Raw genomic sequence first — 72,089 nt, 5'->3', positions numbered from 1 at the left:
GGTGCCACATGAATGAAAAGTTCAATCTATTCTCTTTCTCTTTTTAATAGAAATGAAAACCTGCACACACACACACATTCAGAGCCACAAAATCTTCTTCATGTCAGGATGATTTTAAAGATTTTCTATGGCCGATGCCACATACTGATCTTTAGAAATCAGCAAAGTCAATAGCCAATTATAATTCTTTTCGCCCTTTTTCCATCCTCAATCTAATTAAACTGTTCCTATTATCTGCATTTTGTGTTTTGTGTTAGAGTATTTAGGCTGCTTTTTTACATAATACTATGTTAAAATGTATATGGCTAAAAGAATGTGGCAATCTGACCTAGGCAATCTGATGAAATTATTATTATTTTCATTTTCATCAAATATATAAACACCTGAGGGGAAAAAAGTACGAAATTTGGAAATACGTCATAGTTAGCTTGGCTCGTTTTTATGAACAAAAATGAAAGAAAAACAATCTATTTTTGAATTTGCCATATAAAATTAATCATATCTTTAACTCAACAACACATAAGTAGACCAGAAAATGCAATATGTAAAGCCGGAAGATGTGACCTATAAACACGCACACCCAGGATGTCCATGTAAGCAGTTCTGTATTATTCCCATGACAATTTACCAAGCCTGAGCACTAACACTTGTCAAATACAATAGTTACAATAGTAAAATAAATACATTAACATTCTCCTATAAGGCCATGTATAACAATGTTAAAATAAATGATTTACATATTCAGGAGAAACATCTATATTATATTTTTATTCTTTATTCTTATTTTTAATTATGTTGATTCCATGTGCTTCATTCAGACTGTGCAGGGGAAAAGGTCAGACTATTTAAATCACATCCTCTACTTTTAAACATTGTTTTGCCGGACGCTAAAATATTTTCCTATCATTGTCTTTTTATCAAAACAGTGCTTATATAATACTGAGAGTATAGTGCCATAGCTGTAAGGGCAAAGTTTTCTGCATTTCCCTTTTAGTGCAGTAAGTGGTGAATCCAATTTGCTCGTAAGAAGAAAAATTGGGAAGGCAACTGGCATAAATCCAGCCACAAACTTCTATAGTCCACTGCCAATATCAAAATATAAATCGATACAGCTCGAGAATTAATTTTTCAGCTCAGAGGAGGCTGTGAGTTTGCATGTATGTAAAGCTATATATATATATATATATAATCATGAGATACTTCTAAATCTGCATGCTATTGTCTGAGATCATGCTTCCAGCACTGGTTAACATTTAAAAGAGCTTTGCATTTGAATCCCTTTTTATGACCTTAGTCAGAGTTGATGACTTGCAGCTGCTGGTCAGTGCTCATGTGTAGGACTGTGAAGCCCTGCCTCCACTTGCCCTACAAAAGAGAGATTGCAGCTTGATACCGAAAAGAGAGAGGTGACTCAAAGCACCGACCGTGGGTCACCGCTGCATCGTTCACTCCTGATGCTTATAACGCAATGAGGTCCCTGTGTGACCCACAGCTGTTAAACCAGCTGCCCCTCATCAATACAGTCTACTATAGCAATGTTCCAGCTATAGCTAATCTGACTAACTGTCTCTTCTGGCTATTCCTTCCCCCTTTCTGCCTCTACCTCCCTTTCTGCTGAGCTAAACTCCTTGTTTATCCCATTTTTTTTTCCCCCGTGGGTGTGTTTCCTGTGTGTGTTGTGTAGGTTCAAAGCATTTCACGGAGAGATATCAGGTACATTTTCTGTCATCTATAAAACTGAATAGTGGTGTGTGTGTACATGATTTTACAGTAGGCTTTTGGGACACATATTTTTGTGAGGACCTTCTTTTGGCTGGTGCTCAAAGGGTTAAATCTTGGTTTTAGGGTGAGGATTAGAATTGGGTTTGGTTTAAGGTTGGGGTAAGAGGCTTTAAATGATGTGTACTAATTTAGTGTCCTCACTAAGGACGCTTAATTGTGAGGGTGTAGATGTTTTTATTACCTCTTTACCTGGTATGGACATTGACTTTGTAAGGACCAGTAGTTCTCATGAGGACCAAAGCCTAGTCCTCATGAGACAAAACCTCATTTCTTTTTCTCTGGGATCTAAGGTCAGGATAAGGTTTTGTTAGAGTCTCCAAATGAATGGAAGTCAGTACAGAGTGCTAACAAGACTGAAACCAGTGTGTGTGTGTGTGTGTGTGTGTGTGTGCATTTACTTAGGTATTTGTTACCTCTTTGGGACATTATCTGGCATAAATACTGATCTTGTCAGGACCAGACATCCTCAAAACCTGGTCCTAATGCGGATTATGGTTAAGGTTAGGGATAACGCTGTGTTTAGACTTTCCAAATGAATGGAAGTCAGTGAGGTGTCTCGAGAGGAATAGGTGTGTTTGTGTGAGATTGTCAGCATGTATTGTTTTCCTCACTGGTGGGAGGGGAGTCTGTGATATGGACATGGAGTTGGCATCAGTTAAAAAAAAAGGTACACAAATGAAAATCCTATTATGCAACTGTGTTAAATGCTCCGTCTCCTCCAACGCTATGATGCTGCCAAAGCATCTCAGACTTTATGATGACCTGTCACAAAAAGAAAAAAACACTATGAAGCTCTACAAGCATCTTAATTGTTAATATACAGAGTCTATTTTATCCCAGATATGCAGCCTGCAGTTGGATCAGCTCAGCTCATGATGCACCGCAGTGTAATAACCTTAAATGAGCATCCATCTGTATCATTGCACCCTACAAATGAGGGATGTGCGTTATTTCCTCTGTTCACTGAGCTACGTGAGCTGCCCTGATAATGTCTCCGTGTTCTGCTTTAAGGTAATTGCGCACACAGATGGCGTGAAGACTCGATGCACACACACACACACACACACACACACTCACACACGTATGTGCTTTTCACGCTGAGGCAGATGATGTGGAGGAGATGGCACGGTCATTCATGATGAGGGGAGGAAAAGGCCATTTATCTTACCTCAACGCTGAAGTGATGATGCTCCTCTCCGGACACGGCACACGGAATCCAAAGCAGAAAATGCAAGCAGAATGCTGCTGCGTAAAAGCAATCCGATGGTTTTCTTTTACTGGTGGATACTAAGGTCATAATGACCTGTTTTTCCCCGAGTGTTTATTAGAAGAAGCCGCCCGTCTGCTGCTGTGGCTCTTGTGTCAAATGAAAACCATCAGGCGAGCTGTCAAAGGCAAGAGTGGGCATGAAAACTGGAGGACAATCCAAAAAAATAAAAAATATCCCGATGGTGGCGTCGAAATGTTGCGATGTCAAGCAGAGATAACGCGGCGTGTGAGACGCGCTCTCGCCATTCTTATTTACATCAGGGGCTACATCTACCCAGCAGCATCAGTGGCCATGTACAGTAGCCAGTCTGCGCAAGATACTCTCCCTCCCTCCTGACTCCACGCCTGCGCTTTGATTTCTCTCACAGCAGCATCAGCATCAGCATCCTGGCCGAGAGAGGAGGAGAGCTGCTGCTGATGCTGCTGCCGTGCACAGTGTGCAAGAGACATGAAATATCATCGTTGTTTTTGTTCATTTCATCACCTGTGCAGTCAAATATTCTCACCTTAAATTCCTTAAAGTAGATTCAGATAATGCACTGATGCTTCCTACATTCAATAAAACAAGCTTGTACTAAATAATCACTATATGTAATAAAGATAATGTAGCCTGGAGCTTAAAGGAGCTGCATGAAAGACATTTATTGTCTTAAAAATGATGTGTGAGTCAGAGATTAAAGAGATTTACCACTTTTTCGCCATTTTCTATGCAGAGCTCCCCCTACAGTTTTGGAGTACATGTTTTCACGACACCACCGTAATCGCCCCAAATTCCGTCTATGGTAAAAAATTCACAGTGAGTCGGCATCCATCTTGCTTTCTCGAAAAATTTCTCGAAAAAACTGCGTCCAATGTTTTTGCGTTTAAAATCAAGCTAATGCTGGCTAAACCTGGCTGGAGTGGGGTGTCTAGTGACGTGAAGAGATTTGTGCTTCCTGCGAGACATGAGACTTTGCAAGACCTCCAGATTCTGAGGACTCCGGGTTGGCGGCCCTGGTACTGCAAGGCTATTTATCCGCTAGAAGACAGTAGGGGGAGTGGAGAGCAGCTGTCAATCTCCCCTTCAACAAGACATTTAACCATCACAATGACTCTGAAGCTGTTAAATTCCTGCTTAGCTCCACTTTAAGGATACATGCTAAATTGAAACACAGCCTTCACTGATCACTCTGGTACAGTCGTGATTTACTTTTACATTTACAGCCTGCAGATAGTGGTTATGTTGAGGTAAAGGAGTGTCCGTGTATCTCCTTGTAGATCTGCCTTTCACTTCATGCATCATTGAGTCATTCCTCAAAATACCAGGCCAACCTTGTGTCTCTGGAGAGTAGGAGGAGGGGGACAACACTTTATTTATTTATAATATTTTTAATCTAGATTGCATTGCCTGCTTTAAAACTCTAGTTGAGTAACTTACATATAGGCTCTTTAATAATTGATCCGGTACCTTTATAATCATATGAAACCCCAGCCCCCTTTTTAATATCTGTTTTAACTTAATTAAATAAAAGTGTTTGAGCTTGCAGGTGCAGATATTTTGTCTCCGTCAGAGAACGCCATTCCCTCTGACCCCTGTATGACTTCTTCTTCTTTTGAGCGTCATACTGCGTCGTGGCTGTCCGTTGAAAAAAACAATAAATCTAAATCAGAGTCAAACTAAGCTTCAATCAAAAGACCACTCTTGCATCATGGGTATGTATCTTACACAGACAAAAGAAACCATGCGGACCAGGGTATTGCCATTGTGTGTAGTTTTATTGTCAAAAAAGCCAGCAAACAAATAAAAGAACAAGGGAAAGTTTGCCTCTCTCACTCTTGTGAAAAAAAGCTAACCATAGCAACACACGATGCCCACACTATGCCCAAACCAAAAACATTAAATATGCTAAACAAAACTACATTTAACAACACTGATAATCAAAAATCATATTGTAACGACACAAAAACAATCAGCAAAACTCAATAACAATTCCTAATAAACCAACAACTCCTACATTCACTATGTGATCACTGCATGCAGTTTTATTATTTCACTGTTTCCAGATTCTAAAGTAACCTGTGAAAATATTATGGAAACACAAACATTTCTCGTGACAGCGTCAACGTTATTTATTTATTTATTTATTTTTATAGGAACAGGGTACAGTAATGCAGACAGAACTGCTAACAGCTGTCCAATGCATGCACCATAGTGTTCCTGGCAGATGCTCATTTGCAACACTTGTCCCGAGAAGGGCTTTTATGAGAAGAGCTGACAGAGATAGATGGTGATAATATAAAAGTACACTAAGAAGAAAGCAGCACAACAAAAAAAGAACACGTTTAAAAACATCACATTCGGTCTCACCTGATCCCAATACTCACCACTCAGACATGTCAAGTTTCAAGTCCCCCCCAAAACCACATTTTTTTCTTGATTTGACCTACGTTGGACCATCTAAAATCTACCTTCATAGGAACAGGTCAAATTTGACTCAGATCAGCCTCAATATACAAATTGAAATATATTAATTTTGTGTATTTGTGATTATTTTAGGAAGAGTCATCAACTTTCAAACTAAAACAAATGATATTTGGGGTATTTTTACAGTGTCAAATGTGACTAGCAGTGCAGCGTGTAAGGGTTAAAGTGTTACATAACGGAAGATCTGACATCTTCCCAAGACATTTATAATGCTCTCAGATCTTATCCCACATTCAGGCTTCAGACAACAACCTGCCTCAAGCAAACCGGCCAGAAGAGGGCGCTGTTTCCTTAAATGAATACAGCCGCCAGCTATTATGTTTGCAAACCTCTGAGGACATGGGGAGGAGCTGCAACATGAGTTCACTCCACATAAACTACTGAGCTGATTTTAAGGCAGACAGAAAGAACATACAGGAGATAAGTGAGGATGAAGTATTATGTGAACAATGTTTTAATGTCTGCATAATGATTCAGTGAAGAAGTTTGGGGTGATCTATTAGGAGTTTAAGGTATAATAGAAAAACTATCGGTGATAAATCCATCTGATCATCTATCATTCTATATTTTACCCTTTTTTCTGGCAAAGGTACAAAGCAATAGCGTATGTGAAGTATTCAGGAGAAAATTTAAGCCTGCAGGGTGTTTATCCTGTGGCCTTTCGGCCAGTGACCCTAGCAGTGAAAAAAGAAAACATCTCAAATGTCTTTTCTGGGCTGGAAAACTCACTCTGAATCTAAAATCCCCTTGGAAAGAATCAGGACACCTGCAGACAAATCTACATTTTTATCTGATTTCATCCGATCGTCTTTCAGTCACTTACAAAAGAGAGAGATTTGGAGTGAATATCCTCTGCCAAGCTGAAGGATTTATAGCCTGGCATACTCTTTCTTTCTTTCTTTCTTTTCTTTTCTTTTTTTCCCAGCTCTGGGAGTGAAGACATTTACCATGACTATACCACAGTCCACACACAACATCATTCAAACATCATATTGATGATAATGATGATTATGGAGCCACTCATTTTTAACCAAAGTTTGTTGAATTACCTGAGCCTCCAAACAAGAAAGACAACACTTAAAAATAATAACATTTACTCAACATTTACTCATTTCTTAAAGGGACACTGTGTAGTATTTATGGGTTTATATAACCCAAAATCCACTTTTGTATACATATTATGTGCTCCTGCATTGTCTAGTCGCTGTATAATATTCTTTGTTTCATTTTCGTAGTGTTTCAAAAAGTCATGTAAAATAACATGGTCGCGGGCCGCTACTGCATTGCCACAACGCAATGTTTTTACGGGAGCCTGTAAGGACAAACGCGAGAGAACAAAACAAGCGTCTCTTTACTTGTAGTGGAAGTCCCGCCTCCTCTCTCTCCGCTTCGTCTGCTACGGCCGTGGTAGCTCGCCCTCTCCCTCGCCTCAAGAACCTCATCTGCTGACACGGAGAAAGACGACGAGGACGACATTTGACCTGCTGAGGATACCGTAGCGCTCAGGGAAGGGAGGGGGTGAGCAGAGGAGCAGTTCTTTGTTGTAAATTTCAGCCTCTCCTCTAGATGGCACTATAAACTACTTACTTCACCTTTAAGTGCAATGCTCATAAAACTATTTATATCCAGTAAACATGCATTTTTTACTAGAATAGAATAGAAAACTTTATCATCCCTGAGGGGTAATTTTCATGAGCAGTGATTACACAAATCATACTGGCTGACAACAACAGAGGTCAAAATGTACAGTTTATAGGTGAACAATACGAAGATGACACTGAAAAATGACCTCAACAAGATCGGAAAGGTCACTCAGAGTAGTGATTTTTTTTTTCTTAATTGAGAGACCCCTCCCAACAGATACACCAGTATGATTCATAATTCTAGGTAAAACTGATAGATAAATAATAATAATAATAGTTGGTACTGGACAACTCGCCTGTTTGAGCTGGTGCCTCTCAGCCCTTTTTCAGGTTTGGCATACAGCCATTCAGTGCACATCAACACGCCTCTGTTTCCCTTTTATACTTTCACCAAGGCTGAAATGCTCCACAAATATCTCTGAAAAAAAACTAACTAAACCCTCTGAAGTGAGCCTTTTCTTCCAATATCGCTTGCATTTCTCGTCCAAACAACATCAAAGTTGAAACTACACACACTGGTGGCCTTAGTAAGACGCCTGCCAAGTTTAAAGCCTGTCGCGCAAACCATTGGACAGTTATGCAATTAGCAGATTGACTTTAACACTAGTGCATGTGTCCTGACTGCTCGATTTTATGTGTCATAAATAATATAACGACTTCACCCATTGATGAAGAATGGTTGGTTAAATTGTCATGGCTGTGTTTTTAACTCAACATATTCTCATTCTGCAATAACCTGCCTGGTTCATTTGCATAATCTCATTCTAAATTCACCCTGAATGCCAACTGTGATTTCATGAAGTGTGATAATACTTTCTCCAGCGTGTTTTGTTTTTCTATTTGCATCTCCTGGCTGTTATTGTAAAGAACTCACTGTCACACGCTTTTACATTACTGTTATGGTTATATGACACACACACACACACGAACACATGAAACCATAGTTTTGAAACCCGAGCACACGCAATCTTCACGCAATCTTCACGCAATCACACACACGCGTCACAACAGTGAACAAGGTGTTTCATGCGTGGAAACAGGATGTGACTGGTTGTGGAGTTGAGAAATGGATTGGACTGGTTCATTCATTGACTTTGAGGTGTTTACTGTGTAAGCCATGAAGCCTCCATGGAGACAACATGCTCTGGCAAGTGATCGTGGAGTGGAGCCAAGGACCAGAGGCCTTGTCGGTAAATGGTAAAAATACACATGTACACATTTTTATCATTCTTCCAAAGAAGAGAATGTTTAATAATGAGCTTTACAAAATGAACAATCTACTGCTATATTCAAATGTTTGCCTTTATTTCTTCAAATGAGTTGACGGAAATGTTAATTTATGGGGGGGGGGGGCAGATGGAGAGATACAAATAATCTCAATAGCTTCTCTAATTAAATCTAATTAATTGGTACTTGACAGTTTGCTCCGAACGCCTGAGGCTTTTCAAACGTGCTGCTGAAAACAGGCTTTAGAAAGCTGTTAATTGCATTCATGAATTCACTCGTGGCATATCTAAGTCTAAATAGTGCAGAGATTCACAAGAAACATCCAGAATCAATTCCATAAATTTAACACCAATCTTTTTTTCTTTTAAATGTATTCGATTTTGTTTCATATTTCTCCCTATTATTATTATTATTGAGGAGGATAATAAGTGCATTTCTAAGCACCAGTACAACGCTGATGTTCGTCTCAGGTTCACATGAATTCAAGTCAGGTCCTGTCTTGAGTTCATGTGAACTTCTTTGTTTTACAAAGTCCCACATTCATATACATGAATACAGGTAGCTTAATATACAAGACCAAGCCCTGACATTATCTGTTTACATCATTTCATAAGCTCCAACCAATATTACAGCCCTTTTTTGCTGCACATGCTACAGTGTACATAATTGTCCTTTTTTATTATTATTTCTGGCCATCCATACTTCTTCAACAAACAAATCTAAGACAGTAATACAGTTTAGCTTCCCCCACTGTAGAAGCACCACCAACAGAAAGTTAATTTCACTCTCAGTTATTATGACGATTACTATTTTCTCAATCAGTTTGCCACTCAAATATTAGGTTTGCTACACTGACATCACAGTGTTTCTTATTAAAGTAGGTCAAAGATATTTTGTTTTCATTAGTCATCATTCTTTTCCAGTATATTCATACAATATAACGTCTGAGATTTGCCTTTCTAGTGAGCGACTTATTCATTCAATTCAATTATAGCGTGTAACTTTAAAATATGTACAGATGTTTTCACACAAATGACTCTCTGTATTTCTCATTATGGCAGTGTTTAGATCGTGTGTCACCCAGTATCATTCCCGTGCCATACACAAGAAGTGATTTGTTTTATGTCAACAAAGTGTCGCGCTTGTAAAGTGACTGCAAACGGGTTGTGAGTGTGACTGAAATCACAAAGATGCGCCAACATAAAAACACTTTTCAAAAGTGAATTTTACTGCCCAAAAGAACCCCAGTTGTTAAGCAGTTTGATGGCATAACATTTCTGGCCCCGCCCACCTCTGCTCTGATGGTGTATACACTGAAAAGCTCCCTCAGTCAGATCTGATCATGTTGCATTACAGAGCCCAGGAAGGAGGCAGCATAACAATAATGTGACATTGTTTTTGTTCACAAAGACCAAACAGAGGCAGAAAATAACATCAATAATTTAACCCTTGGAGCTCCAGTTGAGCGGATCAGTGCCGCAGGTGCACCCATGGTGATTTGTTGTGGGAATAATACGCAACTCCTTATATGGACATCATGGGGGTGTGTGTTTATAGGTCACATATTCAGGCATGTTTTTTTCATCTTCTTATGTGTTTTTTACGATTCATTTTATATTGTACATCTAAAGTTGCATTAATTATGCCGAAGTCACAAAATTAGACCGTTTTTCTTTTCTTTTCATTCATAAAAAGGAACCGAGTGAACTTTGAACTGTGACATATTTACAAATTTCACAAATCAAACTTTTTGATCAGGTGTGTTTATATAGTTCAGTACAGGGATGGAAAAAAGCAGCCGGTATGCTCTGTGTTCTAAGGTTTACAAAACACAAAATCACACACTGAAAATCACACACTGCAGCTTTAAAGGGTTGTCAGTATTGGTCACAAACACTCTGACACACATCCACTGTGATGTCCAACAAAAGGGGTGGAAGAGGCAGATGCTTTGCCTTGCAGTGCGTGCGCATGCCAGTGTGATCTCACACTAGTTATAATGTGCCGCTCTTCATCTCGGTGTCATCTCCGCCACACACACACACACACACACTGGACTCTCCATATGCTGTTGTGATGGGGAGATAATAAAGACAGTGAAGGTTGTGGGGGTTTCTGGTGTTGCCTGGTCCATCTGTGCCCTGTCATGCAGATCAGACTTCAGACCTTCAGTTGCCCTCACAACACGCTCACATGATCTTTATGCCTCACCGGATCACCTAATGACAATCCTTGTGCAAACATTAGTTAATTAAATGTTCTCGGGAGTCTTTTTTTTTTTTTAACTGCGTACACTCACCTGCCACTTTATTACGTACACCCATTCAACTGCTCTTTACCACAATATGTAATCAGTAAATCAATCATATATCATAGTTACACCCTTAAACTTAGGAACACACTACCCTTAGATATCAGGGAAGCCAGCTCACTAGATATTTTGAAAAGAAGACTTAAAACTTTAACAACTAGCACCAAGATTTTTACTTTTTTAATTTAGACTTTTCCTTTTCATTGCACCCTATGTTGTGTTTTATTGTTATATTTGCATATCTTTTCTTTTTAAATGTTATTTTAATTTTAGTATATTGAGCTGCAATCCTTGTATGAAGTTTATTATTATAATAATTATTATTGTTATTATATGGCAGCAACTCAGTGCAGAGAGACATATTAAAGGTGCATTATGTAATAAATCTAAAGTAACAGGCCATAAAATCCTCCTAATATGTCACAGAGATTCAGGAATAATGTTCATATAACAAACTGAACTCACCACCAACAACAGTACAGACAAAATGTTTGCATTAAAAAAATCTTTTGCGGACCACAAATCTTTTGCGGACCACAAATCATGTTTATGTTTTGAAATCATGTTTTGGCATGTGGCGCCACCTACCGCCATCTACCAATCATTACAGTCGGTAGAGTCTCAGTCTCAACCAAAATGGCAGAGAAAACAAAATCTAAAAGACCACGGTATTTTGAATTTGAGTGTAGTAGCTAACCGTTTTTTGGCCACATTCTTACATATGGCGCCTTTACATTTCAAACTGAGAATCAGACGTGGAGAAAAAAGTTGATTTAGGTGACTTTGAATGTGTCAGATGGGCTGGTCCGAGTATTTCGGAAACTGCTGATATACTGGGATTTTCATGAACAACTGACTGTAGGTTTTACAGAGCAGATGGCCGTTCTCCTGATAAAAATGCCTTTTGTTGCCAGAGGCCAGAGAGAATGGCGGGATGGTTCAAAAAGGCAGCAGTAACTTAAATATCCACTGGTTACAACTAAGGTAAGAAGCAGGTGGGTCATGCAGCAGAAGACCACAGCAGGTGCCATTGCTGCCACATTATTATGGCTCCTTTGTACCTAATAAAGTGGCTGGGTATATGATGCAATTATGGATGCATACTGCTGTTCAGATACCTAATACTCATGCTTAAGAGATAAAGAATTGTGAGAATGGGTGGGACATGTATTTACTTTGCCTGCCAGTAGCTGTCATCTGTCTTTTTGCTCGTTTCACACACTTTTTCTTTCCTTTCTCCAGCTTTTTTTCCCCCTTTCCATTACTCTCTCTCCCTTTTGAATCCCCAGTAGTCTGGCCATTATTCTGTGTTTGTTTAGTGTTTGCGCTTGGCTGACAGACAGCTGTGGTGTGAGGCGTTGCATAGGCTTGCGCAAAACACAAAGAGTCTCAATGGAAGGTGATATGAGACCCTGAAACTTGTGGGACTTTGTTCTGTTTTCACTGTGGAACATGTTGTGATTGAGACATCGAACAGCGGTGTCGAAATTGGTGGGTTTGTGTCCCATTAATGAGCCTCCATTTTGGCAAAACAAGTCTTATTCAAACATACAACCCTGAAGCGACAATAACATTCAATTTCCACCAAAAGAAAATTGCAGTATTTGACCTTGCCTTGGTTCTTTTTTTCTGAGTTTTTGACCATTTAGAAAAAAGTGTGAAACCTTGCAAGAGGAATAACTTTCTCACGCACATTGTCGTTCTCTCTGACTTATTTAAATGACAAATGCCGCAGGCTGTTTCCCAATGACAAAGCAGGCCAACTGACACTTGCATCACATCCAGAGCGCAAACGCTGATCTGCCCCATGTGAAACATTAGCCCCACATTAGGTCATTTCTCATACAAGAGAATGGTGATAATTCTACCCAACACAATAACCCCTTCCTCTAACAGTACAACCAAAGATGATTTGCTGAGCCATTACGCGGTGGTAATGAAATAAACACCAGTGAGAAAAATGATTTCTATCACTCCTGTCCCCATAGAGTCTGATCTGTGCACAACAACAAACACATTTGTGTAGGCTGACATCCAATTAGATGCAGCTCCGATCAGAAAGAGAGTCTGTCAACAGTCTAGACAGTTTGTCTATCCAACCTCTGTATGACACTGATAGTGGGATTGTCGTTAATACATCCACCACTGGATCTTCCAATCTGAGACTTTAATACAAGCACTTAAACTGGCTCAAAGAACGATTACATCAGATTTTGTGTGTGTGTAAAAAAACGACGCCCTTTAATTTACAGAGTTTGGAGTTTTATGATTAATTGTCCATTTGTCTAAGATCTAAGATCATACTTAGAGTTGTTTCCTCAAACCTCAGCCAACAACCGATCTCTAATTACAGGGCAGCATCTTCGGAGAGATCATTTCATTGCTCAATGAAAAATCAAAAAAAAAAAAATCAAATTGACTTCAATCCTTTCAGGTGTTCAGATTCCAGGATTCTGGTTTCATCCATTTGCTTGGATTATTGAGACACCAAAATGGAATGTACATAGATTTCACTGGCAGCGGTTTCACCTAACACATGACTATAAGAATGATATGGTTTGCATATCATACAGTCACACTGTATGTGTCAGGACATGTAGAAACATGGTCTCCAATCTCAGTGTGTCAACAAGAGTTTGGTTAGTTAAACATTAAAGAAGAAAAGAAATACTTTTGAATCATTATATTGTTTTATACAGATTCATACACACAAACACTAGTGTCTAAAAATAAAGGAAAAAAGAAACAAAACAAACAGAAGCAACCTGCCTGTTTATCTCCTCTGACAAGTCAGTACTGGCTGTCCCGTGGAAACTTAGGGATGACCAAACATTTTCAGTTTCTGGTTTTAGTCTGAGGAACAAATGCATCACCACATTCTGCCCCCTGAACTGTGAACTGAAACTGTGAAAGCACAACCCAAGACTCTTTTCTTTTTTTGGCTTCTGAATGCACTGAATTGCCACCGTACCATGGGTTTCTACAATGTCCATATGCTTCTGTTCACATTACCAGTCACATTGTCCAATTCTGATTCATTACGGATCCGATTTTTATAGTTCATATTCTAAATGATATATGTCTTGCATCTCTCAAACAGCCCACATGTGCACATTGACTATAATCAGATGATGAAAAATGCGTTCAAATCCAATTCACATATGATTTATTACAGATCAGGTTGGCTCGGCTGCCTTGGTTTGCAGCACTGCTGCTGCTGCTGGAGGTGAATGATGTCAGTGATGTTCAGACTAAAAGCCATATGGATTCTGATATGACCAGTCTCACCCATGATGCATGGCTACTTAATGAATCCAGGCTGAAGTGACTCATATCTGATGTTTTTTTTTTTCGAATTTGACGTGTCTCCTCATTCTGTGGTCCCAGATCAGATATTTGAATCCATGTATATATTTTTTTTTGTCTACACACAGTCTCACAAGTATGATGTTTTCAGTTTGTTGTTGTTGTTGGTAATCTGAACGTAAAGTCACGTCTTCTTCTTTGACTTTCAATTAAACATAATTTATAAACTTTAACCACTGCTACGGGCTTATGCAATGTCCATTTTGTGGTCAGGGTGAACGGCAGAGGTCACATGGATTGGGATCTTTTTCAGTTGTGAAAGTGTTCAGGTTCCAGCACCGGCCCATGTCTGTGTGGCTTAACTACTACTGACACCAATGTAACACTTAAATTGCATTTATTATAGTTGTGTTATTTACACCAAACAGTGTCATTTTTAACCTTAGAGGGCATTGGCATTCATTTGTAGTTTCATATTCAGTAAAGCACACACACACGTATGTAGAAAGATAGATAGATAGATAGATAGATAGATAGATAGATAGATAGATAGATAGATAGATAGATAGATAGATAGATAGATAGATAGATAGATAGATAGATAGAATATCCAGTAGCTCATAGACGCATCAACTCTCCACCAAATACATAAATAATAGTACAATTATAAAATAAAGGATCAAAAAAATCAGTCAATAAATAGTTAAAATAATACGGAAATTATACTGAATTTGAATTAAACCCAAGTAACCCGGTTCAAGAACTTTGTTTTTTAATTTTCAACTTCCAAATGAAACCAAATAAATTCAGCTTAACAGTATTTAGATATCTTTAACATCTAAATCTATCTATATTTCTTTAACATGTTGGTGTTTTTCCCCTCCCTGGTGATCAGGGGGGCCCAAGCAGCTGCTCAGTTCGTTTATGCCTTTGGCCGCCTCTGCCAGGTTTCCATTTGACTTTGTAATTTCTTATATAAAAGAAAAACAGAAAGGAGTCACCAAATGAGCCCCTAAAAAACAGATCTGTTTCAAATACGAGCCTGTAGTCAGCCTGACTCTACCTGAACTCTGGGAGAGGCGCATCTATCCTCCCTCCTCTGACGTCAGAGCAGCAGCAGTTTGTCGTTGCTGCCTGAGCTTGGACTGAGCCGCAGATATCTACGAGGAGGAGGAGCAGTCGAAGTTTAACTTTCCTACAGAAGGGAAAGACTTAAACCCAAACGAGAAGAAATAGTTTGACGTCCAGACCAAGCGGAATATCGCATCTTGTAGGCATGGAGTGACACCTCGATCACCGGGATCTTTGAAAAAACAACGATGGCAACCAGTTTTGTGAAGTGGATCAGTCTCACCTCTCTGCTCTGCCTGGGCTCCTGTGTGCTGGCGGAAAAGAAAGGTATGTCAGGCAGCTATTACAACATGTACGTGGCCGGGTTGTAACAGTGAGAAGGCTTTCGCTTTTCCCTCCTCTATGTTCTGGACATTTACATAAATCTCATAGGAAATCACGGCGCAGGGAAACTCGATCCAGCGTGGGAGAAAAGTTTCACGGGAGAGCAAAAAACACACCGAGAGGCTGTGAGGCGAAGTGTGGTGCAACATATAGTTTATTGTAACTCGTGTACAGCGCGCGTGTGTGTGTGTTGCGCAAAACAATCTGTGACCTGCGTAAATACGCACACCGCCACATCCATGAGAAAGAGGATGGCACATGTGCGTTAATTTGCACCACAGTGATGATGATGATGATGATGATGATGATGCAGGGAGAGACGTGGATTGTGCAACTCAATGGTTGACATTATTTTATTTTTCCTTGGTGAACCTTTCCTTACCTTTCTCCAAAAAGTTAGATTTGGGTCTTGTGTTTGAGGCAAACAGTAAAATGTAAAACTGGATCTTGTGGTCACCTTGAAACATAAAAGTATTTCATTTTTTTTCAAACGTGTCTCCCTCATACACTTTCTTCTGCCACATTTTATCATCTGACATTTCCTTTTTTCCCCTGTCGCCTCTTATGCATCAGAAGTTCTGTGTATTCTGAGCATCCGCTGACATGATAAGAGACTTGCATCTGGTCTTCAAAGAAAATCAGGTGGAAAAAAAAAATGTTAGGGAGGACAGTGACTGAATTCTATACTTGCAGGCTTCTATTCCTTACTAGAAATAAAGCAGAGAAGTCTGGCAAAAGTATGAAAACAAGTTGCAGAGGCTGCAGGAACGTGTTCCCTGGATTCTCTTGCTTTTGGCCCTGATGTTAAGGTCAAATAACTCGTAGTTTTTAAAAGACATGGCAATGTTTTGACTGACACTTCAATGCTGTGGTTTTTTCATTCATATTTTTTATAGATTATATTTCAGGGTCGATAAATGAACACGTCTCTATAGGCTGTACCGATATGTGACACAGGTATGACTAAGAAAAAAAATACCCACTGAAAGATCCTTCATCCCAGAAGTAAAATCAAATATTAATGAAAATGATTTAAATCAACTCCACATGTACTTTGTGTGAGTCAGCCTTCATAGAGGCCAGCTGTCAGGACAGAAAGTGACCACATAACTTAAATCCCTGATGATTTCTACTTCCTCTTCTCATGAATCATTGCTGTCCACACTTTTGTTGCCCCTCATATATAGAGATAAGAGTAGTGTGTTCATCACCAGCAGCGCACGTGCACGACTGCGTCTCCTCCCGTGAAGAACAACCACGGCTGGTTTTCACACAACCATAACAAATCAAGAGTGTTTGCGAGCCAAAAAGACAAGAGTCCCTAAATATTTCTGGGTCTCTAAACAAACGCAAAACCACACAGCATGGAGGCTCCCACAGTAAATAAGGATTTCTGAATTTTATTAAGCCCAGAGAGGATTAGAAAGGAGCAGCTGCGATGATAGTGATGGCATATAGTACTGTTCACTTTAATTACCCCCTTTTTTTTTTAGCTGTTTGTATTTAATTTCCGACAAAATGTGAGCTCTAACATCTGGTCAGACACAGTTGTTGCTTGTTGTAGTTGTTGTTTTTGTTTGGCCATGGACTGAGACAGATGTTTTCCTAGTACACACTGTCCACGTTAGTCAAACCTGATTTGAGCAGGGTTTCAAACTGTAGGTGGTATAAAATCAAAGATGAAAAAAAAGGTTTGGATGTGAGGCTTGGTGGAAAAGTCCATGGAGGATGTGACAGTGTGTTCTTGAGGTTGTACCATCCAGTTCAAACTAGGTTTAGTCATTAACTCGGGTTACTCCTTAATCAAATGATTGTTGTTTATGTAGTTAGTGACTGAGTTATTGAGATTTGGATTATTCACTCTAAAACAAAATTGTACTTTTAAATGAACCCTGGACCTGCTTTTATTATGAAAAGGAGCCCAGGTCTTTACTGAACATGTTGACAGCTGCATGTTAAGTTTTAGTTGTGCTAAGTTATATTCATTTTCTCAAATGATTCCATCAAATAGATTAAACACTGTTGTCCAGTAAAAACCAACAAGAAAAGAAAAATTTCCTAAACTGGACGGAAATGCAATGATCTTAACAATCCAAAGGTTTTTGAGAGCCACAAAATTATGTGACCAACCTTCCGTTCAAATTCAGTGACGTCTGTTTGACCTGAAAGTGTCAGCGTTGCTGGGAGGCAAGCGGGAGGCAAATACATCTAATCAGCTGTGTTTACACGTGGAAGTGGCAAATGTTTTTTCAAGCTGAGAGAAACTTGAAACGGACTGAGATGATGGATGGAAAGTAAAAAAAAAAAAAAAAGAGGTCCATACAAATCTGTATTCATCTTTTGCCTGAGAACAATCTGAAAAGTACGAACATTTTCTCCATCCTTAGATCAATGAGCCGAGGAGAGAGATCACTATTTTATATCGCAGTTTATATCTTAACATCTAATTATATATATAATATACACACACACACACACACACACATGTATATGTTCTATTCAGTAGGGTACAGAGATGAAATGTAAGGACCATTAGTTCTGTAAAATATGTATTCTTTACAAATCAATGCACACACACACACACGTTTGCGCTGCATTCTTAGTGAGGACACTGATAGACATAATGTATTCCCTCGCCCCTTACCCTAAGCTTAACCATCACAACTATTTGCCTAACCCTAACCCTAACACTAAAACCAGGTCTTAACCCCCAACGGCCCTTTTATTTGATGATATGAGGACCAGCCAAAATGTCCTTACTTTCCCAAAATGTCCTCACTCTGTATGGATTATAAGTACATGTTTGGTCCTCACAAAGCATCTAATACAAGAAAACACACGCACACACAATCACACACACACACATACCTCAGTACAGTTGTTACTAATAACTAGTAATCATACCCGAGAACTAAACACCCAGGTGATCGTTTTGCACACACCTTTGGGGAGATGAGTTTTGAATTCCAGGAGGAGTCTCTCCCACAGGAAGCCCACCTGTCAGTCCTCCACTCAGCGACAGCTTGTCAAGGTGTGATGACCACTGTGGGAGTCAGACGGGACTCGATGAATAATAGAAAAGCGCTCCGTACTGTCTGCTGGAATGCTCATTTTATTAGCTGTCATCATCTGGGGAGAGATTGTAAATAATGCCCACAGCTTCGCCCAGTGGCCGACCACAAGCAATAACTCCGCTGATTTATTTCCCAGACAAAATGCTAAAACGGTCCCTGAATCAATTTGATTCTGTCTGTGAGAGTGAAGATGCACGAGAGAGGTGATGCTTGCAATTTTTATGGTAAACTGAAGTATTTAAAACTTTTTTTTGTTGAAAAGTGTCCAAACGTAACCTCTAGATGTGAGGTGAACCTGCATTGGAGTCTCTTTAACTGAGCAGTGAGTGGAAGATCAAACTAATCTCAGAGGCATGTCGCCTTAATTCCTTCCTTAATCCCTAATGCGAGGCTACCTAGCTCGCTTTGGGTACAGGATAACCCGCTTATATCAATATGCTTTATTCTTTTTTTTATTTTTTTTGAGTTAATGAGTTATTCAAGTTCTTGACAGAATGAGATTATACGATAATATACAGTGTGGAGGTGACATCCAGCATCATTTCTGAATTTAAATGTGCTTGCAAAACTTGAGCTGAATCATGACAAATTTTTACTCCTGCAGTGCATTTTCAGCATTTTGAGTAAGTGCTTTTCCCTCTGCCCTGTGTCGAGATTTAACAAGCCAGGTTTCCTCATCAGTCGTCCGTTTTTTCCATTGCTCTGGCTTGTGTTTTCATCAAAGCCCACTCTCCAGGCTTAGATAGATGCAGGTAGTGAAATATAGGTTATGATCCTGTGTAATCCTAGAGTCTCTAGTCTGCGTTTGAGGGTCCAGAGTGGCCCTGCATGCCTCTACTACTGCTGTTATTGAGGCTTTCTGGTCCTCTGATGACCTTCCCAGACGTCCATCTGCTGCAGGCATTGTTGGAAATATGGTTTCTTGATTTAGGCCGTGGGAGCAGGAGGATAATTTCTCACCACCCTCCTTTCGAGCTTTGATAAACTGCACCATGTCTGAGTGGTAGAGATTTTACAGAGCTGCTGGCAAGGTGAAGGATTTTTGTTTCACTCTGGGACAATGGTGCGTCTGTGGAGAGCGAGTTATCTGGCTCCACTGATACATTTGTAGAGCAAGTGAGAGCTGTGCCCTGCAGCAGACACACCCGAGGCTAGACGTGTGTCATGGAGAGGGAATACAGAAGTGCAAAAGTGCTTTTGTTCTACTTCTTTTCATTGAAAAGAATTTGAATACCGCAAATCTTTTGTTCCTGGTAACTATTAATTACACGTCTGGTTGCACTGCATCTGAGTCCAAACAAACCACAAACGATAAAAAAGTCATGTATTGTTTTCATGTCGTACAATAATAATAATAAGTTAAGTTAGGCAGTGCTGCCTGCTGCATGACAGGAGGATTGTGTAATCAGACAATATGACTTCCTTTTGGCCTTCTATTTAAAATAAAAGTGTGGTTGTTATGTTTTCACTGAAACTACTCAAATCAGTTTGTATACATCCAGTACGGCATGGAAGAAGTGAGTGTGTGTGGTTACTCATTGAGCTGTTTTGTGTCCTTTTGTCTGCACATGGTGAAAAAAGTCATCCACCACATTTATGGCCTTTCCATGATCCACTGGCTGTGTATGGTGTCTTCAGTGGAAAGAGGCCTAGGAATTCACGCTTGGAAAAAAAGGCCCTCTGATATCTTCCCATCTCATCAGGTGCAGTGTCGAGTTAAAGGGAAAAAGAGGCCATATCTGCAGTTGAGTAATTGAGCTTGTCTAATTATGTCTATCTCTTAAACCTGATCTTACTTAAGGGGATGTTGCTGTCAAACGTTTGTCTGATTTTGATTTTATGCCTTTGGGGTAGTGTTTCAAGCTTCCTTTGTGGAAGAAAATATGCCCAAATTTTCAACAATAATTCTTTTTTTGAGGGATGTGGATTAGCGTTTACATGTGGTTATTAATATCAAATCAACATAAATGTTTTGGCATTATGATCTTTAAAAGTAGTTTGTCAACTTTCAGGTCATTTTTAAAGAAAATAACAGTCATTATTCCTTTGGCTGTGCATCTTCACTGGTCTCACGTTTCACGTTACGGTTCAGCGAGATATGATTACACGACAGGTCAGGATACACTGAATCCTTGATTTTCTATATTAATGCACATTGCTATTTTTACATCAGCCAGTATAAATGTGATCTTAAAAGAATAATTAATAATTTCTTTACATTAAATTGAAATGTTTCATCAGCTGCCGCTTCTCGCAACTGGAAACTTAGCATTGTGATTTGGCTATAATAGATTCTCTGCTGTCACTGCATCGATGCAGAATCCACGTCCATGTCCACATCGTGGCACATCTTCTAGATTTAGAAGATTTCTTCTAGAACACCCAATATCTTATCAATTAGTGAATTGAATATCTTTGTGTTTTTGTGCTGTTAGCTAATAAAATATTAAGAAAAATTGCAGAAAACATTCTGATTATCTTGGCCAATCAATATAGTTTATTTACAAGGACATATTATGCAATATTCCTGGAATTGTTGTCTCACAGAGCTCCACTTTTTCCATAAAACCACAGAGGCTACTGGGAGCTAACAGCAGTTAGCATTTGGAAAAGTGATCATTTGCAGGCTCTAGCAGGCACATTGCCGTCATAACATGTATCCATTGGACAGATAAATCCTCTGAGTTTGTGTAGGTGTGTAGAACTCTGTGCTGCACTGTGGAGCCAAGAATAGAACTTTTCGCTGACTTCTGGTTTTTGGATACCGTTGCCCTCACCAGCACTCTCGCGTGTTTTACGGACAAAGCGGAGCTCTACGAGATAACAATTCCAGGAGTTTAGCGCATTGTGACGTCCCAATGAGTGCGTAAGTCAAAATCGCGTGTTTCATCTCCTGTACTTAGACTGAAGAGGACCACAAAAACATGAGTCATCTTTTTTCACACTCTGCCGACTGATAGGACCTCCAGAGTCCCAAATATAAGGATTTAAATGATTAAAAAGTTGACATTTCATAATATGGGACCTTTAAAAATGAGTAGGGTAGAAGTATATACTGTATAAAAAAAAATAAACTATCTGGCAGATAGTTGAAGCCCTAGTGAATTCTAGTCAGCAACATTGACTGTTTTCATTGGCTGATATTGTGTTTTTGGCAGCACACTGGACACTCCCTTCACTTTTATTCCAGTTTGAGAAATTCTCCTGGTTAATTACTGCTGTGAAAGAAAACGTTTTTCATATTTTTTGAAGAAACTGTTTTAAAATGTGTCTTGTCAGCCTGGACCAAAGGTACATCAGCTCTAGTTGTGAACATATAGATGGAAAATGGGCATGGAACATGTTTCCATCCTGGAGACTTTCAGCTTGGACGAAAACCATGACTCTATTGCAGTGCAAACTCAGTGATCTCAGGAGAATTTAGTAGCTCAGCCTGTTAAAAGGCAGCCCAAGGCCTTTTTCTCTAGAAACAAAAAGCTGGTTCATTTGTATTCAGCACTGAGCGATATGGATTACCATGTCAAGATGCAAATGTAAAAGATGTCAATGAGATGGACAAGGGTGGTGCACAGATCAAATAAAAAGTAACAGCAGGGGAGAAAAACAGGATCGTCAAGGATACACAAACAGACATCAGGCGGATGGAGTGAAATCACACTGCCCTGGTTTCATTGTTCCTCAAAGAGGCCTCAACTTGTTCTCTACAGCTTCTGTTTCTTCACTCTAGCTTCCCAAAAAACAAAAGAATCCCCATTATCCTGTAACGCCAATGTAGGTGTGGCAACTTCTCTAATGACCTGCAGGTCAATTTGAGTAGCAATTCTTTAAACAGTACTCAGCCCGAAGAGGAATTCCCTACAGGGAGAAGAACAATAACTTCATCAACAAACGTCCATCGTAGAACATTTCAGAAGAAAGCATTGGCTGAACTGTGAAACTTGCTTCCCCAAAACATTTAGCCTCTTCCTGTGTGGTCCGTTGGCCCAGTAAACTAAATGGTGCATTTTAAGTTGTGAGTCACTGTTTGTGGTTTGGACATTGTGGCACATGATCATTCATTTATCCAATTTGTGTAAATTTATTCCTGCATTTGTCGAAAGCTATTGGGGTGAAGACCCGCTGTGTTTAATTTGAAATCCCCTTTGCAGTGTAAAGACGGGGGCTTTTCCTGTCTCACATCCTGATTAAAAGGATGTTGGAGTGCTTAAACTGAAGCTGTTTTTAGTGGCTCCCTTCTTTAGGGCTCTATTCCTTAAAGGTTTAGCTTTTTTTGAACTCACAACTTGGGACCAAACAATGGTAAGAATCATTGAATTGAAACGGTCCAGTGTGTGACATTTGGGAGGGCAGAAATTGAACATACTACCCATAAGTGTGTTTGTACAGGCGTATAATCGCTTTGAATTAAGAAATGTTTTGTTTTCGTAGCTTTAAAATTTAATGTTTTTTTGGATGTACTACAGTTCCGGCACTACTCAACTGTACTCGTTTCTTTTTTTTTTTTGCTTGAGTTGAGTCGAGTAGTGCGAGAACTGTATAATCGGAAAAAGTGCCATTACTATGCAAAGATTGACCTCCTCTACGGTATGCAAATGTCACTGTTGTTCTGCGATGCACTTGGGAAATGGAGTGATTAACAAATGAATCCTGCGTTTGTTGCAATCTGCAGCCTCACCATTATATGTCACTAATTATTATGCATTGAACCTGTGAAGTATGGAATATGTGATTATGCCTTCCTTCCATGAAATCCTGATCTGGCTTGTCTTGCAGTATTTATCGCTCAGCTACCCTTGAAAAAGTGTTTTCTTTGCAGATGCTATTAAGGCATTACATGCTTCATTGCAAAGGTGTGGTGGGGGGTGGCAGTCAGAGCTGGACGGAACTTTCCATTATTTACCAAAAAGGGAACAGTGGCCAGTAACAACTAGTCAAACAGATTCAGGTTTGTTTAGATGGGTCTTTGTAAACCCCTTTCCTTCAACAGTACTTGGGTGCCAACATTAATAAGAAAATAATTTATTGCCTCGGTTAAGGAGGGAATGTTTTTGGCAGTGTTTGTCCGTCTGATTGTCTTTGAGCTGCATTAATCAAAAAGTAATGGACGGATGATTACATTTTCTGAGGATGCAGATATGATTAGACTTCAGCGGTGATCTGGATGCAGCTCGCCACTTGACTGAATTGACACTTTGGTAAACTGAGCAGCCTTGGCAGATGCTTGCACTCTGAGTGTTTTCTCTAGTTGAACTTGGAATCTACTTTTACAGAGCAGACTTTCTCAGCAGTAAAGTAAACACTCGCAGACATGTAGAACCACTTGTGAACTGATACCTGTATTACCTCCGGGTTTATTCTCGTCTGCACCCCCCCGTCACATCTTTTGGAGGTGCCTGGTATCGACACGCTGCAGAGTGCAAAGCTTGAATTCTCAGCGTACAGTGTGACTATTGTAGTTGGCTTCCCTTGGTATATATCCAAATAGAAAATGTTAATAAGCCGGTAAATAAACATAAACGGTGGGTGGCAGGGTTCCAAATAAGATAATGGGGCAGCATGCATGATGTGGAAAAGTGCATGAGACAAATGATTTCACATTCAGCCCCTGTAACTCCTGCATAGACTAAACTTGAAGGAATGTCTCCTTCCTGGTAGAAAATCCTTAGTCTTTGGACAAAGGGTTCTTTATTTGGGACTTTGCTGTCTTCATTGACACAGGCTTATCTGTCTTCCTTGACCTTAACTTGCCATGTAGACATGACTTTACAGCCCTGTGTCAACAGTGAGGAGAAAAGCACCCCTGTGTGCCCGACGTTAGAGAGGGTAACAGAATCCGTTTGGCTTTTATTGAGTTCTATATTGAATCTGGACAATTAATCCCACTGACACAAATAGTGATAATTCTATGTTTAATTATTCTCCAAAATCCATGTTATGGTTCAGACTTTGATTCTTCATCCACAGTTAGGTTTGTATCTTGTTAGCTGGGAATGCTGAGTCAGCATTTCTAACTTTTGTTTCCCTGTTTCCTTTATTGTTGTTCATTTCTTAAGGAGGGGCAACACAAAAGTGATGACCACTGTTGACTTAAATGTGCTCAGTGGCTCTGCAGTCTGAAGATTCTGTCGTTGTGTATTGCGATATGAGTTTGTGGCTTGGTTTCAGAATAAAAAAAACAGTAACAAGATGGTTTGGTCACAGATCATTATCTTGTTCTTCTAGAATGAAATGTTGAGGATCCCCAGTTATCACATGTAATATTTAGAGGGACATGGATGTAGCAAAGGCTCAATCCCATTTCTCTGTATCGGAGTTATCCTTGAGTAAACTTGAGTATCTACATAATATCCATAAAGTATTTATGTGGTGTTTTGGGTTGTTGATATTTTTAAACAAGTATTAGAGTGATCATATATCGGCTAATCACTAATTCTACAAAATTCAGACTGACCATGAATCATGGAGACATTTAAAATGATAATGGAACTGAAGAAGAAGAAGCCAGTGGATTGCACAGGTCATCTCTGGAACCTGAAAGTCTATAAAGAATTAGGTGGCCACCACCTGCACCTTATTTTAGCTGCAAGTAAAGCTAAAATAATGTTTCACAAATGCTTTATCCAGTTGTGTTGCACATGCTGAAAAGGTGTGTCTATACACTACTTCACCACAGTGGCAGTTGAGTGAGGCTCTGGACTTCATTGTTGTCTGTGATTTGTTTTGCTTCAGGGTTGGAGCACCTAAACACAATTCCCCTTGTGCGCTACCTGTTCATATTACCTACCAAGTTTCAACAACACCAATGCTTCGTTGAGCTCAATTTCCTGGTGGGACTTTGAGCTTACCACATGTTTTCATAATTGAAGCCAGAGGCCTATAAAAAAGTAATTCTGCTTGGTTTACTCGCAATGTTTCCGTCTATAAAAGTGATGGAACCACTCCTCTTAACGGCAGATTGCCCACAAAACGATTAGTGACAGCCATATATTTTAAGTATATACTCTTACACTGCGTCAAATTACAGCCCCGTGACACCTAAATCATCACTGATGAATTATCAATACTCCTCTCCTTTCATATTCATCACAAACCACTTCAGCTTCATAGCTGTGTGGCTCAGTGGAGAAAGGGTTCACTTGTAGAAATACCCTGGAGTGCATAGCTGGAGTAGTGCCAGTCAGTGAGGATTAGCTCTCTGAACCAGCAGTATATCCACTACATCAACAAGCCCTTCCTAAGCTGATTAGGAATCAGACTGAGATTTTTAATATGCATCCACTTGTTTCGTTTTTATCCAAGTATTACTGCAATAATCAAGCACACAGAATACTTTCAAGAGATTATAAAATCAAGGTCAAAAGGCACATAAACAACCTGATGAATTGGAGCATGCAGGACCCATTTGAAGTATGCATGTTAGACTTGCAGTGGATAATGACTTTTCCTCGTCTTCCAAGGAAGACATTGTTATTCCACCTTGATAAATGTGTTGTGCCTCGAAGAAATAAAGTGAGCTGAAATGTCCAACATGAGATTTGGCAGTGGGAAAAAAATGTAAATGACATAGGGCAAAGCAGTACGGCTCCATTTGAGAACTGTATTAAAATGCATATCAAAATTTCCCCTTTTGTTATTAACACACTTATGATGGCGTACACGTGTACACTTATATTTTATCCTTGTCCACGAGAATATTATTTAACGATTTTAAGATATTTAACACGCTGTTCTGAAGTTTTGAAACATACAAGAATAAAGAGGTTGTGCAGGGTTTAGCCAGATATACTTTTTTTGAGTTCTCACAGGATTTCTTATCCACTTTAGCTTAAAAGTCCAGACTGCAGACTGGAGGTTTATTCTTGACTTTGGAAGTCGTAGCTGGCAAAACATCACTGGAGGGAGATGTGCGATGTGATCGAAAAGCTCCAGACCAGCTACAGACTGCATCTGTGGTCAGACTCTTTCATCCAACGCTGTTTCCAGAGCAAAAAAAAAAAAAATCAGTCTTAACATATTCATTATTTAGTTCTTTGTATGTAGTATTTGGCAATTGCTGTGTTTAAGATGGATTTATTTTCTGTCTACATAATACTGGGCTATTAGAGGAAGATGAGCTGTTTTTCTCACATGGTTGGACATTAAAATATAGTGTTAGAAAGGTTTTGCCTGTGCCCAGAATATCCACTCTCCAGTGTAGTCATGAAAGTCTATTGTGTGTGTGTGTGTGTGTGTGTGTGTGTGTGTGCGTTTCATGCACAGTAATTCGGAGCCAAGGCTCTTGTGTTCAGCAGAGTAGCTGATAGCAAGAGAACAGGTCTCGTCTGCCAAGTCTGATGTGTTTGATGACTGATGCTAAGCAGCCAGGCCTTAGGTAGTCTCTGTAGTGAGGGGCCTGCCTTGAAACAACCGTTCTCCTCAGTCACAATCGCCTAAACAAGCTAACACATTGTTTTGGAGCTTTGTTAACCATACGTGATGTGCTTTTTTTTTGTCAGGAGCCGGAAAGAGCCCCGCACATTAACAATGGATGAAATCTGAGCCGTGGGCTTGTGGGAGAGGTGTGTGATGAAAAACTAGCTCCATTTTCCATCAGCTCTGGCTTTTCACACCACATTTGCTGTTCACACTCCTATGGTTGGTTAGATCTTTTTTTGTTGTTTTGTTAAATACTCTCTAGATCATAATGGAAAACTCTGGGGCCTCAAGTACTTGGCACTGGCACCCCATTGCATTTCAAGCATTTTAGTTTGATGTGTCATCTGGAGGACATAGCAAAATTTTTCTCAGCTTTCCTGTGCAAATTAAATCGGTCATGCTTTTGGCAAGTACAAGAAAACATGTAACGAAATACCCTTTCACAGTGTTGAGCATTATGAGAGCTCCTGGGCTGCACAAACTAATTCCTCAAACTCCATTAGTCCGTGACTTATGGTCTCTGCCAGTGTGGATGAGGAAGAAACGACTCATCAGTGGACTTAGGGGCCTGCTGAGTTTTCAAGCAGAGGGTGAAATGGTGAGTAAGGACTGAGCAACAGAGTGCAGCTTACTAACACAAACCTTGGGGCTTTTGTAGAATATTCCTTTTACGGGATTCTCTCCTTCTTTCTCATCTGGAGACTTCAGTGGGACAGAGTTGCTTGAGACATGACTAAGGCAGTAAGACAGTTTTGTTGGCAGGCAACGCTGCGAAGCCGTGGTTAGACTCACATAGAAATGAGCCTGTCAGCAGTTGGGCTAAAATAAGAAACCCTTTAGCTGAACAGTGGCCTCAAAGAGCATCTATCTCCTTTGTTTAGATGAAGTGAGGAGTCCAGTGAGTGAGACTTATCTGTCCTGTCTGTTGTGCTCCAACCTGGGCCTATGGCTCTACTCAAGGAATGCTGAACCCATCTGGGGATTCCCGCATTACAGCTGCTCTCTCCTGCTGGAATGATGTGTGAAATGTGTGGGTTCCTTCGCTTGTGGTTGTTGTTTTTTCCTTCTTTCTTTCTCTCTCTGTCTTTCCTCTTCATTTCCAGGCATGGCTCTGTGGCGGTCGTTGGAAAGGGGGTTGGAAGAGGAGTGGAGGGATGCATTGAGCAGCGAGCTTGCAGCGTGCTTGCCGCCCACTCCCTCCTCAGTCTTCCTCTTGGGCTTCCTGTGGGATTGAAGAGGAGTATGGCTTTAACAGGAGGAAAGGGGAAAGGTGGTGGGGAGGGGTTGTCTTGGCGAGAATGGTCTTCAATAGGGAGAATGTGTGGACGTTAAAGAGGAAGTGGTTGAATGTTGAAACATTTCTGGAGAAAAGTGCATCATTGGAATTCAAATGGGTCTCAAGGTAATGGAGGTTGTGTGAGTTTTGAGTAATATGAGTCTGATTGTTTGCTGCCGCTACAGAGAACTAATGGATTTTCCAACAGGGCATGTGGGAAAATTGTTTTGACTAATACTGTGCCTTGTGTTGATTATCTGGGCCATCATGGTATGCTTCTCAAGTGCTGGTTATAGCTGGGGAGAAGTAGGACTGCAGCTGTGATGAACTTACTGCAGTAAAATTACGTGAATCCCTATAATTTCCATTGACTCCATTGGTGATTTGTCCAATTTGATGAAAATATTGATCGTGCATTAATGATTTATGTGGCTCTTCTCACAGTTATATCACTGTAGGTCAAATATCCTGTGGTTAAAGGCCCTGGTTTATTAAAAGAGTATTAAGCCCCGCTCACCAAACAGAAAAAAAACATTTTGGCAACAGAAGAAGTAGTCGCCAAGGATAGTCCTCCTCACACCCCAACTCCTCTGCCTGACGGACCTTTCAGATGTGAGCCGCTCAAACCAGGTGTGTCTGAGGGAGCTGTAGAATTGTTCCCTTCTTCTTTGGGACGAATGCTTCCTATTCCCCGCATCCAGACTTGTAACGCTACCCGATGGTGGAATGGAATACCACAGGACCCTGACGCGTGAGTATACCAGGGTCTGCGATACGTGACGCGCAATGCGGCACGCTCTTCGGCACGCGGCATGTGCATGGAAGTATACCAGAGCCTTACGAATAACTGACATTTACCAGAAAGGACGCCATTCTTTGTTTGCATCCTCTTCAAATTATGAAAGGTACGCTCTCGCTGCTTTGTTGATTAGGTCTGCTGTAGAAACATGGTGACACAAAATGGCAGCCTCTGGAAAACAAGGCCCTTGCCAGAACCATATAGAATCTTTTTTTATTATTGTTTTAAAGCGATTATACACTTATTCAAAGAAAATTACTGGTAGTATATTCAATTTCCTCCAATAAGCTCTCCTGAATGTTACCCGCTGGACCTTTAAGGAATGAGTTTCAGGATAAATATTAACCACGTTGATAATTCACAGCAACAGTTTAAACAATAATCAGCATATTTGTAATAGAAGATCCTCTTGTGAGCCTGTAACTATAAAAGAAAGAAATATTTTACTGACCGAGTTTTTAATATTTTATCGCTTAACTCGTGTGGTGGTCAAAAGTAATGCCACACATTGGACACAACATGGTCATAACACCGAACTGATCAGGCCAAATGTTGGCTATCAATAGCCCACATTCTTCAATGTGGACTCCACGTTGATGGGTATCGTCACAACATTCGTACAGGTCTGTAGACGTCTAGAAAATGGTGTGCATGATCAGCAGTTTCATAATCATCCATTTATCCAATCTGCGGTGCACCACTGCTGCTAGTTTATTGAGCAGCACTGCTAGAATTTCACATGATCATTTATATCAATGTGCCACTAAAGATTAGCTCTCCTGACTTGCACAAGTGAGCACAAAAAGCTCCAGGGGCATTTAATTTACAACTATTTGGACTTGAAGGAATATGCACTTTGCCATGGTGGCGTCTTCATGGACACTCGCACAACAGCACTGCTGCTGAGTAATAACCTTGGGGAAACACTGTCTTTCTTCTCCTTCCTTTATGTCTTCTCACAAAATGTGTCCCCGTCTTCCTCTCCGGTGCTTCTGATTCTGATCAATTGAAGCTGACCAACACAAACTTCCATTTTTTTGTATTTCCTTTATCATTCAGTAGAATTATTAGAGTCCATCACAGCTAAATAATGCTTCACTATGTTCACCTGGTGGCTGCACATTTTTTTCTGTGAATCATTTGAGGTTGGGCAGGTGGTTTTTGCTGAAAAGCAGCTGTCCTCAGCAGCTGGAAGCAGCACTTAAAAACTGCGAGAGACGACTAAAATGGTGAATTTGTGGGTTGGAAGAAACCAAAGGAATGAGCTGAAAGATGCAGTAAAGGCCGCTAGAGCTGAGGGAAACTGTAGAGCTGCTTTATCAGCATTTCACTTACCAGGAAGAAGGAACACTGTCTGTACTCTGGATCATCTAGAGCTCCTTGTAAAAAAAGATTTTCATTGGAACTTTAGCACACAACTATTTCCCATGGAAAATGCTGAACATATTTGACAGTGCTTCTTGTAAAAGATGCATCTGTTGATTCAATTTTTATTCCAAATAACAGAGACAAAAAATGGTTCACATCAGTTTTCTTTTCTTTTGACTTAAGGCAATAGACAAAAAAAAAAACCTCAACATGTTCCTTATTGAGACTGAATAAACACAATTGTTAATCGTTGTGCACTGTCATTGTTTAAAATGTGAATTGTAAGCAGCTGCTGTGGTGTTGGAATGAACATGGGGACATTTTCAAATCATACGCACAATTTCTATAAACCTATATCTTACAAAGACTATTATAAAGTGGACACATGATGGGTTTACTGGACATTTCAACTGTTAATGCTGATATCAATCCTTGCTTGATTCGCTCTTGTGATATAGTATTTTGAAAAATATAACCCTAACCCGTTCCAGTCCACCAGAGCTGACGTGTGAGTTTAGAGTGTGATTTTAATTTATTATAAGTACAACAAAACTTAAGGGACAGGAAATGACATCAGCCACAGAGGCTACTGGGATCTAACAGCAGCTAGCATTTCAAAAAAGTGATAATTAGCAGGCTCTAGCAGGCACATTGCATTCATATATAACATGTATACACTGGACAGATAAATCCTCTGAGGCTGAACGTTTGTGTAGAACTCTGTGCTGCACTGTGGAGCCAAGAATAGAACTTTTCGCGGACTTCATGGACTTCCGGTTTTCGGATGTTATTGCCCTCGCCAGCACTCTCGCATATTTTATGGACAAAGCGGAGCTCCGCGACACAACAATTCCAGGAATTTAACGTCTTGTGACGTCCCAAGGAGCGCGGAAGTCAACATCGCGTGTTTTATCTCAAAAACAAAAAACATGAGTGAGTCATCTTTTTTCACACTTTGGCGACTGGTAGGACCTCCAGAGTCCCAAATATAAGGATTAAAATGATTAAAAAAGTTGATTTTGCATAATATGGGACCTTTAACTGTGGACAAGTTCATGTAACTTAAAGTCTGACAAACGCTGATCATAGTGTGCAAGAGTGTGAGTATACATGTTGTATTCCTGTGTTTGTGCAGAACCTAAATCCACAGTTTCCCCACACTGTGACGGAGAGTAAACATTAGGATGGGTTCAGCCGCAGGTATCTGGAGTGTCTCACTGACGGGTAGAAGGTACTTTCCAGAGGCTGAGAGTAAACATGAGCCTTTTTGGTCTTTATTTGGTCACTTTGCTCAGCTCTTAACAGACTAAACTTCACTGACTGTGATCGACCTCAAAGCAGAGGTCAGGACTGTGTCGTCACATGGGTTGAGCTGTTGAGAACGCGTTGGGATGCTTCGTTTGCTCTTGTTCTACTGCTGGATGCTTTAGATCTGTCCCTATTGTGAGCCATCAGGGAAAGGTCAGTCATGGTCATACATCAAGTGTGAAGCTTTACACCCCCTCGCCACAGTTTGACCCCACAGCGGACCGCACCATCGACCAGCTCAGTTAGTTAAACCACAAACCACTCCTCACTCTTCTTTTTTTCTTCTGTTTTATTTTTTCCTACTCTCACTTCCTTTCCACCGGTTCCCTTTCTCCAATAGAGCAGGATTTATGTCATCCTCTTGTCCTCCTCCCCTGGAGACGACAATCAGCTGCCATCTGGTTCAGCATCACAGGGTAGCTGTATGAAATTGACCCCAAGTAAAGATCAACTTCCTGCGATGTCAGAGGGACTTGTGTTGTTGCATTCACTGGAGATAGGGAGGGAAAGATGGGGGGTGGAGGGGCTGCATCCTCTGGCCCCTTTTTTCTTTTTGAGGCCCCAAGATGTTTTCTCTAAGGGACTGGTGGATCTCCCACGCAAAGGAAGAGAGCAGGATATCAGGAATTTTTAAGTCTGAACTACAAAGTGTGTTTATTGTGCAGCGCCACAGAAAGCACACATGACTACTTGTGCTGCTGCTTTTGTCTTAATATGCCATTTGATCTCCGGTCTCCTCCTGAATCTCAGCCAGTCAGAAAATACGAGAGTAGGAAGTATGAGATGATTTCGCATAAAGATTTAGAGCCTTATTTTGTTTCCCACTGATATTGGGCTCTGGGAAATGTATGCTTCGGTGTATTCTGAAAGTCTGGAAATTTGAGCAAGTTTTACCCCATGGAGCCAAAGCTATGACAGTCAAATAGTGTTTTTTCTTTTCTCATCAGCATCCTTTTTCTCTCTACACGGACATATGAGGATGTTAACCATAATTTACCTCTAAATAAGGGAATTGATGTTGGCATTGACTTGTTATCAGGAGGAACACTGTAGAGTGTGTTACATAAGAGACGCTGTTGACTTGGAGAGAGGAATAAACAAGTCATGACAGTGAGCATTGTTACTTCCCTTTAATTATGTATAAGTTTACAGATAATGTAATTATAAGACTCTGGACACGGCATAATTGAATAGCGGGTTGTGACTGGGAGGAAGTGAACGCGGCAGGGCCATTTCTGTTGTCAGTCGAAAGGTATCGAGCATGACGATTTAAATGCGTAGCAAATGGCTCCATGGAGGAAAAGAAACCATTAGATGGGTTTGAGAAGTTAAAAGCGTCTCATTTGGCAAGAAAAACTGAAAGTGCAACTTAAATGTCTGTTTATCACAGACTTTGACCATTTTTCTTTGGTTAGTTTTGGTACTTACTGTTGAACATGTGAGATTGTACCATTGTTTAATCGCAGTGTTTCAAATGTTTACTCCCGACTGGCTTCACACACTGCTTCACTCATTTCCACTTCTCTCTGTCAATTACTTTGTTTTGTTTTTTCAAAGTAAAGGTTTATCTTTTACTATTTGGTGCCAACAACATCTCACAGTGTTAAAGAGTATGGGCATAATACTACAAACAGCTAGCACTGCAGTCCAGTGCTTATTCTGGAAAGGAGACTTATACTTGTGTTTGAACTTCTTGGCCATAGTTTGTTATTTTGTGTTGGTTTTTAAGCTTTTCTTGTGGTGTTCACCCATCATAGCAGTTACAGGTGGTGATATAGTTTGGTCAGAGAGGTGCAGCAGTAGCAAGATGACGGCAAGGATGAAGGCGCATTTTCTCGGCGCCACCTCCATAAAGAGTTTGTCGACTCAGACAAAAACAAACATAAATGTTTGTTTGTCAACGTTCTGAACTTCCCCTACACGTCTCTTACTTTGTCATCTGGCTCCTTGTGGCAGTGTTAGCATCAGTTCTGTTTTCAATCCAGAAGCCTGGTTAATGCCTAAAACGGAAAACAACTGTAAAAATCTCAGTTTGGAACAAACAAGCTTGTTAAATGTTCAGTAATATTAAAATGTAGGCTGGAGCGCTCTCCATCGTAAGTTTCTATCACTCTCTTCTGCTTTTGTTCCTCTCTTGGTGAGACTCGTTTGCAAGGCTGAGTTGCTGTAGACCAGTGGTCCCCAACTGCTGGTCTGTGGGTCACAAATGGCCCAGCAGATGATTTCAATAATCTGATTTTTGATTGAGACACAATTCATGAAATATGAACTGATTCAAAGAGATTATGTTGCTAGAAATGACGATTAAGTGACACGTTTGTATTGGAAAATAACAATAAACGCTGCTGTTGTAATGGATACGTTCATAGAGACTATTGAACATGAACAGTTGGTGGCAGGATTGATTGATAGTTTAGATTAAGGGAAAAACTTGACGACCCCTGCTGCAGACAGTTTGGCTGTTCCATCATCGGCATAAAAATTGGCATACAGGATGAATTGGCATCCCAATGGCCAGAAGAATAACATGATTTTGGGGACCAATACATATGTGGCTGGTGTCATATTCTATGCAATCACGGAGAATGTCCCAGGTAGGGTCATGGTAGGAAAAATATTTTGTCCCGGGAGAGCCAGGGAGCTCTAGGTAGCACCGGAAAGGGAAACTATTGCAAGTGAACACAGTTTGGTCTAAAAATATTTCCCACCATGGCCCTACTCGGGCCCTGTAGGATGGTAATATTTAGGGAGAATTATTTCCACAAAGAAATCCAAAGAAATGCAATCAGTATTTCATGCTGTATCTGAATAATGAACTAATTAACTCACATAATAAGCTTAGAAGGCTTCCTTTTATGTAACTGCACATATTCAATAGCCTGAAGTAACAAATATCTGCCTACACATACTTGACTTTCAACACTAGTCCTCAAGTAAACAGCAAAAGAATGATCCCAGACCGAACATGGCAACAATCTTCGATGACTAATGATCAGGTTTATCAAGTCTTTTGTCGAGCTTTGACTGAGTGCTGATCTGCACAGTGCAATCCAGGGAATTACTGATACAACTGGATGGGTTGCACACCCACACACCCACACACCCACATACAGTACACAGTGTAGCAGTGATATAGCAGAGCTGCCACTCCTTGCTCCAGGAGTTCTCTTCTGGACATTTTGTGACGGCAATACAGCTGGAGGAAGTGAAGCAATCGCTAATTAGTCTTTGTCACAGTATGTCTCTGCAGGACCCACCCTTACATTAAAGCTGTCCATAAACATTGTCTTTAATAGGGCTGATGAGGAAAATTTGATTCAGGTGTCATGGAAAAACACGGTTACTTCCAAACTGGAATCATTTACTCACCAGCTGTTGTCTGTCTGTACTAGTATGGAGGTAGTTTGTGCAACCTTTTATGAAGGAATTGTGAAGCCATGTTTCAGTTATAACTGCGGTGTTGATTCAGCCTGACCTCGTTTCTTGTCCATGTGTTGCTGTCTAATGAGGAAGTCAGTTTATGGTCTTAGAATATCAGGTCATCCACCACCTGCAACACAAGGAGAATGTTTACTGTGGACACACTGCTGCTTGCTTAAGCAATCAAATGTTTTTTTTTCTCCTCCCCTGTATTGCCATATAAGTATGGAGTTCAGTTGCAGGAAACCGCCTCACCTACCTCATGCGGCCTTCACTGATCACCATAAATATTAACAGAACAAAGCATTCAGATAGGAAACAAGCTGTGTTCATCTGGGGGATTTGCATAGGCATACTGTATATGGCATAATTAGCATCCTTTTTGCAAACTGTCATTTGGGATGCTCAAATCAGATCGAATAATGGCCACACGGCTGCAGAGTCATGACAACCTTTTTGTTTGTTACACTCTGGTTCTCAATCGGAGCAATAATTAAGGGGCTAATTACATGGTTCCTAATCTCACATGGTTCCTCTAATTAAAACCGTCATCCTGCTTTTTGCTCATCTGCCTCTGTTGCCTGGGCATTAGGCTGCTGGACTTGAGGTTTCATATGCGAGAGATCCCTCAGGGACAAACTAATGAGGAGGAAGAGGAGGGAGGGTTGGAGACAGCTGTTGGTGCCTAATTCTCACTGATTCAGTGCCCATTGCTCCTGGTTTGTGTGTAAACAACAACCGGAATGAAAGAGGAAAAAGTGTTTGCCTTGTGATTCCAGTGCCAGGTGAAAGATGGCGTTTGCAGAATCACAGAACACCTCCGCGTTTGCAGTAACATGGACGGTAATGTGCAGTGTGCAGTGTGGTGAGGTGTGTCTCAGAATTCGGTGCACATGTTTAGGCTTTCTTTGCAGTCAAGAGCAGACACGTTGTGGAATGTGACCCACGAGACGTTACACCAGAACCACACTTTTTTTTTTAGCGAAACAAAACCGGGTGATGAAACTTTTTGTTTGTCTGGGCTTATTGCTGAACCTTTAACCTATAACTTAAGGCGTGAAAGAGAGAGAAAATAATTACCCGCTTCTTGTGTGTGCGTATGGTGGTTGTGTTTATCTGCAGCTGCGTGTGTGCAGGAGGGGTGTTAATCACAGGTGACCCTTTTTTTTTAGTGCCAGTCAAAACCTGTCTGACCAGCTTCAGCACAGAAAGATGACCTGACACCTAAAACTGCATTCATTAAGAAAGGGGCGTTTTGTCAGTATCTGCTACACTTTGTTGCATATGTTTCAGCTTGAAGGAATTGTATTTGTTGTTATTGAAAGTAAAAACGAGTAAATGTGCGTATTCAGTACGCCTCAATGTAGTTAAAACGGCTGGGATTATTATTCATTAGAGTTTTAGATATTTAAAGTGGCTGAAGAAACACACTCACAGATTTGGTGTGCCACATAGAGTATCTCGTGAACATGTGGCACACCAAACCTTTTCTCCGAAATGACACAGCGGGCCTGTAGATGCTGGTCACAGTGGTTGTTTTAACTAGCCCGGCTTTGCCGTGGAAAAACTCCGGCCTTTTCCAGAATAAATAAAAGTGTCTCGCTTTGACCACCGTGCCAGAATTTTTGCTTTGTCATTGAGATTTGACTCCCGTTGTGGATGTAAGTGAGCTCGCTTATTTTTTTACGTGAAAGCTGGCCAAGTTATGACTACACAGACCAAATTCACAAACACACACACTCTTGTACAGCATTCTTAGTGAAGACACTTAAAGACATAATGCATTCCCTCGCCCCTCGCCCCAAATTGAACCACCATAACGAAATACCTATCCCTTAACTTAACTTAAATCCTATTCTAACCCTGGTTTTTTAGATAGTGTGGTTTTTACAACCCTGAAAAAGTGTGAGAACCAGCTAAAATAGTGTCCTCACACACACATAGACAGAGATGGAGCGAGAACACCAAAAACCGAGCCAATGTGTTACATAAGCAGCGGCTGTGTCTGACTGAGAGCATTGCAGAACCTTGGAAAAATGCTTGAGTGACACTGCTTTGCAATGCTAGGTGATTTACATGCAGTTCACATGATTCGTTTTCGAAAAACATTTAAATAAAAGCCTCACCACTTATTATTATTTTTGTCTGCAGTATGCCAAGGAATCTCCAATCGCTTAAACCTTCTGGGCTCCAAAGAAGACCACTACCAGAACATGGTGAAGACCTACAGCAACTGCACTGTAGTCCTGGAGAACCTGGAAGTGACCTACATGGAGGCGCACCGTGACCTGTCCTTCCTCAGGGTAAAGATTTAACACAGGGACAGAGGAGTTGGTGGTGGTGGGGGGTGGGGTCGGTGGTGGGGTGGTGGGGTTACCTGTTTTTATTTGCCTCTTTGGTGGTCTGAAGTCAGTCAGCCAGATAATCTGTGTCCTGGATCTTCACAGACTCTTCTCCCACTCTTATCACTTCAGTTCAGATAATTAGAATCAGTGCAGAGTGAGTGAGCCCATTGGAGGGACATATGATTCAGTGTGTTTGTAACCCCTCTACCTCCAGCTGTAACGACGAGGTTGTGAACACTGGGCAGATGTGAGGAGAGACCACACACACACACACACACACTCAAATGCAATCTTGCACACACAAAATGAAATGTGATATCATGCAGTCAAACGGGCAGTGAAGGGCAGTGTTTCTTTTTTGAAATTTCTGTTTATTTTTCTTTTACAAAGACAATTTACAATATTTCTCACTTTTCTCTAACAACAGTTACTGATTCTGTGTTTGTATATTTATACATTCATATATTTTCACAGTGATTAGGATTTAAATTTTTAATGTCCTGTAGTTTATTATCACCTGTCATAACATTACAGATCTATTTATTCTATGACTTTGTTGTTGATTATTCAAATAATGAACAAATAATGTATGAAACCCCTACCTATCTATCTGTCTGTCTGTCTGTCTATTACTCAATTAATCAAGAACATAATAATAATAATAATAATAAAATAATTCACAAATCAATTGTTTTTTTCTTCCAGTCAATTGAAGAAGTGGGCGGTTATGTCCTGATCGCCCTCAACTCAGCCCCGAGGATTACTCTGGAAAACCTGCATATAATTCGAGGTCATTCCCTTTATGAAGGAAAGTTTGCTCTCACCGTTCTTGCCAATAAAGACCAAGCTACAGGTCAGAGCACCAGAGAGATTGTTCTTCCAAGGCTGACGGGTAAGTCCAACTCTCCCCTTCAGTGTTTCACAGAAACCTGTTGCTGAAAATACAACTTTTTGTCTTTTTCAGTGCTTAACAAATTTATTAGACCACCTGTCATCCATCCATCCATTCATCCATCTTCTACCACTGTATCCACCTCCACATGAGGGAGGCACTGGTGCCAATCCCAAACCACAGGGACACACAGTGACAAACAAGCGTCCACTCTCACATTCACATCTGTGGCCAGTTTTGAGTGTCCCAATTAACCTAATCCCCACCACCTCAAAAACGAGAAAACTAGAATATTTTAGAAATCTTTCAAAAACCTGTCATTATTTATTTGGAAAATAACTGAATTCACCTTTTTATACCCAAATTTAAGCGGCCTTTTTTCTGTAAAGCAGTACATCTGAAAAGTCATGGACGGTAATAATATTTATATGTTAGCTTTAAAAATATCATTTTGGTTATAGCTCTTCTACATACTGGTGTATTAACCATGAGAGAAAAACTACCAATGCTGTTAATTTAGAGCAACCTTACATTGGGTGGTGGCGGTCTAATACATTTGTTTGCACTTTACAATTAAGTGTGCAGATTTATAAAGTCCATTCTCCTCGCAGAAATTCTCGAAGGAGGCGTTAAGTTCGGGCCTCACCAGCTGTGCAACGTGGAGACGATTCAGTGGAACGATATTGTCAACGCGGACCGCAAGCCTGTCATGGAGCTCCCAGAGGCCAGCAACAACCCACTTTGTAAGGAACACATTTTACTGCAAAATACAACGCTAGCTCATTTAATTCATCGTGAATATCGAGATCATTTCCCAAACATTTATATCTGCTCAGAGTTGTTTTGTTTTTTTTAAAAGGTAAACCATGTGACTCAAGCTGCTTCAATGGTTCATGTTGGGCATCTGGTCCTGAAAACTGTCAAACTTGTAAGCACTGATCTCTTCTAATTTTACATGTTGAATGTGTCATTGTTTGTGTACAGTGTGCTTTCTGTTTTTGCAAACCAACAACAGCAAATTAAAACCACTTTAAAACAGCCTTCAATTCAATTAACCAAAAAACCATGTCTTGCTGCTACTTGTCAGTCCCCTGACTTTGTCCTGTTCTTACCTCCAGTAACAAAGCTGAACTGTGCACAGCAGTGCTCTAAGAGATGCAAAGGACCTTCACCGATTGACTGCTGTAATGAGCATTGTGCTGCAGGCTGCACAGGACCACGGCCCACTGACTGTCTGGTGAGAGAAAGACGCCAAAGAGCAGGGGAGGAGTGATGATACAATCAAGGGTCTGGGGAACAGACGAGCTCGAACAACAAAATAAACTGAATGTCTCGTACTTCGGCAGTAAATTTGGACGAGAGGCCTTTAACAAAACAAACTCCTGACTCAGCAGCATCTGTTTTTATGATCAGAAGTATTGTTATTAGTCTCAGTACCAACGACACTGATTAAGTCTTTTATTTGGCAGAGGCTCAAATACCAGAGTCTGCTCTCCCAATTTCTCTGCGCAGCTCACATTCTGCAGGATGGAATGCAGTGTTATCATTAGAGTGGGGCTCTGTTTTCATCCCTGCATACAGGATGACTGTTGTTTGTGCTGCAGGCTTGTCGGGACTTCCAGGATGATGGGGTGTGTAAGGACTCGTGCCCGGGCCTCTTGCGTTACGACCCCAATCTGCACCAGCTGGTACCCAACCCACATGGAAAGTACAACTTCGGGGCCACGTGTGTCAAGAGCTGCCCTCGTAAGAAAAGCTTAAAAATCAGTACTTGTGTATTTTTATCTTAGACTGCTCTGATAAAAAGAGTTATGCTGCATTCCGTCTGCATCGGAACTCGTGTTAAGTCGGAACTGGGAGTGTTGTTGTTAGCCCAATACCAGTCGATACCAGAGCTCTACATGGTATTTTGCACGCACAAACAGTGTAGCAACATGTCTACGGTAAAAAAAAATATATAACAGTACTATGTGTACGCATGTTTCACTGTGAAACAAATACGAGAAGGTAATTAACAGTTACTATTAACAGTAATGTGTTGAGGTTGGTGAGGTTGCTCGGGGTTGGAAATCTGGAGTTCTGGGTGCTCTTGTGTAAGGAACACCCCATAACCCAGGCAATTCCAAGTTCCAAGCCTCTCAAGTCTATTTGACGTTAAAATGATCAGGATTTGTGTACCTAGGTGAACAAAAAAAAGTGATTAAACTGACTTCCATTGGCCTTGTGCTGCTTTTTTTCCACCCTTGTGTCACCCACGTGACATGCCTGAAACAAAACAAGACATAGGAAGTAGAAAACAACAACGTAATGATGCTCATTGACGATGTTACAGTCATTACTATTTTGTACCTATCTTATTGTTGTGACAGAAATTAAAGCTGGTATTTGCCTGGCTGCCAGAAACATGCAAGGTGAAGAGGTAATTAGTGTGTACTCTGGCGCTCTATTGGCGCTGAAGCCAATAAGAACCTGTGTGCAGAGTCATTTAAACACATTCCCTTGCCATTATTTTTATATCCGCACCTAAAAGGTACACAAGAAGCAAGAAGCTGTTTCCTTGACAGTCAAGACAAATAAAACTAAAGTTATTAGGGCCTCACTGGCCAATATCAAAACACATCATGCATGATTACGTGCATTTCCACTTTGCTGTTTGCTGAAATCATGCCCAGGTTGTCTTCACAGCAGTGAGGCATTCAGTGGTTACACTGCACAGCTACAGTTTAATTATAAACCGTGTAAACAAGGAAAGAAAATGATTGAGTTTGGGGGGCATGTTAATGCAAGAACTGTGTTTCCTCAGTTTAACTTACTCACTGCTGTCGCACTGCTTTACTGACAAATACTTTACTGTCTGGAGCATAATCGTCCACCTACAGTGACAGATGGCATTATTCTGTATACGTTTAACTGCTGAAGGATTCACCAGACATGCTTTTATTTTGCAATTATTCCAGATAACTATGTCGTGACGGATCATGGGGCCTGTGTGCGGACGTGCAGTGGTAATACGTACGAGGTGGATGAGGGCGGAGTCAGGAAATGTGCCAAGTGTATTGGACTGTGTCCCAAAGGTAGGGATTAAACTCTCCCTCTCTCTCTCGCTCTCTCTCTCTCTCGCTCTCTCTCTCTGTGCAATCTGGGGAATCTTTGTGTCTCAAATGCACAGCAACACAGTTTATAGTGTCACTGAATACATTAACTTGTCATCTGTGCCACCATTTTACTTCTTTGGCCAACATTCATTAACAATTCTACTGTTTCCTAGCTTCATACGATCTAATCTAATCTGAAGGTTTCTTTCTCAGTGACGTAAACAAACAGATATCGCGAGGAACCCGTTGACAAAAATTGCTGTCAGTTGGTTCAGCCACTAAATTTCTTATGTGTCTGGCACAAAAAGGTAGAATTGCTGCCTAATTGATATGCAGCCACCTGCAAAACTGCAGTTAAAGGTAGAAGGGAAGTGTGATTTTTTTTTTTTAATGGAGTATTTTCAGGTCTGGCCAGTAAGTGTTGATAATAAGGTAGAGAGAAATATATTTAATTCAGCCTATAATTTATGATTAGTCTTATATCATTAGTCTGTTAATGTGCTCGGACAGTCAGGCTAATCATTTATTGTCATGGTAAGAGTAAACTTTGTTGATAACTGACACTTGCATTATATTGTTTATTATTCTGAATCATACTCGTGATCCTTGTGATTTAATTTAGATTCATCCACATTGTTCGAGGGTTTTTGCGCTGACGTTTGCTTTGGTTTGCAGTATGTAATGGACTCGGCACAGGAGACCTGACTCGCACGCTGTCTATCAACGCCACCAACATTGACTCCTTTAAAAACTGCACAAAAATAAACGGCAACATTGCCATCATCAAAACATCGATTCATGGGTATGTGGAAGACCTTCACAGCGCTGAAGCTGCAATTCCAGTCGTTGACCACAAGGTAATAGCATGTATTTTCTCGTTTCTCAGGGATCCATACACCAAAACACCAAAGATGGATCCTGCCCAGCTTGATGTGTTCAAGACAGTTAAAGAAATTACTGGTAAGACCATAAAAACCTGAGTAATACATTACACATTAAAATACACACAAAAGAGTTTCACTATGAACAAACAATGTTGCTTCAGGATACTTGTGGATTCAAACGTGGCCACAGAGCATGAGCTCACTCAGCCCCTTTGAGAATCTGGAGATCATTCGAGGAAGAACTAAACGGTATGTTCCTTGTAAAAAAAAAGTTTCACAACTGCTTAATCACAAGGAATGAGTTTGTTTTTTCAAGAAGTGAGTGTTTCTTCAAGGCCGTCGTAAAATGTTAATTTTTTACTTCCCCACCTGTTTCACCTTCTGTGACTTTTGGTAGTGGGAGCCGCAGTGTGGTTGTGACTCAGCTCGATGTCTCCTACCTGGGCCTTCGTTCGCTCAAAGAGATTAGCGACGGGGATGTGGTCATCGTTAAGAACCAAAACTTGTGCTACACCAATAAAGACCACTGGAAGGTGCTCTTCAAATCAAACAGCCAAAGTGCGACTGTTTTGGAAAATTCTAATGCTGACTCGTGTGGTAAACAGATTTTTTTGTGTAATTTAAATTTAGTCAAGTGTGCAGGAAAAAAAAAATCTTGTCTTGATATTGTGTGTATTTGTTTTTAGCTCTGAGAAACAACACTTGTGACAGGAAGTGTACCACAGACGGCTGCTGGGGTCCCGGCCCAGACATGTGTTTTGCCTGCCGTGACTACAGCCGTGATGGGAGCTGTGTTGACTCCTGCAACATCCTTGAGGGGTGAGGGAGGAATCTGAACTTTAAGCTCTTAAATACAGCTTTTCTTATTCTAGACAAACAAACAGAATGGAATCGGAACATCAGAACTGCGTGCTGGAACGGTAACCCCTTCAAAGTCTACTTTCATACCATGAGCATTTCCCGACTTTCAGACAAGTTGGGGATTTGTTACTGCAAACAGCACTAAGACTAAATATGATCCGAGGTATTTTGAAACAGAATATTGTAGCTGAGATGGCACATTTAGGCACGTGTTTATCTTCGCAGAGCCCTGTCAAACATTGAATCTCGACATGCTTACAGTTTAACTTCTGCCCTCAAAAAGGGATCAAGAGTTTCACTTCACAAGTAACAGTTTGAAATGAGAGGCGCCAGCAGTGAGAGTCTGTAAGCTTTCTTTGTGTTGTTTTTGCAGAGAGACACGGGAGGCAGTCATGAGCAAAACCTGCGTGGAGTGTCACCCCGAGTGTCGGCGTATGAACGGGACTGCAACCTGTAGTGCACCTGTACGTGTCACAGTTTGCCACCCAGCATGAAATCCATTTCAAAACTCTTTGTGCTATCAATTTCTCTTCATTAGACCCTAATGCACTGCAGTCACAAAACAGGTTCAGCACTGAATATGCTGTGAGGCTGTGGGATCTTTTATTAGCTCCTAGTACCATCTTTGATGATAAAACAAAGTTCAGACACTTTTCCAAGGATGTTAAAGGTTCCAAATATAGTAGTGAACATGCTGATAAAAAAAAGTTTTACAGAAGTATTAAAATACAGCATTTGATTGCAATAAGTGTATCAGTCTAAGCTGGATCACCCAATATGACTGGGTGTTTTTTCTTTATAAGGAAAATGGGTGCAACTCCTTTTAAGAAATTACTATTTTGGGACAGGGAAGCTTGTGCAATATTTACTACTACCCCTCTCAAGAGAGTTGTAAACATCGTGAGTCTCTTTCCTTCTTTGCTTTCAGGGTTCTGGAAATTGTACGAAGTGTGCCAACTTCCAAGATGGACTGTTCTGTGTGCCTCGCTGTCCCCAAGGCGTGCCAGGGAAGGATGAAGCACTTGTGTGGAAATACGCAGATGAGATGAAAGTGTGCCAGCTTTGCCACAAAAACTGCACTCAAGGGTAAAAAGCAATGTTCTGCCAAGACGAGAAATGGCACTACGTTTCCTGCTGTCTGCACTTACATTGGTGCTGTGACTCTGTACAAGCAAATAGATACATATAAATGAAGTTCGAGCACAACTCGGCTTGACTTGACTCTACTTTTTATGCATTTCCATTACTGATAGTACCTGGTGCTTTTTTTAGTACCTGCTCTGGTCAGGTTCCAAGCAAGCTGAGCCAATACTAAAATGTGACGTCAACAGACTGCCGGCCACTGATTGGTCAGAGTGTGTCGTCAGTTGAAGCGCCATGAGTGCAAGTTCCGACACAAGAATCAAACCAAAAAATGCCAAACTGTAGATCAGTAAAAAACACTTAAAAATCCTGAAAACGTGCGTTAATCTCGAACATTTAGCAAAGGACATTTCTAAAATCAGCATTGCTGAAAGCCGGCGATCGTGAGCTGAATAACAACCTGTTCAGTGGTATTTCAGTTCAGTGTCATTACCTCGTTTATAAAGCCCTGAAGGTTCATAACAAACAGTTCAGTCACTGCTGAGAACGCTGTATTGTATTGTAAACTCGGGCTCAGCGAGATTTCTGAAAAAACCTGTTATGGTTACATAAACATGCAGTTCTCTGGAACAGCAGATCGTCCTGCTCCGGGCACTAGTCCGGGGCACATCCGGTTGCGAACATTGAACCGCAGAAGAAGAGGAAGAACGTCCGTTTTTCACTCGCGACAGTCAGTCTTCTGACTCTGCGTCCGACTCCGGGTCAAAGTCGTAAAGGGACTGCAGCGTGGAGACGTAACGAAGCCATTTTTAAACACTGTTAAAACAATGTTTTGATAATGAGTAGCAGTGCATCCACCGTTCCAGAGGGGGGAGCTGCGCTTCTGAGAGCTGGTGTGCTAATTACGTCACTTCCAGGTATTGGCCAATCACAAGACAGTTGGGTAGGCTCTCGTTGGCTGGCCAATCACAGCAAAGTCTGTCTTCTGGGGGTGAGATTTCAGTCTGTAACGGCTTCAGTGAGGAGAGATTTCTATCGGCTCATTTACAGCAAGAGTAGAGCCGAGTAGTGCTAGAGCAGTATGTAAATAAGGCAATGGCCTTGCTTTATGAAGGCTGCCAAATTGTGACACCATGTTTCTACAGCAGCCAGGAAGGACAAATTAGCCAAAATGTGTTTTTTTTTTTGTTTTGAAGTCTAAAGTTACAACATTATCGAAGCAAAATGTGATTTCCTCTGGTATGTGAAGGCCACCATAGTTCCCTGACCCTGGGTCATGATGTGGGACTGTTCAATCTGTACAATCTCACCGTTAGATGTCACAAAACAAACACAAATGTAGAAATTGTACAATTTTAGACTTTAAAGCAGGATAGGATTTCCAGAAAAAATGGGATTAAATCTTCCCCATTTTGCTTCGCACACCATCGCAACCTTTTTATTATAAAATAGAACAATTCCAACAATTGAAAGCAGACATAATGATCTCAGTGATGGTCACTACCACGAATGTGCCATGTGATAGTTGATGATGGTATCCTTGTAACTATTACAAACAAAAATTAGTTATGGGTTGTGTAAACTGTCACAGTCTTATGCAAATGTTAACTTGCGTGTATTTGCTGGTTTTTGTGTTTCATAATCGATACGTTAAGCCTCGTCGATTGCTTGTTGAACTTGGCTGCGTCTATTGGCAGAAATCAGCGTGTCATAATGTTTTGCATGCACATGACAGAACAGAAATATGATAACTGACGTGGACGACTGTTCACTGGAAATCAATATTCTCGTGACTGTGAATTATCAGCATGAAGTCACAGTTAAAGTGTATTTGCATCACAGTTGTTTCATTGATTTGTTTACAGGTGCATTGGTCCTGGTCTTGAAGGCTGCCATATTAAACGGTGAGTTAACACAACAACACTGTTCATTGGTGCTTTAGGACACACATTCTCTGCCTTGGTTTGACAGACTCTAATCACACCTCTCCTTGTTAGTTTTATTCTCAAACGTGATCTTTTTTTTAATCTGCATTCCTAAATCATCTCTCACCTCTCTTTCAGCCCATCTGGTCTGTCCATGGTTGCAGCTGGTGTGGTTGGAGGGCTGCTGGCCGTTCTTATTGCAGGCCTGTCTGTTTTCGTGTTGCTACGCCGACGCCACATCAAGAGGAAGAGGACCATGCGCAGGCTGCTCCAAGAGAGGGAGGTGAGTCGAGGGAACTGCGTCTTCATTCTTGCAGGGGAAATGTCAATATATTGAGAGAGATGTGCAGATTACAGGGATGTCACTTAATGCTGAGATTACGTTTTATTTCCAGTGTTTATTTTGTGTGTGTGTACGACTTGTAATGAAAATCGATTTGCCATAGTTAAACGATCACTAATGCTGTTTGTGAGACTGTGTGCAAGACAAGCTGATTTTTCTTTTTTTCTCAGTTGGTTGAGCCTCTGACTCCAAGTGGAGAGGCACCGAACCAGGCTCTGCTGCGGATCCTGAAAGAGCCTGAATTTAAGAAAATCAAAGTGCTGGGATCAGGGGCTTTTGGTACAGTTTATAAGGTAATAACATACCTCAGGTTTGTGTCTGAAAACATTCCACTGCACCTCTACTGCAGCTGGGACTCCAAAGTATGTTATTTGCCAACTCTACTCAACATAGAAGTGTGTGTGCTTTTTACATCTGTAGTCAGTGTTTCAATTTGACACACATTTTGCAGCACTGATTTCTGATGTGTCACTTTCAGGACTCATTCGTTCTGCTTATGTAACTGAACTGGACCCATTAATCACAATGATTTTAAATTTACAAATAAACTGTGGCAGAAATGTTGATATATGAGTATCGCAGCATTATCTTTTGTGGATAAGCCAGTATGATACTCTGTAACATGATACTGGTCAAAATCACTGGATCATATATTGGGAAGAGAATAAAAACTGATTCAATCTGTAAATGCTTAATATCATGTAAATGCACTCACCAAGCACATACTTACTAAACTGTTGGACCATTATCATCAACCACGTAACATATTTTATGCTCAAGGTTGCACGTTTCTTTTCTATTGTGACAATTTTCATAAAATGAGGTCAAATGACTTTGTATCACTTTGCTCAAGGTATCACTATCCCCTGCTGTTGTCATGAGCCCTTAAGCACGATGCATATCATTGTGCCACGTTATTGACACACACGCACACCCTGACACAAATATGTGTCATTGTGGTGATGCACAGGAACAAAAAAAAAATATCTGGTTGAAACATTTCAGAAAAATAAGCGTTTAAGTGCTATTTCAGGGTCAAACATTCCGTTTGGGTTGGAATTAGATTGAACCTCTTGTGAGGATTAAATGATTGTTTTTTATTTGTAAAGGTTAAGGACAGGCTCATGCCAAAGGTACAGAAATACTGGCAGCAAATTGCGAGTGTGAAGTCTTATATTCATATATAAAATGATTATATTGTTGTTATATAGGCTAATATTTTACTACCTGTTCAGATCATTTGTTTTACGGTGCTTAGATGCACGGGGTAAAATAAAAATAAAATAAAATATCACACTCTAAAATGTAATAAAGAAGTATAAAACTAATGTAAAAAGTAGGAAGTTAACTGTAACTGTACTTTGTTATATAGTACAGTATGCTGATAGAATGTGCTTCTTATTATGTACACACTTGTGTTTCATTGTTAATTCAACTGTGTTTCAAGCTTGTTAAATAACCTTGTGTTCTTGCAGGGCCTGTGGGTTCCAGAGGGAGAGGATGTGAAGATCCCAGTGGCCATCAAGGTTTTAAGAGAGGCCACATCACCAAAAGCAAACAAAGAGATCTTGGACGTAGGTTCACTGATTTATGTGCTAACTTTTTGAACTCCCAAGTTTACTGTAACACTGAGTCAGAACTTAAACAGTGATTCATTTCAAATGTTATTCCCTAAAATACTACAGTGAAATATGTGTGATGCTGGTGGGGAATTACAGTTGAATGTATGAAAGTTAAAAAGTCTGATTATCACACTGCTGTTGTGACTAGATTAAAAAAAAGGGTCAGACACACTTGCCAGATTATAAATTATAAAACCTGCAACTTATTTGAAAAAGTAATGAGCTGGTATTTTCCTTGTAATGTAGAACGTTTCATGTTTGTACACTGTGACCCTGTTAAAGCCTGCTGGAAATAGGATTAACTCCTGCTTGTGGGTGTTGCTGTGTAATCCAACACTGAGGTGTTCTGGAAAAGGATGCAATCCTGAAGCCACACGGAGGAAAACAACCTGTTTTTAATGCATTATACTGTATGAACGGCTGAATGTGCATCTCACATCCTGTCATTTTGTGGTGTTGTTGCTCAGTCACTGTACATCTGGATGTCGTGCGGAGTCTTGCTTTTTAAATGCCTCTTTCTCACACTGTCAGAGATGACAGAGCTCCTAAAAGTAAAATAGTTATTTCCCCAAGTAATGCTGCCTCTGTAATATACAGTACAATATTTGTGATGCAGTGAATGCACTCATGGAAGGAAATCTACAAAATAAGCTCCGTTTGAATCTGTGTTTGCACATGCCTCCTGAGAAGGCCGTTGTTGGTGGATTATCCACACAGTTTGCTTTTCTTTTATGACGGCAGAGAGTTTCCACTGGTGGCTGCTGGGAGACTTATTCCAGCGAGTGTTTGTTTGCGATCAGTTTCCAGGATAAATGTTGATACTTACACCAGCAATAGAGGCTGTGAAATTCAATTCAACTCTAATGTCAGGCCATCCATTGTTGTGCAGAGCAGAATGAAAGAGCCATAGATCGTTGGTGTCCAGTATGGATTAAATTACATCAGGGTAAATATGATAATAAAAACAAAAGGTTGCTTTCTTCTCTGCTGCTTTTACATCATCGTATTACTTTAATTAACAATTCCTTGCTGTATAATTTGAATCTTTATGATATGTTTAGAAGTACAGCGAGTCGTCTTTCAGCTCGAAAGTTGACACTTAATCCCATGTTGTTGTTCCCATGATAGCTGTGCCGGCAGCATATGAATAGATATGAAAAATGAGTGATAGAAAATGTGCTGCACACACAGATGTCCTATATGAACGTGTGAGTCAATGGGTTTGTGTTTATCACGTTTTAATGGGGACATATTATGCAAAATCAACTTTTTAATCATTTTAATACTCATGTTTTTGTGGTCCTCCTCAGTCTAAGTACAGGAGATAAAACACGATGTTGACTTCCGCACTCATTGGGACGTCACAATTTGTAAATTCCTGGAATTGTTGTCTCGCAGAGCTCTGCTTTGTCCGTAAAACACGCGAGAGTGCTGGTGAGGGCAACAGTATCCAAAACCGGAGGTTCGCGAAAAAGTTATATTCTTGGCTCCACAGTGCAGCACAGAGTTCTACACAAACGTCCAGCCTCAGAGGATTTATCTGTCCAGTGGATGCATGTTATATATGACGCCAATGTGCCTGCTAGAGCCTGCAAATGATCACTTTTCCAAATGCTAACTGCTGATTTTTAAAGAGATACTACTAAACAGAGCGTTCTGAACGGGGCTATTTTTACCAAAGCATGTCACAGACATGTTCATTAGGACACCAGGGAACTAGGTTAACTTGGCAAAATAGGGTATAATATGACTCCTTTAAACTTTTTTACTTTGTTTGCATTTGTTAATTCGTTAACTTTTACATTCTTTTCTGCTAAGCACTAAGACACCTGTGTATGATAACATGCTGTATGAATATTAGCCTGACCTAGAAAAAGATTTAGAGGGCTAAAGTATCAAGAACTTTGTTTTTTGTCTTTGCAACTTAAATCAGGGAAATATGATGTATAATAATGTATATAAGGGTTTTCCTGTCTGTGGAAACACAAAGTGATGCATTTCACATCACCACTAATGGACGGAAGGCGCACACATTACAGCTACTCTAGTAACGTTAAATGGCAGCAAACTTTAGGTGAATTAGAACCAGTTCTTAGAAACACGAGTGAAGTAGTTGAAAGAGAACAACATGGACGTAGAGTTGTCCTTTCAGAAAGCTCTGAACCAGAGGTGTGAAGTTACACACTGGATCTTTAACAGAGAGAATAGAGTAAAGAAACAACATCAAAGGCGAGGGAAAGCGAGGAATACTTTTTGTGTCAAGTGATTATGCAAAGAGATTAACTTGGGTTTTCTTTTTTTATATGCAATCACTCTTCAGGAGGCTTATGTGATGGCCAGTGTGGACAACCCCCATGTGTGTCGCCTGCTTGGCATCTGCCTGACCTCCACTGTGCAGCTCGTCACCCAGCTGATGCCGTTCGGCTGCCTGCTGGACTACGTCAAAGAGAAGAAGGACAACATCGGCTCTCAGCACCTGCTCAACTGGTGTGTGCAGATTGCCAAGGTGAGAGAGAGCAAACCCAAAGACATGGAGTTACATGTGGAGTCTGTGGGTGTGTTGTGGTACACACCCAGTGTGTTTGATACAATAGGAAGTTTTAGAAGTTAGATTAGCTACAGTGTACACTGCCTCTTACTGTCAGAGTTGTATGAATAGATTGTAATGTATATGAATTTGTAACAAGAAGGACAAGAAACATTCAATAAAAAACCAGACAAAAAGACCAAAAAAAAGTCACCAAAACTATGTTTTCCCAGTCCACACATTCGTTGTTCTGTCTTAAATAATATATTTTATATTGTATTGTGGGTGACACGCTCAGATCTTTTTTTTAATCATGTCTGATAGAGAAAATGACCCGTGTCTTGAGAGCTTGTGCAAAAAGGACAGTGTTTATGTAGTAACTTGCACTTACACGGTTTGTTTGACAAAAGGGTATGAACTACCTGGAGGAGCGCCACTTGGTACACCGTGACTTGGCAGCCAGAAACGTTCTAGTGAAGACTCCTCACCATGTCAAGATCACAGACTTTGGTCTGGCTAAACTCCTCAATGCAGATGAGAAGGAGTACCATGCAGATGGCGGCAAGGTTGGTACCAAAAAAGCAATAGTCTGTGTGTCGCATATAAATTTGTTTTTGTTGTTGCACACAGAGTCGTATAGTCTTGAGTATTTTGCAGTCATGGCCTTTTACAAACATGACAGATGATTTCCTGTGTTGTGCCATTGCTTTAGATTGTATCTTGTATTAGTGAACTGACTGAAATGATCAGATAAGTTCTTTTTCTTAATAGGTTTTCTTTGTGAAACTGAAAACACAAAGATTCCCAACCCCAGTGATTAATGGTCCCTGAAATAAATGTACAGTATATATGTATACACAACCTTTTTCTCAATTAAAACAGCAGTATGTAACTTTAAAATACAAACAAATGCCCATTGCATTCAAACCATTGTCAAATGAGTTCATACAATACTGATCAAGACTATCAGCTCCTCACGACTTGGTTTGTTTTATGTCAAGACAGACAGGCAACACAGCGACTTTGTGCTAGTAATGTGCTTAACTGTGATCCGGTTTGAGTTGCAATGAAGAATTGCAGCCAAACGTTTTTCAGACGTGAATTCTACTGGTAAGAAAAACTGCAAAAAAACCTATCCGCAGTTTGATGGCATAAACACTTCTTGTCCCCACCCGTCCCTGCACTGCTGCTGTATATACACAAACGCTTAAGTTATGTCTGATAGTATTGCTTGACAGAGCTCATTTCAGGTGAGGGTCAAAGCATTTAAATCATGTATAATAATGTTTCTTTTCACAGACCAAACTGAGGCAGAATAATAACAACAACAAAAAAATCCCCCAAAGTTACACACTGCAGCTTTAACGTAGCAAGATGTGCTGGCAACATATTTTTCTGATATTATCTTTCAGATACTATTACCGCCGTATATTTTTATAACTGATGATACAGTTACTTGTGATACAGTCTTCAGACATATCGTTGCCTGTCCACAGCAGAAGGACAGATGTGGACATGTCAGTTCTTTGAAATTTATCGTGACTCAGACATTTGCAGCTGCTGAGATTTCCCTACACTCATTCCAGTTTAGTGCAACTCTGCAAGACGTTGTTAATTAAGTAGTGCAGGACAGTTTTCCATAGAAAGACGAGTCGAGCCAGACATGATAGGACCAGGACGAGCCTTAATCCTCGTGCAGGGAAACATTCCAGAAACCGTTTTTTTAAGCTCCATGTGGTGACAGCACTCTGCTTCTTGTCTCCTGTAAACTGCAAACTCTACAAAGAACTTTGTCCATGTGATTTTGTACCACTAGGTGACAGTACAGTGACACTGTACTAAATATACTGCAGTGTTTCACACACTTTTTAAATATAGCAAATCATTGTGACCCAATTCACAATATAAATAATGATGGGAGAAAATGTGTACATGCTCTAATTCTTAAACTATTTTTACTGGCATTTCTGCCAGTGAACACCTATTGCTATTTTGTATAGGTAATACAAGGTATCACAAGGTGTATGTGTATGGTATTTAAAACATACAAACATTTATCTTCAGTACACGACTGGAAAGAAAGTATCAAAATATTGTTAAAAAGAACACAATTCATTGTAAGAACGTGCTACAGCACTGTGAATAAAAGAAGCCAAAAATGACTTAATACTTTAAGATGAAACAGATGTGTGAAATATTACCTGTAAAGTGAATCTAGTTGAAAACACATGACGTTCACTGCTGCATACACTAAAAAATAAAAGTCCAGTGAAGCTTGTGGGTTAGAATTTTTAAATATTTGACCATTGAATCTTTTTCGCAGGTACCAATAAAATGGATGGCTCTTGAATCTATCCTGAACAGGACGTACACACACCAGAGTGATGTATGGAGTTATGGTGAGTCTATTTTTCTTTATGTTGTCTCTACCCAGAGCCTGAGCTCTGCTTGCTGTATCCCAGATTGAGCCTGAATCTTTGTGCAACGTCAGATGTGTAAAGCAGCTGGGCGATACTCCTGAGTAATGGTGACAGTCTCACAGGAGAAATATTTATTCTTTTCTAAATAAAGTGAGTTAACAGCAAGTGAGACCGAGAGAGAGAGAGAGAGAGAGAGAGGGAGAGAGAGAGAGGACACTTGTTTTGAGGCTACAGGAAAGGATGTTTCTTTTGGATCTAATACGGCTTGTCAACATTTTTAAAAACTTGCCAGCATCTGCAATTTTTACGACACAGGTAGTGCACACCTACACACTCGCAGTCTCAGGTGGACAATATCCTGTCGAAGAGATTGTTACCACAACCCACAAAAACGCTTCCTCCAGTCCAAGAGCAAAAGTACTGCGTGCACTAATGCCCCCACACACATACACTGTACATACATAGAAATCAAACAGAGCACATATTTCTCGATTGGGCAAGCATCCAAATCATCGTTTCCCAAGGTTTTTATCTTGCCTTCCGGCTCCGCTCAATATGGCAAAAACATCAACAGACCCTGGCAGAAGAGTCAGGCTTCCTTTCCTCCTTTTCCTTTCTTTAGTTCCTCCACCACAGCAATGCATCCTGCTTACTCCCACTACTGCACACCAAGCCAATTTGTCAAGATAACAGTTTGGACTACGGAAGTCAACAGTCTGCCACTCTCATTTCTTCTCTTTCATGGGGAGCAAAAATACAAGTGAATGGCAGCCGGTCAGACTGACATTTCCTTTCTTTCTGTAGGTGTGACGGTCTGGGAGCTGATGACTTTTGGGACCAAACCGTATGATGGGATTCCAGCCAATAAAATAGCTGGAGTTCTAGAGAAAGGGGAGCGACTGCCTCAACCACCGATCTGCACCATCGATGTTTACATGATCATGGTGAAATGTAAGCTCCGCGCGCAGCTGGGTCAAACCTCCACTATACAAACTCTTTTTGTTATCTGTGATGTGGTTTGTAAAGTTCTTAATTAAATGCAGTTCAGATGTTTTGTTTGTTTTGAACATTTGAACATTTGAGATAATGGCATTGATATTTGTATACGTTTACCAGTGTGAATATTAGCAACATGTCCCAAACAATTAGTGTCTAATTAGTTGCTTTTCAGCAGATTTTTGTTGTTATTGTAATTGATGTATTGATTTATCATTGAACTCTTTGAAGCAACAATGCCAAACATCTCACACATCTGATTTCAGCTTTCAGAATCTATTTAGGTTTAAGCAATTCTTTCATTATTATTATTAAGATTATTATTATTAGTAGTAGTAGTAGTAGAAGTAGTAGTAGTTGTAGTACAGTAGTAGTAGCCAAGGTGCATACAAAAACATTTAATGATATCATCTTAGACCTAGTGATTCCTGTTGTTTTTGCTGTTTCAGTGAATTTCTGTTGTTATTTGTGTCAGTAACTCTCAATAATATCTGTGTCTTGTACAGGTTGGATGATTGATGCAGACAGCAGACCTCGGTTCCGGGAACTAATAGCCGAGTTTACAAAGATGGCACGGGATCCTCCCCGTTATCTCGTGATTCAGGTATATTTTTATTCAAAGTGTAGTTCATTTCTGAATTAAACCGTCTTTTTGTTTGATAATGAAACAAAAACTCTTCACTTTCCAGGGGGATGACCGCATGCACCTACCCAGTCCCACAGACACTAAGTTCTACCGTAGTCTGATCAGCGGGGAGGACATGGAGGATGCTGTGGATGCAGACGAATACCTGGTGCCACAACATGGCTTCTTCAGCAGTCCAAGCACCTCGCACACTCCACTGCTCCACTCCACAGTAAGCTACATCATGCAAAAGATGGTGTGAGAGTGTCTGTGTCCCACTCTGTCTCATGTGACATTTGCAATGCATTTATTAAAGATTCTAGAGCCATGAAAAAGCATAAAAATATGAAAAAGTCATATAAGATTTTACCTGTATTAAAAAACGGCAGCCATCCGTGGCAGGTTTTCACCTATAAGTGCCTGAGCTCTCATTTTGAAGCCTCCAGAATCACAATTTGAGCCTAAAACCAGGCTTTTATTGGACAATTCCAGCTGTCAAACCCACTGTTGTCCACTCAAATGTGCTGCACTTTGACCTCTATTTTCCTCTAAATAAAGAGTAATATGCAAAATTGACATTATTGACATCAGAAGACCTTAAAGTACTGATTGAGACATTAACTCCTGGGGCAAATGTTTACTGACATTAAACATCAAGCTTATTGACTTTCAGTTCTTTATCAACCAGCAGATTTGCCTCCTGTGGATATTTAGTATACAACTTGCTGTTGGACTTCACCCAGGAAACTGGAAAACTGCAACCTTCAACAGTCTTTAAAGTTTATACAACAGTCTATCATATAAAGATTTACAATGGATATAATGCAGAGTATAACAATAAGCATCAAATGTCAAGTATGAAATTCTTATCAGCGTGTAAAGACGCATATAGCAGCAGTAAAGTCACTGATAATATATACAAGTAATATTAATATTGTACAATGCACACTTTTTACAATTACTAAAAGGTTTCTTCAGCACTACTTTTTTTTTTTTTTTTTTTACTTCTGAAAAAAAAGAGAGGTGACTCATATCCACAGCTCATGTGTCTGTGTGCAATTTCCACAAGGTGGCATAGTTTGATTACTCTGAGAACGCCACGTAGGAGTCAGAGTTGCTGTAAAATTAACCAAGTACAAATAAGTAAATAAAAGTGAGGTATACAGCGTACAGTGTGCATATACAGTATATTATATTTACAGTATATACATATAGTGTGTGACAGTACTTTCATATCAACAAATGACACTACACAAGATTAGAAAATTGCATGAAATTGGTTTAGTTCTAAACTGTAGCAGATGTTGTCCAGGTTCACCGCCACATGTGCTTCTAATCACAGAATTACTGGAAACTGAGCTCCAGATAATTGTCAGTGTAGATTTACCTGGAAAAAAAAGTGAATCTGTACAGTATGTGATGAGGCTGAGGAACTTTTATTACGGACACACGCACGCCAGATTCAATCACACCAATGTTCCCTGTCCAAACGGTGAAAGAGGAAAAACAGCTGTTTTAAAGGAACGGTCAAATTACGCAGGAAAATGTGCATTAACTGACTTTGTAGCACGTCCTCCGGCTCTGAACATCTCACCATCGTTCAGTGAACTGCTTGAAATTTTAATTGTGCTGTTTTAACCGTGTTTTGGGAAATGGGTTTTCTGCATTAATCATTAGCCTGTGAGTCAGAGCGGAAATGAACGCACACTCAGCCCTTCATTTCTTTTTTTTTAGCTTGTTGAAACCAATCAGCTTTCACAAACTCTTCACTCTCTAGTGTGAGATCACACAGAAGGTGAGAAGAGTGAGAACACTGGAACTAAGTTTCCCCAACTTGAAACCTGACTGACTGGTCATACTCGTACCTGGCCTGAACCCTGAACCCTGAAACTCTGTTTAACTTTCACCACTGGGACTGTTTCTCCTGTACCTGACCCCTGCCCACTCGTCCTCATCGTCGTCCAATCTCCCACGTTTCCTCCCAGGTGCCCTTTGATTGATGAGAGTGAAACAAGGAGAACTCTTCTGCCTCAGGTTCAGTGAGTGTCATGCGTAGGCCTGGCTCTTCTACCTGAGGTAGTTGCCAACCATTGACAGCCTGGTTTAATTACCTTAGCAGGCAACCGGGCGAAAAGTTTAAAATCTTTGTCCAAAAAAAAACTCAGCAGAAGCTTTTTTAATATTACCGTTAGGGCTTTTTGTTGTTGTTGTTGTTTCTTTGTACAGCATGTTTAATTTCCTTTTCTTGTTGAAAGTAATTGCATTGCCACAGCTGACATTCTGTTCCCCTTTATTTGCTCGGTTTCCACAGTTTAACACGCTCTCATCCTTTGACTCAGACGCGTGACAGATGCAGCAGAGCTTGTCTTAGCTTAGTAAATATGAATTTGCACCGTGTGCATTTATTTTGATCCTCATCAGCTTGTACTGAAACGACAGCTATGGCTCCACGGGTGTCGTAAAAAAAAAATTTCGCCATCACCTATCAAGGAAAACGTATTGTCTCCTGAGAGGCTTTAAAATAAATCACAATGACCACAGGAGTTACGCTCACATCCAGCAAGCTATAAATAAAAGAAGGAAGTTGGAATCACAGACACGCAAAAGGAAATGCGTGATGTAAATGTTGAAACTGAGCACAGTATTACACTGAAAATGTCAGTTTGGTGGCATTTTAAACAGCTCACTAATATCTGTAGTGTCAGATAAGAAATGTGTTTGTTGTGATGTCTTCATGAGGCACTGACTCGAGTTTAAATTTTGCAGAGTCTCAACAGCAGCATCGGAACGTGTCACGGCAGAAATGGATTACAAGTAGGTGAAAACGCTCCGAAATGCACTTAAAGCAACAACCTTGCTCTGTGTTTTTAGTGACTCACATTATTTGAGTGCCACAGCCCTAAAAGCCTGCGTCCTTTGTTACAGAACGGATTCCCGAGCAGAGACGGGAGTGTCGTCCTCCGGTACATTCCTGACCCCACTGACAAATTTCTGGATGATGCCTTCCTGCCAGTACCAGGTGAGGGTTCTCCATCCTCTTTTTTTCAGACAAACCCTTCTCTGGCTCTTCTGTTTGCTTGCATGACAAAGTGGGACACCCAGTGGACAAGAATCAAAGTGTTCAACTTATTCCTGAATATTTTCCCAGAGTGTTGTGGACCATTAGTGGAGGAATGATTAGACACAGTGGCTCAAGTAGGGGATTTAAAATGGATAACAGCTTGAGGCAATGCTAGGGCCAAAAAATCCATCATACATGTACAATCAATTTTATTTCTACAGCTCATATTCACAAATCGATTTGCCTCAGTGGGCTTTATGAGTTGCACATGTAACGACATCCTTTGCCCCTCCCAAACAAAGCCTTTCAACTGGGAAATAACTTCATTCATACTGCTAAGGTCTTTCCATGGAAACTCCTGTATCTTAGATTTAAAAGTCAGCTGTTTAACATCAGTGTTTGATTTATAACTACTTTATATAAAGTACCACAGTGTACAGTTATATCCAAGTGGAAAATGTTGCACAGTGGCTCCATAGTATAGGAAAATGAAGCTATATCTATATAACATCAATGCTTGGGAAATAGCACATTTTGGAAATATTTACCATTAATGTAAAATCTTATGAGGCCACAGGTCATAGAACCACAAGGTTACCACGGTAACCGCAGTGTTTCCAAGCTGCATAAGGCAATTACGCTTTACCGCATGTCACCCCCTTTTGTTCAGTCATATCCTGTCAGTTCTCTGGTATCTGCTATTGAAATAAAAATGAAAAATCACAATGCTGAGACACTGAGTTTTCTCTCTAACACAGTTCACTTTATTACAGAATATATTAACCAGAACGGTGTCTCCGACATGATGAATCCCATTTACCAACAACCGGGTCTGACTCGCACACTCCTTCCCACCATCTCCTCAGATGACACGGAGACGGAATATTTGAACTGCTTTAAGAACGGAGCCGACGGGCCCGAGTACCTAAACGACATCCCGTCCCCTGCCATCCTCCCACACATCGCCAACGGCAAAATCCACAGCATTCAGAACTACCAGAACAGCATAGACAACCCTGATTACCAACAAGACTTCAGCCCCATGTTCAAGACACATGCAAATGGACACATCCCAGCGGCGGAGAACGCAGAGTACCTGGGTCCAGACTGACGACTGGGTGGATTCAAATGAGAAATACAAGACAGTTTCTCCTGAGCAGTGGTGTCTTTGATGGGAGAGCATATACCTAACTGGTACCATCAGTTTCCATACATGTTGTGTACTGTCTCACAGAGTCAGGTGACAATTTGCAGCTTTCCATGTTGTTTGCGTGTTGTCATAACTCATGTAAAACTGGTCCCATTTCAAAGACTCTTCCTCTTACAGTCAAACAATAAAGGGCCTTTTCTTTGTCTTAATGAAAGCTGGACGAATGCTGATTCATCATATGACTCAGTTGACCTGAGAGTTTCTGAACTAGACCTAACCGTTCCCTAGACCTAATCTCTTTTGAATATCTCAGATAAATGCTCTACTCAAAATGCTGTATACATGACCCAAATGTGACTGTGGGGGGATTTTGATCGAAGGATGGAAATGCCTGAATTCTTTTGGGAGGCAGAAGCTTCTTTTACAAGGGAAAGACACTGGCAGCTCAACCTGGAAGCACACACTTTAGGTACACATGTTCGTAGAATCACAGGTTCAAGAGACACAATCAGCGAAAAAGTATTGATACGTTCGAAATGAAAGGGTTGACGACACACAGTGGAGCACTCAGCTTGACACTGATATGAAGCCTCACAGAAGAATTTATCTCTGAAGTCAAGAAGATGATGAAAGGGAGTGAGATACTGGATTGACTGTCGGGCCCTCGGGCCCTGACGACACTCTTCCTGAAGGATGAGTCAATGAGAAAGAAGGATGTCGCAATGTGTCGGATGTACTGTCGGTTTAAAGGGGAATACTGTTGAATTATGATTATATAACTTTGAACATGTTACCTTTGTGCTCTAAGATAGTTCTATATCTGTGTGTATGTGTGTGTTCTTGTATTTGTTAGGACCTTTTCTGCCACAAACCCTGTTATAGGACCAGTACTCCTCATGGAGGCCAAAATCTGGCCCTAATGAGGCAGAAACTTATTTCTGAGAAAGTCTAAGGCTAAGATTTAAATTCATGTTATGGTTAAGGTTAGAGATAACGCTTTGTTTAGGCTGTCCAAGTGATTGGAGGTCAATGCAAGTCCTTAAAAGGAGAGCTGTGTGAACCCGTGTGTTTGGTTGTGTGAGTCAGCCTTTCTCGTTTGCCCTTTGTGTGATACCACGGCAACTATGTTGAGAATGTGATGGTAAATATGGGAAATGTGACTGTGGTCAGATTCACACTGCTCCAACTTTTTTTTGCTGAAATCTTGTCACACTTTTGAGTGGAAATGTGTTTCTGTGGAAACACAATGTTGGCTAAACTAAACTCTTTCAACTTTTAATGTATTAGTCTACTTTCTCAGGGAGCTCTTTTCCAGCCATGTTACTCCCCATTAATAGTAAAAAAAAAAAATGAAACTCCAGACTAAACTGCAAGTGTGTACCTTCTCTCTACATAAAAGTAACAGAATAGGCTGATAACAGTAGCATTCCAGTTAATTTTGTGTGTCTGTGTGTGTGTGTGTGTGTGTGTGTGTGTGTGTGTGTGTGTGTGTGTGTGTGTGTGTGTTTTCTCATTTTTTTAAATAAATGCTGGTTCAACTGTCTTAGTTCATGCGAGTAACTTGTTTGAATTTTGAACACAAATAATATTTCCCTGTAAACCTGATATATTTTAGAGACAGTTTAAATAATTCTATGTCACTTGGGAAACTAAGAATGTGTCTAATGTTTGTGTTAATATATCTATTCTATTGCTGGGAGATTTTTCCTTGTCTCGTTTTTGTTCCCCATTGGTATAGAACATTGTTTCACGCAGGATGTTGAGACTACCACAATGATTTTTTGTTCCTATCTGTTAAGTCTTGCAAGAGGATTAACTTAGCAAATGTTATTCCTAGTTTTAAAGGGATATCCTATTGTAGCAAGCTGTAAAGCCTACCTTTGCTGATTTTACACAGGTACATGTACAGAAAACAGTAGATGTTGCTGTAATATACCCCAAAACAGTTACCTATAATTTATCAGTACACAATTTTGTCACATCATAAGTGAATATGCACTTGTTCCTTAATTGTAAAAAGTGAATATGAATAAATATTTTTTTTTCTATGGAAATACATGTGTATGTGTTGTGTGTTTTTCTTTTGCAGCTCTCAAGATGATTGAATGAAGATGACGTTTTGCCACCACAATGTGATTTAAAACTGCCATTGACGAGCAAATCAATCGCTGCTTGTGGAAATGACCTATATTTTCCGTCTTACTTTTATTGTGGTAGGTCATCTGTTCAAAAGTGATGATTTTATTTTGAAAGGGTAAAATACCGGAAGTCGGAGAAAGACAGGAAATGTAGTGCCAATTAAGACTGCAAACAGTCTCATGCACTTTTCGTGGTTTGTTTTAACACCTGGCTGCAAGGGCATGTGGTCTGTAAATATTTTATTTGGTGTTATGTGTGTTTTTAATTGTTTTTTAATCTAAGTTAGCACTTACAGTTTCATGTGAATGTGAATGTTATGCTGGTAGCATCACTTCATTTTTACTTCATTAGCATCTCCACTTTTATCTTCCACAGAATTGTTGTTGTTAAAGAACTTCATCCAGTGACTCCATCAGATGCTATTAAGGCTCTGGAGTATGATTTCAAGAAAAGTCTGAAAAAGCCAGAGAAGCTGTGTGGTTTTTGACCGTTCTGCTAGGTACAAGAGAACTAGCCTAAATCACCACCTCTTGTCAGGTCCAGAGCTCATCAATAATTTATTGGTGTGCTAATGAGGTTCAGACAGCGCAACATTGCACTGATGTGTGATATGGAAGTTTCTCTGGTGGAAGGATGGAAACATCAGCACTGAGCTCATGTATTCCACATGAAAGTTCATCTATTTGGCGCAGCATCATCGCCCGGTTGTGCTAATTATGGATTGAAACATCTTGCTAAGCAGCATGAACGCCTGTTTCCCCTCGGTTCACAGTTCATCGTGAAAGACTTCTATGTCAATGATGGTGTTACAACGGAATGCTTGTAACACCAGATGAAGCTATTCAGCTTGAAAAGGAAGCTGAGAATCTGTGCATAGGTTTGTGAATTTGTGCATAATTTCTACAGCTTGAGTGAGCTTTCTCTGTGTTGTGCAAATAATCAGTGACTTATCAAAACTAGTCAAAGAGCAGGTCGTCCCTCAGTTTGACCTAAATAAATTATTAAACTGCACACCATTAAAATATATTAAAATATATATTATTTGAAATATTTGACAATATGCAAACTGTATCAGGTGAAGAAACCATCTGTGAAAAGTATAAATATATAAATGCTGAGGCAGAGTTCTTCAGATTTTCTCATTTATACCGATGAAAATGTTTGACCAGCTCAATCAGCAAACCGGCGAAAACAGTTGACTTCCTTTCAAACACTTTTCTGCCTCATCAGGACTGTTTGGATGTGCTTTGATCAGATCTGATTGATCGATTGACAATATGCATTCACAACAACAAATTGATCATTAATCCAATCTTGTTTGAAGGGTAGATTGCATCAATGTACCAGTTAATTGAATGTAACAAATGTAATGTATTGGATCTTACATTTTTAAGAAATGTTCAAATAAACTCTGGAATGTGTGTGTGTGATTGTTTTTACTCAAAAATGTAAACTTATATAAATAATAATTGATGTATGCTGTCATAATAACCAAATAAAGGAAAATAAACTGCTGGCCCTGAACGGAGAAAAGGCCTACACATTAATATATCCATTTACCTCACATGGTTTGGCTATATTATTATTTTTAAATCCATTTTTGTTTCAGGCGCCATTGTTTTCTATTCTATTCTAGTTGAACATAAAAGACAACACTTCAATTATTGTGTTTCTGGCCGTTTAGACCAGACGACACCAAAGATTGTTCTAATGCAAGTAGTACAGCACTGAATGTGATATTAATATTATTTATTATGCATGCTTGAATTACATGAGGAAGTTTATGTTAGCTAAGTGTGCTTAAAACATTTTGTCAAACAAAGTTATTATTATTATTATGTGTTGATATTTTGGAGCCTTACTTTTGTTGGCTCTCTCTGGTTAAAATGGGGGAGAAAACAAACTTCCTAGTTTACAAAAATGTATAGGGTATAAATGTATGATGAAGTTAAGATGACAGCTAGCTAAAATAATGTCTTGTACTCTGTAACAAGTAGCCAATTACTTTTTAACACTTTTCACTTTTAACACCAAACTGTGTCATAGTGCCATAATGAACTTTCATCTCTTTTATGACATGTTTAACTTCTGTATATACATCTTTTAACTGTTTACACTGACTGACTTTTTAAAGGCATGGTTAAAGCTTTGGCTTCTGGAATACGAGACTTGATCAAGGGAACCGTTCAGCCAATATCTATGGTTCCAAGACGGAGCAGTCTCACTGAGGAAGCTCCAGCTCACATGCAGGAAGTTGATGACTGAACTGTAGAGGAAAACGGACTGGTGGACTTCATTGTACAGAACTTGTATATTGATTCTTTTTTTATAATTTCCGTTATTTTTGTTGTTTATTGTTGTGTTTATCAATGTTTTTAGTTTCTCTAACGGTTTGTATGTTAAAAACATACTTATACTCTAGCGTACTAGCGTTAGTAAGAACTGTTTCCCCAGTTTCCGGTCATCCACGTCGCAAGGTGGCGCTGCAACAGAAACGTATCCACCTGAAACGACTGTCTCTGCATGAATTTGGGTGGGTCTGGGTTAGATGTATTTTGTCTACGACGTCACTTGGTGGCAGCACTGACGCGATAGTGCGGTCCAAATAAATAATCCAACGAAGAAGAAGAAACGGTCAACATATAAATTACCTGCGCTGTCACTTCGATTTGGCGTTTTCGGCGTCAGGGATGGGGCTCCTACCGAGGAGGAACGTTTTATCTGTACTATTCTTCATCACGGTCCTGTCACAAGAACATTTTCAATGGGTAAGTACAATACAACGCCTGTGCTCTCGTGACTAAAACATGAGTCAGCCCCGCCACCCGTTGCTAGTGTGATGTTTACCTGGTGCGGCAAACGAAACTGTTTCTGGTTCGTCGAGTTGATAGAGATTTTTATACATATATATTCTGTCTTCAGACATCATTAGGTGATGGGTAAATAGGCTCATTTTTGGCTCAGACATAGCAGCTAACCGTGTTGCTTTTGGAAACCTGGAGCAGCCTCGTTACTCAAAGACAGTTCGCTCTCACAAAGAAATCAACTTGAAACTGTCGTGGAACAAACTGTCCTGCTTTCGCGTTTCAACACAACTATGTTCACTTTCCTCGGCCATTATTTTTAATCCAGTCTGAGTGGCTCACAATTAACTGAGGAATGACACAATATCTGTCATGCTAGCAATTTATTTTAACTAAATCAGCTTGAACATCACTTCAATGTGATGCATTCGATGTGTGAAACTTACTTTTGGTTGTTATTTACCGAGTGGGCAAACAATGCTGTCATTGTCATTGTTACTGAAGTGTGGGAGGCTTGGACTGACTGACTATATGAAAGCATCAACAGAAGAGACGAAAGTCAGAATTGGTATCGATACTGGTCTAAATGATTAGATTTAGGTAAGGCACAAAGACAAAGGTAAATCATTTGGGATTCAAAACCCCTTATTATCACACAAATGCTTCATTAAGCATAGACTGTAACTAATAAGCAACAACATCATTTTTAACTGAGCTGTGGTTTTCCTCTTTACTAGAGCAGAATATGTGTTTAACAGTTGAAACTTAAGTTTGTGACTCATGCTTGTGACATTCTAATGTGTAGTTGTGTTGCAAAATGATGGTATACGATTGTTGCCTGTGTTTGTAGATTATCATGGTTGTGATATCATCTGACATTAAAGAAAAGTCAATCAAGCCATTCATAGTTAACGTCATTAAGAATGATTGTATTTAATTAGATCTCAGTCGTCATCTAACATTCTTTCGCTTCACTGTTTGCACCTTTTATTCATGAGATAATTAGGTCAGTTCACGTCAATACATGACACTACCTAAAAACCACACCATCTCCTCCAGATCTGATTAATGATTACTTTGTGTAACATTTGATTCTTTTGATATGAAAAGGATTTGTCAAACAGAAACAAATATCTGCCTGCATCTTTACTATGGTGTGGGGGTTAGAGGTCAGGAGCACTTTCAAGCGAAGCTTGCACAGGTTTCTGGGTTTAACCCTATGAAAACAAGTGTTTTGCCCAAAGTTGTGTCTTGCAAGTAGATATGTTTATGATTTTTTTTAATTTTTATTTTCAAATTGATAGATATCGACAATTAACATGTTACAATGTGAGATAAGGTTAAACAAACCAGTTACAAAAAGCAACCGACACTTGGAAAACACTGAAACATATTTCACAAATCTGAGGCAGAACATTCAGAGCAATTATGTACTATGTCTCAAAGTATGTTTGAACAGTGCATAAACATGATATCAGTGTCACAGAACCTTTTGTATTGATTTTCAAGAAAATTTAATTGCAATATATTGAAATTATTGCTCAGCCCTACTTGCAAGTTGACTTGGTAAGTAAGCGCACAGCAGCTGCATGGAGCTCTAACTGAGGAGTATGAATGTTGCCCTTGAACTCAGTCTCACAAGATGCAAGTAGGACAGTGTGTGACACAAGGTACTAACAGAACAGTTTGTAGAGTAAGTGAATTAACTTCCCTAAGTCACCCCCCCCCCCCTCCAACAATGAGCACGTGGCTGCTTTGGTGCTGAGTTGACGGATAATGGAAGCCTTTGCAGAAGTGACTATAGACTATAATTGGTTTAACATTTGTTTTTATTATTTTTGGAATACATCAGCTTTGAAATAACATAAAATTCAACTTTGTTGTAGCTAAGGTGTAGTAATAGCATAATAGTAATTCTTCTTTTTCTGAACTCTTTATTTGACGTCAATTTATTCAAGATAATATTGTATGTTATGACTAAACTGGGTGTTTGTCTGCTTTGCAAGGTCTCACTCTTTAAATGTTGGATTGCAAATAAGCAGAAGTGATGTTTTATTTTAATACATTTAAAGAAGCACTGGACAAGGAACCCGACTAGGTGTTTAACCATAAAAACATTAAAATATCAAGGTACAAAGATACAGCTTTGTCACAAACCACGTCATGTTAGCCTTTAGAGGAACTCTGTGTTTTTGGACCCTTTTGGCAAGTTGGCAAGTGTTCTCACTGGTGAAAAAACAGAAGCTGACCTCTAAGTTAAAAGCTACATGAGGTTAACCAGAAGAAAAGAGAAAATTCAAAATAAATTCTCTGTTTATTCTTGTGTCATTGTCAGGTCGAGGCCCATCACTGTGTGTGGTATGGTCAATGTGGGGATTCTAAACAAGTGCCTGGAAATAAATACAACTGCAACTACACTGGTCCTCCTGTCCCACTGAAACCTGAGGGCTATGAACTTCTCACGGTACACTTCTTAATAATTTTGACTTGATAATGGTGATGTTTGATCCACAAACCAGTGATTTGTATCATACTTATGTATTCCAGTGTTATAAAACGTGCATCATTCCCTTTGTGTTTGCATGCAGGAACTTTGTCCTGATTATGACTATGGAGACCGAAGCCTCTGCTGTGATGTCGACCAGCTGCGTACTCTCAAAGGGAGTCTCCAGCTGCCCCTTCAGTTCCTGTCTCGGTATGTACTACGTTTGTAACATTAACTGTAAGAATAAATGAAGCACGTCAAGCATTGAGAACAAAAGAGTAGGCTATTTACCCCTTCAAAACAGTTGATGTGCTGCTGAAATGTTGCTACATGACTTTGCTTTGCATGGAGCAAATAATGTAAGGTAGAGACATAAACACAGACTGGCTCACAGGCCACATCATTGTAACTTGTGGAGGATGACACATTTTCTTATCATGGGTTTTATTTATTTTTACTTTACTGTTATTGCCTTGTTGTCATGCGGCTCTGACTTTCACTTCATCTGTGCATAGGTGTCCTGCCTGTTTCTTCAACCTCATGACCCTCTTCTGTGAGCTGACATGCAGCCCCCACCAGAGTCAGTTTGTGAATGCCACACAGTTTAGTCCGGATGGCACAGAGCTCAGTGTAGTGGAAGTGCAGTACTATATTGGACAAAGATTTGCTAAAGGTGAGTCCTGGTGTGCACAAAAAGTGTTTTATGTGTTAAATATGCTCAATAGAAATGGCCACATTAGGCTTCTATGTCAAATCAGGTGAATAAACTTCTTTAAACTGATGTCATTCACTCAATTGTGTAATTCAGTGGTTCACTCATGGTCATAATAATAAAAAAAAAAAATGGGATGCTGAGTTTAACTTCCTACATATCCAGAGTGTTATTAATTCATCTAATCTTTTCCAGCCATGTTCAATGCCTGTCAGGACGTCCAAGCACCATCTAGCAACGTGAAGGCCTTATCACTGCTGTGTGGCAAGGAAGCAAAGGACTGCAATGCTACTAACTGGATCCAGTACATGTTCGATATCAACAATGGACAGTCTCCCTTCAGTATCGTCCCAGTTTTCTCGGGTAAATAATTTTCTAGTTTTTCTTTCATATTTTTATTAATAATTTTAATAGGAATTGAATTCATTAATCTCAAAACTAAAATGTTTTATATAAATCTCTCGAAAGTCTTCAAATGTTATGATTTTTTTCTGACAGTGCAATTGATAATCAGTAAATGGCTACAGTAATTGTTTTTTTGTTTTTTTCAAATAATTGATCAAATGCCTCACCAATTATTCTGTGTCACATTGCTTTAGATGCCCCAGTGTCTGGTTACATCCCAATGAACAACCAGACGTACGCTTGCACCGAGGGCTTAGAGGACGGTTCGGGTCCTTGCTCCTGTCAGGATTGCTCAAAAGCCTGTGGGCCTAAACCTGTACCTCCCCCTCTGCCTCCACCATGGACAATCTTTGGCATCGATGCCATGACTGTCATCATGTTTATCTCCTACATGAGCTTTCTGCTTGTCTTTGTTGGAGCTGTACTGGTTGTGTGGTGTTACAGGTAATTTAATTTAAAAATACAGGATTTATTGCTTGTGTTGTATTCTGCCTCCATTGTGTCTGCAGCCGCTCATCCAAATTGACGAGTATTTGTTGTTGTTGCTGTTACTGACAGTTTAAATTAATAATTTCTTGGTGTGGTTATTTCCAGGAAAAGGACGATTGTATCGGAGTATGCCCCCATACTGGACAACAGCCGACCACTGTCTCTTAACAGTGATGATTCTGGTCAAGGTATAACAATGCTTGATCTAAGGTTTTATTAATTTATTGTGTCTGTTATCGGAGAAATTATTTTTCTTTTTTAAGTCTAATTATTGCACTATCATCGCAAACTAACTAATCTTCTCTTTTTAGTCAACGCCTCTTGTTGTGAAACCATTGGTGAACGATTCGAGAATGCTCTGCGGATAATGTTCAGCTCTTGGGGTTCCTTCTGCGTGCGTCATCCCTCTTTGGTCATACTGAGCAGTGCGTTATTTGTGCTAGCCTCCTCCGAGGGACTCGTCTACATGCGCATCACCACTGACCCCGTTGAGCTGTGGTCTTCTCCCAATAGCCAGGCTCGCCAAGAGAAGGACTATTTTGACAGCCATTTTGGACCCTTCTTCAGGACCGAACAGCTCATTATAACCACTCCACTCACGAACGTATCCATCTACTCCCCATACTTTGGAGGGCCAGACGTCCCTTTCGCAGCCATACTGGACATCGACATCCTGCATCAGGTGGGTTAGGCAAGGCCCAGGAAGTTTTATTGTATAGAACATTTACTTAATAAAAACTTAACAAAAAAAAAACAAACAGACCAGAGATAACAGCAGGAAAATGTTAAACTTTACACTGGAGAAAACAGTTGCTCATTTTAAAAGCAAAAAAAGAAAAGCAAATGCGGACCTCAGGTTTCAGGAACGATCGAAATACCTGACATTAATGATGTTGCATTTCTGAAACCTTGATTTGTTCAATTTGTTGGCGCTTCTCTTTTTTACAATTTCTTTTTCCACTCAACCATGAACCCACCAGGTGCTAGATTTGCAGCTTGACATTGAAGCACTTGTGGCTACATACGAGGGACAAAAGGTCACCCTGAAGGACATCTGCTTGTCTCCACTGGCTCCCTACAATGACAACTGCACCATCCTGAGTGTCCTCAACTACTTTCAGAACAGCCACGATGTGTTGAACCATAGAAGTGAAGATGAATTCTATGTCTATGCTGACTATCATAGTCACTTCCTCTACTGTGTCAGGTGATTTTTTTTATTTTTTATTTATTTTTTTCGCTTCAGCTTCAGTGAGGAGAGATTTCTATCGGCTCATTTGCAGCAACTAGGAGGTTTTTGACCATAAAAACAAGTTAATGTATGTAGGTAGACCTCCATAACTCACATACAGTATATGTGCCTTAGGACCACTCTATGGGAGCTTTAACACCTGCAGCTCATGAGAATCTGCTTTCTACAGATGTGGGCATTTACATTTTCTTAGAAGAATTGTCAAAATTCCTAAAATAGCACTGCAGTAGTTTAGTTCCTGTTATCATACCATTGTTGTTGATTGGCTAGAGCAGCTTTTTTACAAATTTTTCTTTTTCTCCAGTGCACCAGCATCCCTCAACGACACCACTCTTCTCCATGACCCTTGTTTAGGCACGTTTGGCGGCCCAGTCTTCCCATGGCTTGCCCTTGGAGGTTATGATGGTGAGCTGACTTAATACTTCATATTTGTTGATGTGCAGAAGTAAAATATGTGGTAGTTCTCTGTTTACAATGCTCAATTCTCTATATCTTTTAAGAAAATCTGCAGTCTTTTGGTCAATGAAGGTTGGTCAAAGTTGTGTCCATAACATCTTTTTGCTGAATGAGCATTGTTGATGCAGTTGCAATGGTCATTTGTGTATTTATAATCACTATAATTAGCCCTGCATGTTTTATACTGAGGCTTTATTGTGCAACTGTCAGATTACAACTGTTTTTCATTTTTATTGGTACTGGTCCTAATCAGTGTTCTACTGGTCTAAATTGAAAAATAAAAAGTGAAGGAAACTCGATACGTTCAAAAATCCCTTAATATTGTACAGTGGTATGCAAACGTTTGGGCACCCCTTGTACATTTTCATGATTTTCCTTTATAAATCATTGGTTGTTTGGATAAAAAAATTCAGTTATCATATTGGAGACAAACACAGTGATATTTGAAAAGTGAAATAAAGTTTATATGATTTACAGGAAGTGTGCAATAATGATTTTAACAAAATTAGGCATGTACATAAATTTAGACACCCTTGTCATTTTATTGATTTCAATACCTTTAGCACTAATTATTGAAACTCTCAGTTTCAACTGTGAGGAACATTGTGAGAAATTGGAAGACCACAGGCACAGTTCTAGTTAAGGCCCGAAGTGGCAGACCAAGAAAAATCTCAGATAAGCAGAGGTGAAGGATGATGAGAACAGTCACAGTCAACCAACAGACCAGCTCCAAAGACCTACAACATCATCTTGCTGCAGATGGTGTCACTGTGCATCGTTCAACTATTCAGGGCACTTTACACAAGGAGATGCTGTATGGAAGAGTAATGCAGAAAAAGCCTTTTCTCTGCACCCGCCACTGTCCATGCTCGAAAACCATCAAACCTGACTGAACTGGAGATGTTTTGTAAAGAAGAATAGTCCAAAATACCTTCTGCCAGAATTCAGACCCTAATTGGAAGCTTTGTGGTGCCTAAACTTATTCACATGCCTAATTTTTATTAAATAATTGCACACTTTCTGTAAATCATTTATTTCACTTCTCAAATATCACACTGTTTGTCTCCTATATGATATATTTAACTGAAGAATTTCTTATCCCAACAACCAATGATTTATAAAGGAAAATCATGAAAATTTACAGGGGTGCCCAGACTTTTGCATACCACTGTATAAATAATTTGAGTTTATTTTATTTAAAACAGGGACAATACATATTAATAAACATATACAGTACATGAAAATATGCAAGATTACAGCCTAACAGCTAATTTCCACCTTTAGTCCCTTCGGCAGGTTAATGTCAACAACATAGTAAAATCATTAAAACAATAGTAACATAATAATTACATAATTACAGAGAGAAAACAGAAAAGGATAGGACAAAAAATCAGAAAAAAAGAAAAGCAAGAACAACAACGAAGAGTTTAGTGAATCATGAAACGCATGTTTAGGATTATTTTTTTTTACTGTGCACAGCCTTTAAAAGTGTCAATAAAAACCAGCAACACAAATTTAAAGAGGAACTCCACCTGGTTTTGAAGCCGACTCCGCTCAATGCCTGACTTTGAAAATCTTCTAAAAGCGGGCAGGGAGTTATCAGGGGAAGGAGGGGTGAGTGAGCACCGCTGGGGTCGTGATCATCGAGTGACCGCAACCACAAATTGCAGCAGCGGCAGCTTGCAGTGGTATTTCCAATTTTATTCTGAAGAATAAACCTGGAAGTTTATTTTCCTACTTCCTCTCTTGCGCGTGCTGAACTCATGAAATAAGTGGTTTAAGGATTTAGTTACTCTTAAACTAATCCATGTTGTTGGTACTTCTTCATAGGAGCCGAACAGGGTAGAAAATACTTTATTTGCCATTTGCACAGGTACATTACAGTGCATGTACACTGTAATTCTCTGACTTTAATTCATTACAGCCATCCATTATCTACCACTTTATCCTCCACCGGAGGGTCACGGGGGGTGCTGTGCCTATCTCAGCTGACGTAGGGTGGTATTGGGTTGACCCTGGACAGTTCTCCAGTCCATCACAGGGCCTTAATCTGTTACACAGTTGGGGAATTACATTGTTGAAATTGGGGAATTACATTGTTGTGGCTTGGTCTAAAGCATCTGCACAAAAGTGTTAATAACATGCAGTAGTTTTACAGATGGGAACAAGTAAATGTGTAAACATATGCTTTGTTTTTTTTTTCCTCTCACACCACAGACACCAACTACAACAATGCCACTGCTCTAGTGATAACCTTTCCGCTCAATAACTACCTGCATGACAAGGAGAAGTTGGGGAAAGCCCTGGCTTGGGAAAAAGAGTGAGGCATCAACCAGTTTCTAAAATGATGACCTTAAGAAAAAGTTATCTAGTGTAGATTTTATTTGTTTATATTAACAAA

General features: G+C 40.0%; 3 protein-coding genes across 3 annotated transcripts in view; 2 read left to right on the top strand and 1 right to left on the bottom strand.

Annotated features, from left to right (window-relative positions):
- Nucleotides 1-3,079, bottom strand: part of mmp16b (matrix metallopeptidase 16b (membrane-inserted)) — a gene marked incomplete at both ends in the record, with an annotated part of 22,592 nt that extends 19,513 nt beyond the window's left edge. Inside the window, one exon of the mRNA XM_083889258.1 lies at nucleotides 2,951-3,079. Coding sequence (XP_083745384.1) covers nucleotides 2,951-3,079 — 129 coding nt within the window. The remainder of the gene's footprint in view (nucleotides 1-2,950) is intronic.
- Nucleotides 3,080-37,387: 34,308 nt separating this feature from the next.
- On the top strand, nucleotides 37,388-60,919 carry egfra (epidermal growth factor receptor a (erythroblastic leukemia viral (v-erb-b) oncogene homolog, avian); the record flags this gene model as incomplete). The annotated part of the gene is made up of 27 exons (XM_083889605.1): nucleotides 37,388-37,420; nucleotides 38,168-38,354; nucleotides 38,966-39,097; nucleotides 39,214-39,282; nucleotides 39,473-39,591; nucleotides 39,959-40,100; nucleotides 41,312-41,428; nucleotides 42,125-42,251; nucleotides 42,336-42,409; nucleotides 42,495-42,582; nucleotides 42,731-42,930; nucleotides 43,020-43,152; nucleotides 43,568-43,658; nucleotides 44,123-44,280; nucleotides 46,143-46,181; nucleotides 46,341-46,485; nucleotides 46,716-46,838; nucleotides 48,021-48,119; nucleotides 50,488-50,673; nucleotides 51,105-51,260; nucleotides 53,018-53,093; nucleotides 53,919-54,065; nucleotides 54,617-54,714; nucleotides 54,800-54,967; nucleotides 57,502-57,549; nucleotides 57,661-57,754; nucleotides 58,570-60,919. The coding sequence occupies 27 exons, from the start codon at nucleotides 37,388-37,390 to the stop codon at nucleotides 58,905-58,907; spliced, it is 3,387 nt and encodes a 1,128-aa protein (XP_083745731.1). The 3' UTR covers nucleotides 58,908-60,919.
- A 4,612-nt stretch (nucleotides 60,920-65,531) lies between these two features.
- Nucleotides 65,532-72,089, top strand: part of npc1 (Niemann-Pick disease, type C1) — a gene marked incomplete at its 5' end in the record, with an annotated part of 15,645 nt that continues 9,087 nt past the window's right edge. The window contains 11 exons of the mRNA XM_083889604.1: nucleotides 65,532-65,537; nucleotides 66,225-66,353; nucleotides 66,478-66,584; nucleotides 66,890-67,047; nucleotides 67,282-67,449; nucleotides 67,686-67,935; nucleotides 68,086-68,168; nucleotides 68,292-68,662; nucleotides 68,961-69,187; nucleotides 69,537-69,637; nucleotides 71,906-72,008. Coding sequence (XP_083745730.1) covers nucleotides 65,532-65,537; nucleotides 66,225-66,353; nucleotides 66,478-66,584; nucleotides 66,890-67,047; nucleotides 67,282-67,449; nucleotides 67,686-67,935; nucleotides 68,086-68,168; nucleotides 68,292-68,662; nucleotides 68,961-69,187; nucleotides 69,537-69,637; nucleotides 71,906-72,008 — 1,703 coding nt within the window. The remainder of the gene's footprint in view (nucleotides 65,538-66,224; nucleotides 66,354-66,477; nucleotides 66,585-66,889; nucleotides 67,048-67,281; nucleotides 67,450-67,685; nucleotides 67,936-68,085; nucleotides 68,169-68,291; nucleotides 68,663-68,960; nucleotides 69,188-69,536; nucleotides 69,638-71,905; nucleotides 72,009-72,089) is intronic.

Source organism: Microchirus variegatus (assembly GCF_963457635.1).
Source record: "Microchirus variegatus genome assembly, chromosome: 5".
NCBI lineage: Eukaryota > Metazoa > Chordata > Actinopteri > Pleuronectiformes > Soleidae > Microchirus > Microchirus variegatus.
The sequence above is the reverse complement of the archived record's forward strand: the minus strand, read 5'-3'. Positions and strand labels throughout refer to the sequence as shown.